At 44.9% G+C, this 72,089-nt stretch overlaps 1 protein-coding gene across 6 annotated transcripts; it reads left to right on the plus strand.

Annotated features, from left to right (window-relative positions):
• The first annotated feature begins 8,271 nt into the window (after positions 1-8,271).
• On the plus strand, positions 8,272-45,276 carry fgfr2 (fibroblast growth factor receptor 2). 6 transcript variants are annotated; one of them, XM_034552074.1, is made up of 18 exons: positions 8,272-8,421; positions 10,526-10,781; positions 17,820-18,077; positions 18,400-18,474; positions 22,546-22,715; positions 24,405-24,528; positions 28,183-28,373; positions 28,673-28,811; positions 31,235-31,434; positions 32,193-32,332; positions 34,471-34,592; positions 35,432-35,542; positions 36,498-36,688; positions 37,433-37,555; positions 38,619-38,689; positions 41,272-41,409; positions 42,030-42,135; positions 43,576-45,276. In XM_034552074.1, exons 2-18 carry the CDS (start codon positions 10,601-10,603, stop codon positions 43,738-43,740), a joined length of 2,505 nt encoding a protein of 834 aa, XP_034407965.1. In that variant the 5' UTR covers positions 8,272-8,421; positions 10,526-10,600; the 3' UTR covers positions 43,741-45,276. The 6 variants fall into 6 exon arrangements, with proteins under 6 accessions (XP_034407965.1, XP_034407966.1, XP_034407963.1 ...); XM_034552075.1 differs by having other exon boundaries at positions 31,235-31,428; XM_034552072.1 differs by lacking the exon at positions 28,673-28,811 and adding an exon at positions 29,561-29,705.
• Positions 45,277-72,089: the final 26,813 nt, after the last annotated feature.

The following is a 72,089-nucleotide window of genomic DNA, read 5'->3' on the forward strand; positions in this document are numbered from 1 at the left end:
AAGAATACACCCACTCTGTTGCAGGCTTGTTTCGTAATGACGGTTTACCTTCAAACACGCAGCAGGTAAAACCAACCAGTACATTATACATGTACACAGAAATAGTTTTGTTAATTGTTGTCTTTAAATTGACATAAACTGTAATTAATGACATTCATTAATAGTGTGATAATGATTTACAGATAAATAATAAGCCATTAAGGATGTTGTGTACCACTAGCTTTTTAAAGCTAATTGTGAAAAAAGCATTCATCCACTTACTTTCCAAAAAAACATCTGCAATTTAACAACATAACTGCAGAACTTGGGTTTATTAGAATGTACATCATTCATACATTATTTCTTCTTTTATAGCTGCAGTAAGAAATTATTTGTATTTAAGTGGTTAAAATCGTCCATCGCAGGGGTCTTCCATATTATATAAAGATAACGACAAAGGAAATTATGACGAAAGAGGGTCTCCAAGAGCTGAAGTTTTTTTTTTTTGGGGGGGGTTTTATAATCTGATACCCAATAAGTTTTTCCTTCAAATGGCTCAAATTACTAATAGCATTAATACATTATTTATTGTCCATTAACAAAGCCATTAACAGTATCCATCTCCTTTGAATGGAAGTGTAGCATTCAGCGTGATTAATTTATTTGTACTGTGCTGTTTTCCAACGAGTAAAGTGAACATTCGTCGACACGTGTTCATGCATGCACGTTTACGTGATCGTAATTGTAAAGACTTTTCCTGGCAAGTCTCCAAGGTTGGTGTAGGTATAATCTTTTACATAAATTAATTTAGTCAATAGGTCTTTTGTCTTGAGGGGAATTCAGTTCTGCAGAGGAGTCTATCCAGGTGCTTTCATAAGAGCGTGGTTATTTTATAGGCCTAGTAGGAGTTCTTAATCTGCCCTGCTTTACACAGCTCATGGTTTATGCCATTGCCGTGGGCAAGAGGGCGGGAGAAATAGAAATGGGTAGATGCTGAGAGATGTGTTTTTTAGAGGATGCCATAATTCAACAACGTGATTGGAAATTGCACATGCAGAACAATGTGTTAGACAACAATGTAAATCTGTCAGTCTGTGCTCCGGAGGTGGGCATGCTCCAACCTGAAGCCGCTTGCTCACAGTCACTCCTCTGTTACTGAGTACAGGAAACTGTGTAAACAGCTGGGGAAAGGTTTGTTTGTACCTTCTAAACTTGTATTTTGAGAGTTGTTGTGCTGTTAATGGCGCACAGGGTTTATTTGTCAGGATGTGGGGTGTAGAGATGTTTAATAAGACATACATCTCGGTTACTTTCCCTTTTCTCCCTCTATCTATCTCCCTGGATGTAGTGCAGAAGCAACTTGAGGGGGTCAAAGGTCAGGGCCTTGGTGAGGAGGTGACTCCTCAGGAGACCGCTCAGCTTAAATTAGACCTCAGATTGGCATTCACGGTCAAAATAGTTAACCTCAGCTCACCTCATCGTCTCTTAAGAAAACATATGCTTTGCCTCAATGCCATAGTCACGTCTCAACAAACTCCGTCCACCACAGATGGGGCAAACAAGCCCACCGACACGTATCTAAACATCTGGATGAACAGTTTCTTTTAAAAAAACATATTAGCATGAACAAGAATAATTAGGAACTTGAAACAATGTTGGAGCAATATTGTTTAATGCACCCATAACTTATTTTTCGTGCCCCTGCCACTGACCAGCGCAGTAAGCGGAGACACAGAAAGACAATAAACACAGTTGAATGTGGGAGTGGGTAATGGAAAACAGCACCAGGCCAAGGTCAAGTCTATAACTGCCGCCCTGCAGAATGATTTAAGTGCTGTGGCCAGGAAGCTTGACCAATAGCAGCAGAGCAGTGTGACTTAGGGCGGGATGGTAGAGGTGTTGAGAGCCTCGGTAGTAATGACTTGCTGATGACATCAGGACATAGCGCAGAGTCTATTCTCTGCCCAGGGGTTAAAGGTCAGACAGCCCATTCACTGACCTTGTGATTTATTCCATGGGCCTCCTTCGATCTATAATCACAATGAAAGCTATATGTATGCTGGGAATCCATAACTCTCTGAGGTGGGCACTCCAGAGTGACCCTGCACACTATCAGGGTGTTTCTTCAGCCCTCTATTCAGTCCTACGACGAGCGATCTCAAATGTCAGCCAGATGACAGGCTGTGCTCATCTTCAAATGGCGTAAAGACACCTGCTTCCAAAATGCAGTGAAAGTCCCTCAGAAACCCCACTGCCTTTAAAGAGAGTCCACGAGGACATCCTTAAAGATAGCATCAGTCCTGTTCAAAGCAGCTGACAGTGCTGCTGGTAAGAGCAGGAGAATACAGGTACCACAAAGCACACGCCCTGTGAGTTGTCACTCAGAGCTGCTGCTTGTTCTGGGAAACCGTCGGGCTGCGTACACCATGTCATGTTTAACCTGACTTCCTGCAGCTCCGGGTAGAGGAACTGCAGGGATCACTGCTGGCTGCGCTAATGTGGGACAACAGGGAAGCAGGACATATACATTTTTACAAGAATAATAAAGCTGTCTTACTTTTTGTACTGGAAAACACGTGAACATATGTGAACAAATGGTGAGGATAAGTCTCACTTGTTTATAACTCTTTAATTGTTAGAAATTAGGATTTAGCAGAGATAGATGAAAAGATCAATACCACTCTCCTATGTGTACAATATGGAGGTACAGCCGACAGCTGGTTTGCTCAGAACAAAGACTCCATTGGTAACAAAATATGCCTCCCAGCATGTCTAATGTTCATTAACTAAAATTGAGGTGTGAAAATGACAGTTTGCCAATTTACTGGAGGTTAGGTGCCAGACTATTTCATTCCTTGTATGTGAAAACATACTTGGCAATAAAAGGTTCTGATTCTGATGTGCTTTAGATGTGCAGGAAGACTTATTTTGTTACCTTCCGTCTGCACATCGAACATTTTCCAACAAGGTAGGTGGAGAAAATGTATTACTTTGTGGAGCTTTGAGAACATCAGCTTATGTTATTGCCACTGTCCTTGTTGAGAGTATAATAATATTATTATTAATAATAATAATAATAATAATAATACAATACGAATGTTAGCAAACTTTAGGCAAAGTAGATGTTGTGTACTGAAGTAGTTTACTGACTTTATTATCTTCTCTTCATCATTACATAATTCTCAGGTGATCCATCGTGTTTTCCCAGCATACGGTTCATTTTACCGGAATTTTCTGTATAATAATAATAGTAAAAAAACATTCAGTACTTTTCAGTCGAGTTTGGATGACAACACAATATGAACATTAGAAGTTCTTCACTACTGGCAGGAACATTAAGCCCTGATTCACTGAGCCAATGAATCTCTGGCATTGGGATGGCATACGTCACAACTCACAGTCAAGATGTGTGCATTCACTTAACAGGAATATTGAGCCGCTGCAGATAACTCCTAAAGGGACTGTTAGCTCGGGGAGAAAAACAAACCAAACTCCAACAGCGTCAGCGTCAGTGTCAGCACAGGCTGAAGTCCTGACTTGCACACCATGACTCATGCCTGGAATGACTGAAGTGACCTGTCCCCTGAACCGCTGTGTAATGTATTTGTGTGTGTGAGCATAATGCGTAAGTGTTGTGTGAGCATTGAACTGTGGAAAAAATGGAGAAAGGATGAAGAGAGGGACCCAAATAGACAGAGAGTAAAGAAGTGAGAATACTCCTTGCAACAAATTCAAGGAAAAGCTCTATTCATTCTTCATTTTATATGGAGGTCAGTTCTCCTAAGCAGTTCTCTGTGTTTCTCCCTGGAAAAAGTCCTGTGTTGTTTTTATTAGGAGGGATGGTGCCAGTCAGGTGGGAGGGAAAGCAGCAATGCAGCGCGCCACACTTTTCTGCTTCTCGTGCTGCTCTTTGCTGTTTTCCACTCCAGCTTGAGGGAGTTGAAACTACCAAACTCCCACTTTAGAGCTGGAAACATCAAATTCCCTCTTCACTTTGTGCTCCCTCTTTCAGCTCCACCGCAAGCTCAATCTGCAGGTATCCCAGCTATTTCAAACACTCTGGACTACTGAGGCGGAAATATGTGAGGAATCTGGATGATTGACCATCCACTCCCCCTCCACCCCTGCTCTCTGATACCTGCTGAGGGGGAGGAGAGGACAGCGGAGGCCTGGCTTTCTAGATGAGGTTATTACGGCATATCGATGACGATGAGGAGGACGACCCGCTGACTTATGGGGCGAGTTAAAAGCAGAGGGACTTCACCGTGTGAGGTGGCTCGTGTCGGGGCAGAGCAGCAAGAGCTGCCTCCCAGTTGGAGTGCACGTCAAGAGTGCCCACGGGAGAAGGACAAGAGGTTTTCCTCAGAATACTTTTAATTTTCAAACACATTTGGTGTACTGCTACTACTGATTCCTGCCCCCCACACCCACCTAAATGTTTCTCTCACACTTTCTGTCTTGCATCGCCATGTGGCTGCAGAGAAGCTACGCAATATGGTTCAAAGTAGCGCCCCGAGGCGTGCGTCTACTTTTGACTCACACATTTGTTTCATATTTTACACATGACTCACCCACGTTTGTTGTTTTAATTATATGGTGATATATTGGGAGAAAAAAAGGAGGGGTCTCACTTGGATTTGGCATAGGGAGGTTACAATAACATATCACTGTGCCATTCATTATTCACAGCAGCACCCTCAAGGAAGAAAAAAGAACGATCTCCGAGAGGAGAACAAGTGAACAACAGTGAATAACTCGGTTAGCCTTCGATAGCATTCTGAAATACACGGGGAGGGGCTTCTCCGTTCTGCCTCAGATCATGGTGGTTGATTGCCTCCAATAGAGGCTTACACCCCAACCATTGCATGTGTTATCACTGGTATAGCACAAGGTGTGTTCTGTGCGATGCTTAAAATAGACTTGGCGGAGACATGTCCCTCTTAAGAAAAGGAGCAGCAATACAAACATTTAAAACACCTTCAATAACACCAGAATAAGAAACAGGACTAAGAGTCTGCAGCCATGCTTGATGCTGTGTGAGGAGGGGAAGGATCACTAAAGTCGCTAAAATGCATCCTCTGGGGACCATGAATGTCTGTACCAAATTTAATCCAATATTTGTTGAGAAATATATCTCAGACTGGACCAAAGTGTCCATCAACAGTCACGCCGCTGGTACAGCTGCAATGTTAAGTTACTGGCACCAAGCGGAATATTATCACTATAAAGAGATGATGATTAACAAGTATGGACTAGTTAAATATATCCTACAGAAATAAAAAAATATTCTTTTGTGTCTTTTTTGTTCACACAAAATATTCGATTAAATAATTTGAAAATGTTTTGAGTTTGCAGGTTTGCATACGTCACTAAAAAGCCTGCATGTTTTTAAAAGTTTCCACATCACACCGTTGTGAGTCGCAGACAGAGGACGATTGACTTCCAAATGAGTCGTGACGTCACAATACCACCTATGCACACACGCGTCTCAGCGGGGAACTGAGAGAACCTCCTCTCCTCTGCAGATGAATGTGAACATGTCCTTGGAGTGTTGCACTCTCGAGTCTGCTCATGCGTCACTCTGCACGTGAACATCCGAGTGACGTAACACTGAGCAAAACACATTTGCAGGGAGACTTTAATGTGAACCAATTAGCCGGTCCGTGGACAAAGGGAGGTAACGGCCAGTTGTCGATGTGCTCCCTTCAACGGCATCTTGGATTTACATAGCAGCGGGAGGCATGCTTAATGTCAGCTCAGTCGCTCAGCATCACTCGCAGCTCCAATGAGAGCTACTCCCACCATTAAAACGCGGTTATTGGAGAACCTCTCCAATACGCCGCCCTCCTGATGAGTCCTATCAACAATGACAGGGAATCAACATGTTCATCTAGGATGCTGACGAAAGTGACAAGCTATTAGCTTGTCACTTTCTCTTCCTCTCACTCTGCTTCCTAATTCCAAACCGTACGGCTGTTGGCGCAGGAGGGATGAAGGAAGAAAGAGGACTGAAGAAAAGATTGGAGATGTAGAGGGACAATGACAGGTTGACGAATACCACGGCACTAGGGGTATTGAGTCCATCCAGTTTTCAGTCAAAGGCCCATGAGACTCTGCTTGATGAGGTTTCTTTCAAACGTAGGATGCCCAAGCAGTGGAAAATAAATTGGGGCGATTGTAAATAGACCCATGTAGGAGGAGGAAAGAGACACTCAGAGGGGGAGAAACACTGGGGGGTATTGTGTGCCACTCTTGTAAAATGAGTCAAACTCTCTTTCCTTACCTCTCGCTCCCTCTTTCTTTCTGGCCAACGTGTCAGCCCCACTGTTATCTGATGGCTTTACTGGTGGAGGCAGCGATGGGAGAGAAGAGAAAAACAGACGAAAAACTCTCCTTTCACAGACCTTTACCTCAGGAAAAAAACGTCTTGTTAGTGCCCCTTTTCAAAATGAATGGAAGAGTCGTCCCTCCCTTGTTTAAAAAAAGAGGGCTTCAGCAGTGGAAGTGGAACAAAAAAATAAAAGTCTGTGGAGATTAGAGTCTTCCATCCTCCCTTGCGTCTCTTTCAGAGCCCTTGAACGCCTGAACCACTGCAGGAGACAGCTCAAAGCCGTGTGGGATGAGCTAGGGGCCAGCCTTCGGTCTCTAGCTGCGGACAGATCTGTTCTTCTGAGAAGTTACCAACTTCGGTTATTCCCAATTCTGCAACAATGCACCACGCAGTAGCAAACACCTTCCAGTGTTTGCTGTATTTTGTTAAATGAACCTTCAGAGGACCTGTAGCATGTAGAAGTAAAGTAGCATGAAACTCCAGAGGTAAGTAAAAGTACATCACATTTTACTTAAGCACAGTACTACTACATTTTCCCACTCTTTATTAAAACGTGTATACTCTCATAATGAAAAGGCATTCCTCCACATTATATACAGCCAGATATATGTTCACATGTTGCTATAAGAAAGACAGACTTGTCTCAACCCTCATGCCGCATCTCAGTAATAACAGGTTTACTCAAGGACTATAAGTATCTATAAGTTCAATTTAGCTGGATTTGTACTTCTCTTGAGCATTTCTATGTCATACTTAAACTCCATTTCAGAGGGACATATTGTACTATTAACTACTATTATACTACTTACTTACTTGTATACTTTATATAAAGTATAACAATAATAGTACTTCTTATGCGGTAGATGACTTGAAAACTGTTATATTGCATGCATATCTAAATATTGTTGCATTATTACCCTTTTCCCTACTTGTTGTTGGGTCTGCATGCTCCATAACTGATCATATTTAGAAGCTGAGGATATGCACTCCAATGTTAAATCTTAAAGTTAATTTAGCTTATAATATTTTTTTGAAAATGGTTCCTGAATACTTCTTCCATCACTACAGCATCTAAATATGCTGAAATATATTCTGTGTACTGTGTGCGTGTGCGCATGTGTTATGCGCGGCTCCTCCCGTCAATGGCATGCCTCGGCCACTGAGGGGCGTCGTAACTGCGGCGGGCGGCTCCGGAGCGGGGCAGGGGCCCTCGCTTTGGACCCAGTTTGAGCAAGTTGAGCGCAGGCGGGCGGGCAGCGCTGCAGTTTGATGGGCGGAGGAAGGTAGGGCCCAAAGGCACTGGGGCCAGGAAGCGACTCGAATTACACAGGGGGGTGTCACGGAGGGGAGGGGGGGGGAAATGACATCCACCGGAGTGAAGGAGGAGGGCAGTGTGTGGAGACGTAAGGAGGAGAGAAAAGCCTAGTAAACCTGACAAAGCGTCTGAGAAACAGACGAGGACTGTCGGCGGAAGGAGAGAAAGCGGCTCTTCGCAACAGGGGAACGCACACTGATGGATTTTATGATATTTGGCACCGGACAACTCACCTCCCGTACCTTTTAAACCCGGCGTTCCACCTCCGCAGTGGCTGCAAACTTTTCCGTTTAGTTGACAAGTGCGCTGCTCGGGAACACTGGGCATGTTTTGCGCCCTAGGAGCAACTTGGTGACGGCGAGGAAAGTTTCGGGGGGTGGTGGGGGGTGGGTGTGGGGGGTGGGGGGGGGGGGGGGGGGGGGGGGGGGGTACAGCGGTGAGGTTTTCCGAGCTGTTTATGAAGGATAACGAGCGTGTAAACTCGGATTTGTTTGCATGGCATCGGACTACGCTGCCAGTCGGGTTTGGAATATATCCTCTGATCGGACTGGATGCCGGTTGATTATGGAATAGTAAACTGAAGAAGAAGAAGAAGAAGAAGAAGAAGAAGAAGAAGAAGAAGAAGAAGAAGAAGAAGAAGAAGAAGAAGAAGAAGAAGAAGCAGAAGAAGAAATAGGCAGCGCAGATTTTTTTTTGTTGGTGCATTGTGGAGTTGGAGACATTCCTCTCTCCGGATTCAGCTCATGCTCTCTCCACCCTTATCTGTGCATGCCAAAACAAAGATTATTCCTCCCTGGTAAGTATCCTCTGTTTACGCGTGAAGCTTCCTCACCGTCTCCTCATCTGTCAGTGTTTCGGCTGTCATGACAAATGGGCGACGTGGTTGTAGAAATGCGCTGCGCTTTCTTTAAGAACGATTTAACGAATTTACAGTTTTCTCGCCAATATTTTGTATTTACGTTTTACTTTTCTGTAGAATATACAAAGTTCTTCATGAAGTTTGTTTTGTTCAGAGTTCCATACGTTTACATTCAGCAAAACAACACAATGTGCGTTCTTTGCGTGTTATTTTTTTACCATCCTTGAATGCAGTACAATCTAGCCTTGTTTACTTGAGAAGGCAAGGACCGATACCCAGCACCTTGCATCATCACTTTGGGGCCCATTAACAAGTGTCCTGGTTATTTATTACTTTGCTTAATTTTCTACATTGCATTTATGGTGCCAATTATCCCGTGACCGCAGTTGTTTTTTCACTGCTTGGTGCCGGAGCCCTAAATCACAGAGCAGCTCCAAATGAGCCCCCATTGTGGGAAAAGCCAACTGATTTGAATGTCAAAAGGAATTCAATCAGTGCCAAGAAATGTCATTCAAAGCCCGGTTTAAATGAAAAAGCTGTGGTCGCCTATGAAGCACAGTCCCTCATGTGTCCAATGCCATGTCGTCAGCAACATGCTAAAAGAAGTTTAAAAAATAAAGAAAAATAAGCACATTATCAACTCTATAAACCCTTTCTCTTTAGTTTCATGTTTTTGTTTTTATCCTGCGGTTGGTCTCTTTAACCATTCAGTGTATACGTATGGCTATATTTGAAAGCTGCAGCATTGTGTAAATATATATATTATTGTGCTCTACACACTTTTAAATTATGTAAAACTAAAATACAGAGGTAGGTAATTCTGGTGTATATTTGTCCTGCTGAAGTTTTCAAACAGCGGTAAGGTCAATGGTTTATTGCTGCACTGATTGGTTTATGATACATTAATAATTCATACATCTGAGCTGTAACTATGCAGAATTATTCGCCCTAATTGCAAACTCAAACCGGTGCACATCTCTAATAAAGTCAGGATGTCGGGATGCATTCATGGTTCAACCGCGACGTCATTGTGCGCGTCCACCGTCCGTGTCGCGTGTGCTCCCTGAAGGGAGGCAAATCAAGAGAAATCAGGTTGCAGGTCTTCAGGTTGGCTCTCTAAAAGCCAAACTACTCGTGTTTTTGCGGGCCAAAACCAATCGATACGTCCAGCTGGAGCAGAAGGAGCGCAGGGAAGCGTGACTTCACCAATCCCCCAGAGACGCTTGTACCGCAGATGTCTGGCTAAACAGATCGGTGTGTTTGTGTGTCCAATATTGCAATATTGCATTTCAATTAAAGCCTTGCTGTTTTTATACTCAAGTCACGCAAATGCAACTAGAGCCTCGTATGAATACAATTAACACGGATGCAGCCGTGCGGGCAACAGGTCTGGCACATCTGTTGCGCACGGGAATAAATATCCGACTCAGCGAAAGTGGTGCCACATTGGCTGTTCCAGGGATATTTCCAAAATAAATAATTACTCATCAAGATTTATTAGAAATCTGATGGATAAAAAAAAAGAAAATGATAATGTCAGAGTAGAAAACTTTAATGAACTTTGAAAAAAGTCTGATCTTGGAGCTGTATGGCATGTAGTGTGTCTGAGGGAGACGTCAAACTGGTTAGCCTGTAAACACTTAAGACATACAGAGCTCTTAATTGCGTTCCCTAATACACATTTCAGTGCATATAATTACAGAGGAGAAGCAAAGGTGCTGGTTGTGTTGACTGCTGGTGCCTCACAGCTTCGGTATGTCTGATGAATGGCTTGTTTGACAGCATTTTGAAACACTATGTCTCTCTGTTTGCCTTCTCTTGCTTCATTTGTCTGTCTCACTTTGGAGGAGGAAAAATGGTGCAGAAAGTTCTTTGAAAATTAATTAATCCACTCTAACAAATGTTCTCCCCCCCCCCCCCCCCCCCCCCCCCCCCTCTTCTTGCCGCCTTTTTGTTCATTTTTATGTCTACCTCTTTAATCATCACTCCGCCACCACCTTCCTTCCCCTCTCCGTCTCTCTCTCTTTCATTCACCTCTCAGCCCAGGTGATTGGGGGAATTCCACTGAGTGACAGGCTGACCTGGCAGCAGTTGATGGTTGGGCGGACCCCCTCAGATGGGATCAGTGTCCAGGGGGAGGTGGAGAAAGGGGGTATGGGGAGCGCTTGCCCCCACTAACGGGATGGCCTTGTGGGCCTGGCTGCTGGCCGCTGTCCTGCTGTCCCTGCTGACCGTCAGCGTGGCCCGGCCGCCCCTCACCGCCACCAAGGAGGACGAGGCCACTGTGGAACCTGAAGGTAAGCAGCGGGGGATGAGAGGGGACAGAAATGAAGGGTGTGAGAGGTGGAGCAGGGGGACAAGCCATTTGTTTGGTTTTCTTTTTGAGAGCAGGTGCAGGTCTGTCAAGTATGTTTTCCCCCTTAAACCTGACTTCAGAGTTTCAATTAACCCTTTCCTTAGAATTAGGGATTGCCAAATATTTACATTAAAATGAGATAAGGAAATGAATCCTTATCTCATTTTAATGTAAATGGTTGACAATCCCTAATTGGCCTCCAACCAAATGAGGGATATTTAGCTAGTTTCATCCATTTGAAGAAAGAACAGTAACACATACAGTGTCGCTTGTACATTCACAAGTTAGTATTTAAGTTTTTATTATCCCTTTACCCGTAGAAATAATGGAGATCATATGAGATTTTGGGGGGGATTAAAATAAACAAACTAACAAGGAGAACAAGTAGCCTTGGTCTTTACTCAGCGTGAGCCGTGTGATTCACACTCTTCTTGTTTTGTTTTACTTCTTAGTTGGATGTCTGTGGTAGTTCATGCTGTACTTGAGTGTTACAGGCAGGTTTGTGACCCCGCGGGGGAGGACAAGGGAGAGCTGTGGAGGAAGGTGGGACAGTGTTTATGCTGGCATTTCTCTCATGCCCAGCTTGCCTGGAAAGAAGCACAAAAAGGGATGGAAAGGGAGAAATAAGGACACAGAGTTCAGGGCTTTGCTTTGTTATCTCAAATCACAATACGCTCCATTCTCTGCAAAGTTTGTCAATTTTCCTATTTGAAAGTCAGATTTTGTTTTGACGGAACAAAAACTTTTTGAGAATACTTTATGAGAGCTTGTTTTGTGCTCTTTAAAAAATAAAATAAAAAGGTCTCCTTTCAGGCTTCTCCAGTCTGGACAGAGACCAGCTAATTAGAGTTGCTGTGATTGATGGTAACTCACATTCCGAAGCCTTTTGTTCTCAGGCTTTAATCAGCAAGCTAATTGTAAGTTGGGTCAACAACAGAGCATCACTTTTTTTAAGCCACCTCCCCCACCTCTCTCTCTCGCTCTCTCTCGTGACACACACATTTATACACTTTGTACCGCGGCTCGCCCTTTGCCCTAGAGGTCAGGTATCGTCCCTTCCTACCTTGATGAGAGGCCGCTAGAGCTCCACTCTCCTGTTGATGCTTTTGTTGTTCTGTCGCAGACTGTCTGGCTCTGAGCCGCTTGATGCAGAGCCCCGCATGGCCTGGACGCTACGCTTCGTAGACACAGAGAGAGGTTTCCAGAGAGTTATACAATCATCCAGGAAAGGTCTACGAGGATTTGTGCATATTTGACTTCTCCTTTAGATGGAGAGATTACTGAGCTGCGGTGAAGTCATGTGACTGGAGATTAAGTGGCTAGACCTTGGGGTCACATGATGAGGGATCAACGGGGCACAGAGAACCTGGCCCGCTTATCTGATCCCGAGTCAGTTTCCCCGCTGCACATAGCCAACATAGATTTAAGCGCAGCTGTGTTTGTGTGCGCGTGTGTGTGCGTTGTGTGAGTGGATGCATGTTTGTCGCGGTCTACTTTCGGTCACTGCTCTTGATGGGCTGCACTGGTGTCAGCTGTAGGGCATACATGTTAGGGAGACAGATTGGCTGGTCAGATTCATCAGATTGCATATCAATGTTGTCTGTATGGCGCACACGCCTGCTCCCCTGGTGGCCCTGCTCGTTTGTTTACCTGTGGCTGCTGTAACACTAGAAGTAGAGCGAGCGCACTGGTTAAGGCCTCCACAACAGACTTATTGTTGTCCCTTTAGCCACGACAGTATCTAGAGTGTTTACCTTGTCCAGGCACTCTCTGTGATTATAATACTCTGACTGAGCTGAATAACAATGGAAGCAAACACTGCAGGTGTGTGTGTGTGTGTGTGTGTTTAACATCGGTATGTTCTTGTTTTATAACTGCGGAATAAATGTGGCAACAGGTGCGTCGGAGCGAAGGCTGAATGTGAGTGCAGCTTCACAAAAGTCAGCTCACGGTCTGGATGTACCTCCCCGCCAAACTCTGTTCGTCAGAAAGCGCTCCGATCGGCATGGAGGCCAGCACTTCAAAAGAGTTGCGTGGTTAAATAAGTAAAGCTTACCATGACGAGTCTTTCATGCTTAGACAGACGGCAATAAAAGGATGGATGCTTGTCAACAAAGGACAAGTTTTATTTCCAGAAGAGTTTCTGGGCACCGCAGGAACATAATTGCTTTCTTGGCACATTTCTGTATTTATTCGCTTCATGGTTTCTACTCATAATCAAGTTTCCACTGCTATGTTGCACCTTATTTAATATGATATGCAGTCAGCTTGTGTTAAACAGAGTAACAATTGCCTTTCACTGACAGCCATGATGATGATGATGATGATGATGATGATGATAATAGACTGCTGATTAAGAGCCTAGTTTTCACCAGACTGTTTGTTGGTAGTCGTATGTGAAGGTGGGAATGTGAAGGAGTTGCAGGCTTACTACTTTTCTGCATCCCTTTGCTATCCACACAGGAGGAGAGGGGTTGTAAAAGTATAAAAGAGTCAACTGGCAGGTTAATGACACACTGTTAACACGCGTCAGTCAGTCACACACACACACACACACATGGAACTGAACTCTAATCAAACGCAATGTGTCGGCTGCTGGTGTGACCCGTCGGGCTGAATATACGGCCTTCGCACAATGACTGTTAATAGTCAGCCGTTGGCCGCTGTTAATCTTGAGGTTCTGAGTGTGTTGGTGGTTGTGAGAGTGTGTTGTTTGACTTGGCTAATCTGCCAGAAAGTACCTCATCACTCGTCACTGCTACCTGTGCCAGCTTGGGCCTCAGGTCTCAGTGAACTGTCCGGTGTACAGCAGGGGGCAGAGGGGAATCTGAGCCAGCATAGACAAGGGGGCCTGATGATGGGGAAAAAAACACTGACTACAACCAATCAACTCAGGAGAGCACAGACCCCCACCAAGGCCAATCCTCTCCAAAATGTAATGGATTCTTCCTCCTTGACCCACGCTACTCCCTTTCACCAAGTCTCGATGGCCAGTACTTTCCTTTCTGTTATCCTGCTGACAAACAGACAAACAAGCCAAAAACATAACTTTCTTGGCAGAAGTAATAACAAAACAAAAACAATCATCATCCTTTGATTTGTTTTTGTGCAAGACACTGAGCCTCCTGCATGCTCACCTTTATGGGAAAAAAGCACCTCTTATAATGTGGATGTTTATATTAGAGCTGAAACAATTAGTCGATTCATACATTAGTCCAATGTCAACGTAGTGAAACATGCCAAATGTATTTCTGGTTGTCTGGCTTCTCCAATGTGAGGATTTTCTGCTTCTCTCTTTCTCCCTTCTCTTTTTTATACTTTTATTGTAAACTGAATATCTTCGGCTTGTTTGATTCAACTAAACAAGACATTCGCAGCTGTCAGCCCGAAAAGTCATTGGCAGATTCATCGATGATGAAAATAGAAAGTACATTAATCTCTAGAAGCCGGAGCAAAGTAGAGGGACATCTGAGGGTCACTGGAGATTCAACCTAAGAAGATCTTTGGAGATAAGGGGATAGCCAGCGGGTTCAAGGGGTCGGGTGGGGTTCAGAGAATGCCTTGATGAGGGGTGAAGGGCTTGGTGAAAGTGGAGGGGCGGTTGCCATGGATGCTAGCAGGAGCCAGTTCACGGAGGTGCTCCTTTGTCACAATAAAATGCCAGGGAGGGATTTGAATGTGAAAAGACACTGACATCAGAAAAGAGGGAGAGACAAAAAAGGGGAGAAAAGCCCTGGGATTTGACTGTGTGGGGAGGATACAGAGGAAAGAGGAGAGGAAAAATGAAGGATAAGAAAGGCAGCAGAGATAATGTGATTTGGAAGTGTGTGGCTGTTGGTCTGCATGCATGCTGAGTGTGTGCCATTACGTGAAATCCACCTTTCCCAATGTGCCGAACACGACAGGGAGGAGATGGCAGAACAGATTTGCAGCGTCTCTGCAGTAATAAATTCATGAGCTGATACATCTAAAAAAAAAGAAAGGAATCGGTCGTAAACAAGCCACTTTCCAACATCCCTGCAAACAGGCATTGGTGGGAATTGCCTGCTGGATTTTGCCGTAGACACTAATTATTGTCAGCCAAGACGGGGGGCAAATGGGGGCGAAGACATGGCGAGGAGTGGACACCCTGAATCTATCGTGCCCGGTAGTTGTAATAGAAGAGAGAGATGGGTTTTGAAATGGAGGTGTGCTTGAGTAGGCGAGAGGCAAAATTATTGTGATGATGGAGGGGAAGGGGAGGGGAGAAAGCTACCTGATCATAATCGAGCAAAGTGTGTGTGCGTGTGTGTGAGTGAGAGACACACACACACACACACACACACACACGCCCCCTCCTGTGGCGCAGAGGGGGACAAAACTTTGCAGAGATGAAAAATCTGCAGTGAAGTGTTTCAACTCTTCAGCTCAGCATGCATCCCTGGACCCTTGTTAACTCTCTTCAAGTGGAGCAAGGTGTATGTGTGTGTGTATCTGGCGTGCACGTGACTGATACATGCATTTTCATTATTTTCTCAGTGTGCGAAAAGGTTTCTTTAGGTTCTTGCTGCATTCACAGTGTGTGTGTGTGTATATGTGTGTGTGTGTGTGTGTGTGTGATTACGTGACTTAGGTTCCCATGAACAATCGGGCATGCTGGAGGTGTCAACAGATTTGGGAAGGGTCAGGGTCAGGTCAGCAGGGTCAGCGAGGCAGGAGTCGGGGGTGGGGGTGGGGGAGACGTGTGGGAAAGGGGAAGGAGAGGGCAAAGCGGAAGGGAAGGTGAAAGAGAGAAGTGAAGGAGCAGCAGCAGGAGGAGGAGGAGTTGATGGAGGGGGACAGATGGACACAGCGGAGATAAGAAAATGATGAAGGCAGAACTAACACGTGCATGCTTTCTTTAACCAGACGCACCATTTGGAGAGATTCCTCTCTGACCCTCTTTACTCATTTTCCTTCTCTTTCTCAGACCTCTCCTAGTGTTACACACACACACACACACACACACACATTCATGTGTCTATACGTGTATCATCTTTCTATGAAGAAACACCTCTGTGCCCTCCCTTTCTCTTCAATGTGCTGACAGACAGTGCAGCCTGTGTTTGTGTGTGTGTCTGTGTATGTTCCAAGTGTTGCGTTGCCATGTCAGCCCCACTGAAATTGTCCATACCTGCTCGCTTCCCGGCAGATTACCCACACTCCTTTGTTTCTCTAAAAATCCTAAATTAAACAGCAAAGTCAAAAGCTTTGCTGTAATAATGTGTGGAAAACAGTGTCGCAAAAAAGGTGGCGGAGACAGCTCCTATCCATCAGCACTGGAGCTCCACTTCCTATCAGACCACACACTCTCAGTCCTGGGTGGAGAAGGAGATGAAGGAGGTGAGAAAGAAGACAATACAGGAAGTGTACCTGTGTGTGTCTACTTGCCCAGGGGGAACGTTTAGAGGCTTGCACACATACCTCAACCGCTGGCTTGTGGCGGAATGACTTTCCCTTCCTGTCGAGGCGGGAGTGTGTGTGTGTGTGTGTGCGTGCGTGTGTGTGTGTGTGTGTGTGGGTGTGTGTGTGTGTGTGCCTGCGTATACTTTACATTTAACACACACGTTGGTCACATAAAGGGGCTGGAATGTTCTTGAAAAGGTGTATTGAGGTACAGGAAATGCTGGGAGAGGCAGTGGCATGCCTCTTTAATTACGCCTATCAGCCTTTAGTCAAACACTACATACATAAGTTCATCACTGGCTTTTTCATTTTCCATTGTTGCGATTTTCTTATAGTTTTTGCAAAGATATCTACATCTGAGTAGAGTGAATGGACACATTTGTGCGGGAATCTGTGTGTGTGTTCAGCGAGAGTCTCAAGGTGACTGAATAGGCTTCGGTTTATATGGCAGAAGCCATCTTGCATTTCAGGCATGGCCAACCCCCCCTCCACCCTCTCCACCCCCTTCTTTTGGCTCAACATCCAGTCACAGTTTAGAGTTAACGTATAAAATCTGCCCTGATGTGAAAGTGCAGTCTCAGCTGTGGACGCTCCAAATTCCCTTTGATATATTGGACATTCACCCCGTTCTCTCCTGAGTAAAGGGGGACACGGTGTACACACATGCACACACATGCACAGGCGTACTTGGATTTTGTCCCAGAAGTGAAGGTTTCATGCACTTTGGAGTCGACAGGAGTTTCTTACTCTCTGCCTTAGCCGTGCAGTGGTTGTAGATCCTCCATGGCCGTGTTGTGAAAGAGAACGAACAAGAGGGAGATGGAAAACAGGAGTCGGGCTACAGCCAGGTCAAGGTTTTCTAAGTTTAGAGTCAAAACCCACGGAACACCCCCAAAAAAAGAGCGCAGCCCCCCCCCCCCCCCCCCCCTTCTACCTTCCCCTGCCCTCTTCCGTCTAAGGTCTTTCTGGCTGCTTTTCTTTCTGATTGGCAGACACACTGGAGTTACCTTGTTCTCAGGCTGCAGAAATCTGTCTGTGCTGCTGCTTCTCACACACTGGCTGCTTGGCATCAATGCTAGAAGGGGTGGGGGAGGGGCGGTGGTGGTGGTGGTGGGAGACAGTCTCTCAACACAGTGATGTCTAATTCTCACCTGCTCTCAAAGCATTGATTGTATTTTTTTTCCCGCTACACATGCTGCTGTGGCTGTACACACATGCTCTGAATCTATCTATCAATCACACTGTAAACCTGATACCAGAACAGTGGTATTTTCTCAGGCCTCCAATTTCAAATGACTGTCGGGGGATTTGTGGTTATGACGTTGTTGGTGTAACGGTATATAAAAAAAAGAAAGAAAAAAGGCCTCCTCTTTCTGTATTGCTCCTCCTGCACAAGTTGATTTCAGTGCATCCATTGGGGGTTATGTGGTGTTTTTGTTTCTTACACTTTGGCTTGTTTCTTCTTCTCCCACCACTGTTTCCTCCTTCTTCTGCACCCTTCTCTTTCTCCAATCTGTTCTTTGCCTTCTCCCCCCTCTCCCCATTCGCTCTGCAGAGGCCTCGAACAAATACCAAATTTCTAAGCCCACGGTGTGCTCAGTGCACCCGGGGGAGTTGCTGAAGCTGAGCTGCCCTTTGCCGCCGTCGGGGACCATCACCTGGACCAAAGACGGCAGCTCTCTGGGCACCAACAATCGCACGGTGATAGAGCAGGAGGTGCTGCAGATCCGTGATGCCACGGCAAAGGATTCAGGCCTGTACACCTGCACCAGCGTGGGCAAAGACACGGTCTGCTTCATAGTGAATGTCACAGGTGAGTCAGGGATGAGCCAGGTCAGGACGGGACAAGGTGTTTGGACAGTTAGGGTAGGACTGCAGAGCTGGGTTGTCCAGGAAGTGGCTATGGAGCAGATGTGATCAGGGATGAATAGCCTGGATTTGGTTCTTTCTGAACCACTCTGGGTTTCCAGCGTGTGTCTGTGTAGCATACAAGAGATGCATCAGTAAAACAAGGGCCCGGATTTTCTTTACAAATTCGGGAGAAAGTGAATGCATAAACATTTCTGTATGCGATACACACACACACGTATGTAGGATGCGATACTGATGGCAGTAACCGTGGTTACTTTGTGCAGATGCCATCTCGTCGGGGGATGATGAGGACGATACTGAGCGATCGGAGGACACTGGGGCGGATGGAGAACAGATAAGTGAGTATGGGAGGAACGAAAAGAGAGATGAATAAGTTAATGATGCGCTGCTCTTCCTCGCCAATTCCCATAGATCGGGCGCACTTTAGCGCAGCACATTAAGTAGACTGCACTGGTCTTATCCTTCTTCTGACCACAATCCCTTTCTCCGTTGATGAAAAGGTTCAATCAGCCCTCATTCTAGCTACTGCTTTTTTTCTGACCTTCCATCAAAAAGAAATAGCAAATGCAGGGGAAATTACAGCATTTTACTTAATAAGTAGCATTTGGCAAACAAAGGGATGACACACTAAAAATGCCCATTTAGAACATGGCGAAAGGATAAAATAATTCTACACACATTCTCATAATTTTTCACCTGATCTAAAGCTTAACTCTTCCACACCTTTGTTTGAAGCCATGTTGTGGTGAAAACAATAATGAGCATGTCAAAAGTGGAATGCAGATTGTGATAGCCACACTAAATCCTGGAGTGAAATAATCTTCTTAGCTTTGTCAGTGTTTATTAGCACAGTTCAGACTTTGTGATTATGATGAGGGAAAGCGGATGGTTCTCTATATTTTTGTGTTTTTCAGTGTGTTTGTGTGTGTGTGTGTGTGTGTGTGTGTGTGTCTCCATGGAATACAGAGATTCCTGACATTCCTTTAGCTAGTGTCCCTCAGGTAGTCAGGCCTCATGGAGCCAGCGAGCCAGCCAGTCAGTCAGCTGGGCTCATCCATTATAAAAGACAACCCATCTGGACCCAGTTACCCACCTGATGGGCCTGTGTGTGTGTGTATGTGTGAGTGTGTGTGTGTGAGAGAAAGAGAATGTTTTTACCCAAGTTGGTCTATGCGGTGAGTATCGGGTTATGTAGTCACATGCACATGCACGCTCCGAAGTAAAGACAAGGGCTTCCACATCTTGTTAAATTTCTCCACACGCATTGCGTCTCACTGCGTGTCCTCCTCCTCCACTTTTGGGCAGACTGTAATTGCCTGAAAGCCATTAAACATGGGGGAGAGAGAGGAACTCAGAGAGAGGGGGAACAAAAATGGAAAAGAGGGAAAAGCTCCAGCCATTTCGGAGGTAATAAGCAGTTTGAAAACAAAGGGAAAGCTGTTCTGGCAGCACGCTCGCATTTTCTCGCTGTGTGTGTTTCTGAAAATTAAAAAACAAGATTGTTATTTAAAGAAAGAGGGGAAGGAAAGGAGCGGGAAAAGAGGCAGGGGGAAGGAGGTGGGGGGTTGTTGGATCGGCACCAGCACCTCTCTGGCCGTGGACTAGTGCGAGGGAGGAGGGTGCACGTAGGGAATGAGCAGAGTAGCTTTATTCTTTTTTTCTTCTTCCCCGGAGCACTCAGAATGGGCTGGGTATCGGGCCACGGTAAAACAGAGCATTTTGATTTGACTCTGTATCGAAGATTGAAGCACAAAAAGTGTTTGTCCCCAATCAGCAGAGGGTGGTGTTATTGGAGGAGCCTCGAGAGGGATCTGTGAGGGAAGCTGTGTTTAGGGGAATGGGTGGGGGTTGAAAAGCCACGTGGAGCCTGGCTTTTAGCGCTCAGTCCTGTTGTTGTTTCAGAGCCTCTGTCTGCTGACGACTTTGATCGTTGTTGTTTACATCATCACTCATGTTGTGCTTTAGTTAAAGCCGCACGACAGGACTTTCATGGAAGAACAGATTTGTCTCACCAGCATAATTAAAGTTACGCTAACGCACTCTTAAACAGCCCAGAGAGAATAGTTTTTTATTCTGTTAATGACTAAATATGAAATCCTCACTGATGTCCTGTGATATGCTGTTGTGAGCACTGAAGTGAAAAAGTCCATCTGTTCAAAATAATAAACACACAGTATATGAGGCCTCCAGTGTGTCGCTCCGACTTTAACTTGGAAAACAAATTAGAGATCTCGAACAGAAAGTCTGACTTTTTTAAAAAGAAAGTTGTATTACCGGAAAACAGTACTTAATATGACGACGAAGTCATAAATTCAAGAAAAAAGTAAAATAAAGTCAAAAACATTTTTAAAGGCCCTGAAACTGTAGTTACTCAAATCAACTTCTTACAATGGGTATTGGGAGAAAAGTGTTGTCTATTTCCCAACAGGGATTTCCGTATTTCTTATTTGGTCTGAGCTCAGCCAACTTGTTTGAAGTGGGCGGGTCTCAATTGGATAAAAAAGTCACATATTTCTGTCAACCGATCAGGATTTAGCAATACTTGAAAATCCGCCTAGTTCTTAAACTCTTTAAAAACTCTTTGGGTACGCTAAAAATGCATTGACAGAAAGCTTGACACCTGGGTGTTTCTCTTTGCTCCTGAAAAGCAGCCCCTATTCTCAAAATCTCTGTATTGTTTTCCCAACAGTGGCCCTGAATTGCAATGTTCAGCTGGCGTAGAGATATGGTAAAGAGGAGGATATCACAGCTTTACGAGAGAACACATCAACATTGAAATACTACTTTGGGCCACTGATGGATTTTTCTCTCCGGGGGAACTTAGAGAGAAACAAAATCTTGACTCATCGAGAAGTTCGATAACCTCAGCTCACCCCTGGCCAGCTTTGGATAAACAGCCATGAGTGGGGATCCGGATGCATGGGGCTTTGGGGGAGGAGGGGGTTCCTGGAGTCCACAGCAGTTGGGCCAGCAAGAGTTTGGCTTCATCTGGATAGAGGTCTTGGGGTCGTCTCGTTTGAAGTGCTGCCCCTCCGGATGGAGAGCATGGGAAACCGCACCGCTCACCTTTCATGTCCCAACCTCATCCTCCGACCCGGCTGCCAGTTTGGGGTCAGAGGTCGTTTCGGAGAGAAACAGCCTCGTAATGGTCCAGTCCCCCACCTAATCTCTCTCCGTCTGAATGGACGGAGTGATGACAGGGAGAGTGAATGAAGAGAAATGGAAGTGGGACCGAGAGGTGAAGATGCAGGAAGAGAAGCACAGATAGCGAGAGTGAGAAGGAAGAAGAAGAAAGGGAGGGGGAGACTAATTATAGTTTGAGGACTCGTCGTATGCATCCACTCAGGAAGGAAGAGCACTGTTTACTGACTTTACTATCTAAGTTTGTGTGACTTGTCCGGTTGTGCGTGTCAGAGAAACCGACGGGAGGTGTCTGATAGTATGCATATTGGACAGGCAGGAAAGAGAGTGGAGGGAATACTTTTCCCCGGGATGGTAACTCATATTTAAGGGTCATACTAAAGTCACTAGTGGTCTTATCTGAGGGTATTCCCTACGCTGTGTGTTCTCCTGCTGTACGGGGAGGAAGTGATGCTGTGGAAAACCGTTTTGGTTGTTGTTTGACTTTGAGTTTGTCTTCCCCTCTGAGCCCCATCTGCTTAGGCAATCACACTCCCAGGTGCAGAGGAAAAGGGCGGGTGGGGTGGGGTTGGTGGGGGCTCGGAGGGAAATCCAGCTGACTGAGAGACAGAAATTGGGAGGAAAGACAGAACCAGAGCGTGGACAAAACACAAAGAGGGTGATAGATTTCCGAAATGGTAACGGTTTTCTGTTGATGATATCTCGACAAAAGTGCGCATTGAGAACTCTGAAATCCTTTGTTAAACTTTGTTAATTCACTTTCTCCTCCGATGGCACATAATGGTTTACCAAGGGTGATGAGCATCCTGTGGCCTTGCCGTCCATATCTAGCCAAGTGACAGGGGAGCTATGGTAATTAGAGGAAGTGGAGGGAGAGAAAATAAAAGAGCTGGTAAGTGGAATGAGATAAAATTGAATGTGATGGTCTAGTTACCCTCTTGGCCACGCTCAGGTACATTCTCCCCTCAGAGCTGATGTTTTTCCCCCCCTCTGCAACACCCCGCGGAGCCTTCAGGGAACGTGTGTATGTAACTGTGTGAGTGTGGAGCTCTTGGTTGTGTTATGCAGACAGCGGATCAGTCAGTGTTGCCAAGGAATGGTGGGGGGGTTGGGAGGGAGGAATGGTTCAGGTTTGGCTCCTCTGCAGTCACGCTTCCTTGTATATCTATCTGCCTGAGCCAATCCAAGGCCCTGAAGCCCAACTGTTAATGCTGAGGACAATTGGGATATCTCACCCTGACTGAACACCAACTGTTCTCTGGTTGTAGGCGCTCCGTATTGGACCTCGTCAGCAAAGATGGAGAAGAAGCTGCACGCGGTGCCAGCTGCCAACACAGTCAAGTTCCGCTGTGCTGCAGGAGGCAACCCCCGGCCGAAGCTGCGCTGGCTTAAAAACAGCAGGCCTTTCCGCCAAGAGGACCGCATGGGAGGCTATAAGGTAGGATAAACAGTAATACATCATACTTTTTATTACCAACGTCAACTTACTGCCGTCTCTGGCTTTTTACTGCTTTCCGTGCTACAGTGCCTCTGGCTGTTTTTGCGAATGTATTTACAAGGACGTCAACCCTTCCTTCTTCCAATCATTCTCTGGCCTTCCTTTCACCCCTTTTCCACCCTTCACTGGAGAGACGGGAGGAGAGTAGACAGAAGAAAACGAGGGCAGGGTTTCTGGTGTGAAATTGGAATTGCTCATCCATGCGCCTCCTCTCACCAGGATACTTTGGAGAGCCTCTCACTGTAACTCGAAATGGTTCTTTACCCCCAACAATTAGAAACTTAAGCCGAGGACTTAAGGGTTAAATGCCCCCAGACAGTAATGTATAGAGACGGTAGGTAGCGTCAGGGTTGAACTGAGTTGAGAATGCTGAAGTAACTCAATCAGGGAGAACAGGTCCCACTGGCTTTGGTTGGAAACCAGGATGTGATTCTAGCATGGGATTCTCTTGTTGTGAAATGTGATTTACAAACACTATTGCTAAGCCGGTTAAAGTTTAAACTCTGTTTAAAACATTCCACATAAAGAAAACCAAACTGACTTCAATTTGAAACTACACATGCACTTCAATGTATTCTCTGATTCTTTGAAGGAAAACCACAATAATAATAATAAATGTATAACGTCAGTAGTAAACATACAACTTCCTTTACTGTGGTACCTTGTAAAATGTTTTCTCGCTCTTTTTTTCTCTCGTTTTGTCTGACTTGATTTATATGTGCTGAAAATACCTGATTCTGTAGGTCATGGTAAAGTAAAGCTAGTGTGGTTGTGTCTTATTTCCTCTTTGTAGAATAAAAAAAGAGCCTGAAGTCATCACTAGTCTCAATGTGAAGAATTCCTCCCTGATGACGGAGTCTATTTGGATTGCAGTTTAGTTATTTTGTTCCTAAATTCCTCCCTTTGTCTCTCTAAACAAATAGCATTTACTGCATCTATGCAGAGCCGCACTGATAGAGTGGGATACCAGTTAAATCAGACAGTTGTGAAATGAACTCACTGGAAGAGCCAGTGATGCTGAACAAGTCTGAGGTTCCTGGTTAATGACTGACGTCTTATGAGAAAGCACGTCTCCCTGCCAGGAAAGTTTAGGAGCAGATTATGTTGATGTAGCTTCTAATTTCGCATCATTACAGCGTGACAAAAAATGGCCGCCATGTGACGGAAATGATACAGTCGGTTTGTCAGCGCAGCTCGTTCCTCTCTTTTTGTCAACACATGTTGGACAAAAGCTGTACCTGAGCCCAGCCCTGTGGCATAATCTCTCCATTGTGTGACATGTGGGCCAGTACAAGCAGCAGCCACAGTCTCTCCTCAGCATTCAGATGGAAACACTATTGTTAGCTCACACCTGTGGATTCCACACGGGGTGACACCTTTTTTTTATTTTTAGAACTGTGGTTGAAACTGCTTAGGGTGGAGTTTACCTGGTGGAATCATACGCCTCAAATCTTTTTTACAGCTTTCGTCGTTTCACTCTTCCGACCAAATCCCCTTTTCGAATTTCATCCTTCTCATTTAGTGCCAGCTCTTTCTGTCTGTTAATGTCTCTGTATGCGTGCATGTTTATTAGCTGGCGTATCAATGACTGTGTCTGTGTAACCAGAAACCCTTGCCTCTCATTCCCAGGTGCGTAGCCAGCACTGGACCCTGATCATGGAGAGCGTGGTGCCGTCGGACAAGGGCAACTACACCTGTCTGGTGGAGAACGACTTTGGAGCCATTAACCACACCTACACCCTGGATGTAGTGGGTCAGTACCCCTAAGGCTTAGAGTGCACCTGTGAGGCCAGTGTGTGTGTGTGGAGGCAAGCGGAAAGAGTTCTCACGGTGAGAATAGTGCGTGTGCTGTTTGATGGCCCAGGTGCACCTTGGATGCAGGTGCAGGTCGAGTGTACGGTAGTTTTCCATTCATTTAATTTTATTAGATTATATATTATTTTATTAATTTGGGAAAATCTTACATTCATTATGGAATTATGTGGTAATGGTCCAATTATATTATAAGTACGAGGTTCTCCGTTTGAAGCACCAACGTGGTGGCTGTTTTGTCCGTCGTCCGTCTTATTCCGGGCAGGCTAATTAATTTGTTTAAATTTAAGTTGATTTAAAGGTTCAGTTCACCCTAATCATACACACACACACACACATGCACACGCACACACACACACACACACACACACACACAACAACAACAACAATTATCTGTAACTCATTTTAAGTAAAGAAATATGTCCTTCAAAAACTGCTGACTGTGAAGTTTGCGGAATGTCTTGAGTAACAGGGAAACTGTCCCTGAAGAAAAAACACATTGTTGTCCGCACTACTGCATTAGAGCGAATTCAGACCCAACTCAGTCAACCCCTCACTCTGACCTTTGGAGTGTGTTTCTGCTCAGCTTGCAGAATCGATAGGCAGCGGGGACAACAAGGGATACAGATAGATCAATGTGTAAGAAACTCTCCTTTTGGTCTCACTCAAATCACAATACAAACAATCAAAAGTTTATCTGACAGTTATTCTCCTAAAGGCTGCTCAATAAAGCACAGATAGCTCTGACAGACATGGCGCTGCCGCAGTTTGAGTCACAGCGTTTCGGTGTCTGCATGTAGAATCATTCCCCCACTGTTTTGAGCAGACCTACTGTAATGACACACTTTGGTTTCGATAAGCATCCCCATGGTAATAAGTAGTATTATTTTCATTATATCAGATGGAGTTTGATTACCTGAGGGTTTACGCACAATGAGCGCGTAGACCTTTTCATTGCCATTCTGTTGCTAGAGCGACAGCTGAGAACCAAGTTCATTCCCTGTCCCCTGCTGCAGTAACACAACGTTTACGTCACGTTTAAAAGGGTCTATAGGCACAAGTGGAGGCCTGCACACGCACACACATGTCTTACCTAACTGCGGCCCCCTGCTCTGCTCCCCTCTGGAGTTAGCGAAAGCTCTCCTTCAGACTGCATATTTCTGTTTTTTGTTCCATTTTATTGCAGAGCTGTAAACCCCCTCCATGTCTGGCGCCGCAGCCACAGCCCCTGCAACCTCTTGCTTCATTTTTCTCCATTATAGTGGGGTGGGCCGAGGGAGGGGAGGGGGACAGAGCAAAGGAGGGGAAACAGAGACAGAAAAGGCTGTTCTTATCGCTCTCTCTTTTCACCCAAATGACCTGCAGGATTCGCTAATAAAACCGAGAGGAACCGGTTTAAACTGGCCTCTGCAGAAAGGGCTGCAGTGGGACGTCCACGAGCAGACACACATGACGAGTAGACACAAACGAGGAATCAAAACACGGTGGCTCTTTCAATCAGAACTGTGGCACCTCAGTGGCCATGCGGCACTTTGTTTGGTCGCCCCATGCCATCCTGTGCCACGCCGCGCTCTCTTCCTGTGCCTCTACCCCTCCCTGACCCATAGGGCCCTGTGTGCCAAGCCGCCAGGTTACCCAGAGTTCAGCGGTCTCGCATGGGACACCATGGAATGCCCCTAGTTCGTCTCATCACGCTTCTTTCGGCCTCTATCCCACCACCGCTGTCGTCAAATTTCTCCACTAATGACTTAATTGATAAATGGATTCAGTTTTGAAACGGGTCACTACATATGGGTCACAGCGAGACATGAAAAAGCACCGTAGCAGGCTCGTCTCTGTCATTCGATTTCATTACAAGCCCTTCATTCAAAAACAACACACTTTAAACTTGTTCTGCATGGCGTAATGTGATTGTTTAAACTGATTAACTCAATGGGTAGGAGGTGGAGCTAGTCTTAATAACACAATATTCAGTTAGTTACTTTAGTTTAATGGTTCCCAACCAAGTGGTCGGCCCTCCAAAAGGTTCTCAACATATCTCTCAGGGGTCGTGAGATGATTAATGGGTGACAGAAGAAAAAACTAAGTTCTGACATGAATCTTTTTTCAGTTTTTTGAGTTTTCTCTAATATTTACTTTTTGGTGAAAAATTTGATGACTTGACCTCTTTGAGCATTGACGTTATTGAAACCATCTGAGATGTTTCAAGGGGCCACAGCGAAAAGATTGGGAACTAGTTTTAGTACTTAAATATATAATACAGAGTATTTTAAAAACTGCAAAGTACATCCTCCGAGTTAAAGTATGAAGTACCTAAAACCTGTACTAGTATGTATGTAAATGTACTTTGCTACATTCCACCTCTGTGTACATGGAAACCACCTGTTAGCTGGTTCTCATGTCATGCTGCAGACAAAGAGGACAATCCTTCTATTTATTTTCTCGTCATCCTTGTTGGGTGAGGTCAATAGGCCATAAAGGAGTTTCTCTGACCACATACATGCACACATACAAGATTCCCTTTTCTAATTTATTGTTTTGTGGTTTCTTGATATTCATGATGATGATCGCCCTTCACACGCATCTGGTCTGAGGTGTCAGCCGTGCAGCTCTAAATGATCCAGCTAACATTTGGATCTTTTATGATTATGGTTAGAATGAATGGCTCGTCTCCACATACATCTTTCTGCATTACTCTTTTTTCGGCTGTCCATATCATGCCTAAAAGTATTCTGATTGGTCAGCTTGACAATGATTTGGCGACTTAAAATTGATTTAAAATCGACCATCTCTCTGTTTCGGAAAGGATGGAGAGGGCAAAGAGATGGAGATGGAGCAGGACGAAGAGGAGAGAAAAGAGGAGTGGGAGTGTGTGTGTAGGGGGGTGGGAGAGAAACAATAAACAAGGCGAACCCTAGGAATGTGCAGGATTGAGGAGGGAGATATGTGTGTGTGTGGGGGAGGGATCATCTGATTTCAGAAAGATGGAGCAATTGGAAGAAGTCTCTGCCTCTCAATCTGTTGATCCCTTGCCTTCTCCTCACTCATCCCGCTAATTCACTCTCCCTTTTTTTAGCACTCCCCCCCCCGACCCACCCCCGACCTCATACACACACACACACACACACACAAACACACACACACACACACACACACACACACACACACACACACACACACACACACACACACACACACACACACACACACACACAAATTCACTGCACCTACCTTGAGGCTTTGTTTTGGAAAGGCAATGCAGCGCCCCAGGCTTAGTGATGTCATTTTGTGTGTATGTTGTGGTGGTAGAGGGTGGTTGCTGTCAATGTGTGGGGGTTGTTTGGCTCCTCCTTTTGGTTGTGAGCGCCAGGGTAGACTTTGAAAGGGGGCATTGTTCAATAGGTCTCGCACTGTTTAGATCTGCAGGCCAAATGTTTGCTTGTAAAAGAATACAGGTAGAGGGAGATGGGGTGCTATGAAGGTGTTTCTAATTCCAAGGCTGGCTCAGTTTGTGAGGCACCTCCCAGTTGCTCGACATATCCGTTTCCGCAATGAACAGGCCTCCTGTAGGTAATAATTCCCTCCCTCTCATCAGAACGGTCCCCTCACCGGCCCATTCTCCAGGCCGGTCTCCCGGCCAACATCACGGTTCATGTTGGGGAGGACGCCCGCTTCGTCTGCAAGGTCTACAGCGACGCCCAACCTCATATCCAGTGGCTGAAACACATCACCCAGAACGGCAGTCGCAACGGCCCCGACGGACACCCTTACGTCCGAGTGTTAAAGGTACATTGCTGCAGTTCCTCCTTTAGATGTGATTGTCTTAATTAGAGTCCTTCCTTCCTTCTTTTTTCCTTGGTTTTCTGTTAGCGGTTGGAGGTGTAACATAACAGAACTGATCATTACATTTCCTCCCTTATTGATCTGATAGATCTCTTCCATGCTGGCTTTTGGTGGTGATTCCTGCTCACTCCTCTCTCCTGCATATTGAGATTGTCACGATGTTTGCACGTCTGTCTGATTCATTCTATGTATTTGTCTGATCTCCCAAGTTCTAAGTGTGTGTGTGTGTGTGTGGATTGCAGCGTTCAGGCATTAACAGCTCCGACGTGGAAATGCTCACCCTCACCAACGTGACGGAGAAAGATGCTGGGGAGTATATCTGTAAAGTCTCCAATTATATAGGCGAGGCCAACCAGTCGGGCTGGCTGACTGTCATCCCAGGTAACCCTCGAGACCTGACCCCAACCTACCCTCCCTCTCTCTCCCCGGTGTTGTTTCCTGGGCTTCGTTCCTGACCTGCTGTGCTGTGCTGGTCCTGCTGGTGGTGTCTTGGTGGTCCTGGGGCTCACAGACCTTCTCTCCCTTAATGACCCTTGTGTTTCAGCTGCTCCCTCCACTGCTGAGACTGGCACAGCCATGGAAGCACTGGTCGGACCTGCATACCTAGACACAGCTGGCATCTCACTTTGCCTCCCCTCACATTCTCTCTGTCTCTCTCATGCAAGCTGTGTCAAGATGGTGTATGGTGTTGCAGTGCAGTGCTCTCCATGCTCTCTGTGTTTGTTTGTGCATGTGTCCGGTCCAATGAGTGGATTAGACTGGCTTCTGTTGGTGATGGGAATCTTTTTGGTTTTTATTCTTTATTTTTGGTGTATTGGTTCTCATGTTTTGGTGGCGTACTGGGCTCTATCTGTGTTCATGAAACCTCCCCCCCCCACCACCCTCCCAACATCCTCTGCTCTAGATTGGACCTCAACGAAAGACGCCATCCAGCTCCTCTTATTTCTCTCTTGGTGTTTTGGGGTCTCATTTTTTGTTTCTCTCTCTCTCTGTTCTCTCCCCCTCCCCATCTTTATCTGTGACCTGTCCTTCTCTTTTCTGCTTTCCACCCCTCCCTTTGCTCTCATATTCATCCCTCCTTCATCTCCCCCTCCCCCCTTTCCTCTTCCTCCTCTTCTCCTCCTCACCAGACCGCAGGTGTTAACACCACAGATAAGGAGATAGAAGCTCTCTACTTGCCCAATGTAACATTTGAAGATGCTGGGGAGTTTACGTGCTTGGCGGGTAATTCTATTGGGATCTCCTTTCACACTGCTTGGTTGACGGTGCTTCCAGGTATATACACTCGTCTACTGTCCACTCTTTTCTTTCTCTCAGGCTTGTCTAAAACAGTTGGAATATGTCATTTCTATGACCTCTGTGGAAGGCAAGTCCTCCCCCTGGAGTCTCGAGGCACACGGCTCAAATATTAGTTTACTGCTGCGAACCAGCACAGTCAACATTCCAAGACAATGTAACGTAAGAGCAGGGAGCGTATATTCTATAACATTATCGGGATTGGCGAGCTGCTCAGAGCAGATAACGGGGTAGTTTGCAGACGACTTATTATAACTGAGACGGAAGTGGAGCTCCCAGTGCAGCTCGAGTGTCTCTGGACTCCAAAAGGAGGGGAGGGTTTGTGGCCCACCTTCTCTTTTCCTTCTATTACATCTCTCTCCTGCACCTTGGGAAAAGTCTTTCGGTGCCACATTTTGATTCTGAGTATGCATGTCCCCTTTCCCCGACTTTGATAATTGGCTTCTTTTAAGATCCTTATTTCTGTTTGGAATAAAGTTTGAAAGGTAAAGCTTAACACTCGCTTCAAGTTGGCTTGCCTTTCTCAATTATCAGGGCCAAACCTCTCTCCGCTTCTACATAGTGATTAACTCACGCATGTGAATGTTTGTCCATTTGTGTGCTCTCATTTGTTTCATCCTATTTGTGTGCGTTGCTGTATGTCTGGTCTGTAATTATGCTTACCGAAGTATCAAATACATAAAACTTTGTGTCAGCATCTGCACAAGTTCACTCCAGTTCACAAAATGTCTCCGCTCAAGTTCTAGTCGAAGGGTGGGCATCAAATGAAATCGATGAGACTAGCTCGTAAGCAGACGATAGTTTTGTTTTGTCTGTAAACAATACAGCGTAATGATCACAGGCGAGCCATTTCCTCTGGGAGCAATATGTCATTTGTATTGCCCTTGATGTGCTGTGTCTATAACACACACACACGCACGCACACACACACACACACTCACGCACACACACTCACACACACACACACACACACACACGCAAACTCAGCCCATTTCCTCGACAGGAAGTTGAGGCCACATACAGCCACGTAGGACACCGCTCTCCCTTGTTTGCGATCTGAAGTGAAGCGTGGATAGTTCCGTCGTCCGTCGGTGTGTGTTTGAGTTGGTGCTTGTGTGTCTCCAACATTAGCACAGAATGCAGACATATGCAGGCCTGGTTGTACCGGCTGAGTCAAGATATAGAAGCCCTGGAAAGGCAGATTAGGTTAAAAAGAAAAAGTAAAAAGGATTGCTGTTGTGGAAAGAAGTGCGAGAGAAGGATATCACAAACATAATTTATGTTCAGTTGGCCTGCCGAAGGTGCTTTCATTTATGCATGAGTCATCTCCAAAGCATTTGTCTCTGTTTGCCTGTCTTCAAATGGGTATTGTGCCTGTCTGTCACCCATACGTGTGTGTGTGTGTGTGTGTGTGTGTGTGTGTGTGTGTGTGTGTGTCAGTGAGAGTCTTCCATTACCTTTCTTCCCCTGACCTCCGTCTCATTCCTCACCCTTTATTTTACCCTCAGCACTCGAGAAATCTCCAGGGCCCCTTTCCCCAGACTATGTGGAGATCGCGATATACTGTGCAGGCGTCTTCCTCATCGCCTGCATGGTGGGCATCGTGGTGATTTGCCGCATGAGGAACACCGCAAAGAAACCCGACTTTGGGGGCCAACCGGCGGTCCACAAACTGAGCAAGCAGATCCCTCTGCGGCGCCAGGTAACAGAAAGTAGATAAAGAGTTCTAAAGGCATTTAACACCCCTAGAGGAGAAAAACACACATTTCAGAAATACAATGTCAGACTACAAACTCTAGATCATTTACATTAATAGATAGGAGGCAATGGTTGCATGGTCGATAAAATAATGAAATATATATGAAAATATATGAAATATAATAACAAAAATACTTGGCTTTTGTAAACTTATTGTAAAATTAATATCTGCTGTGGCGGTATTTTAAACAATCCACCTCACTTAGAGGGCATGCATTTCTGAGCAAGTTAGCACTGCTGCCCGACCCTGCAACCAGAGTTTTATTTCTTTTGTCTGTGTGAGCCATGCTTTTCCCCTCAAGGGAAACCAAAAGGTAGGCTTCAAAAGGTACAAAAAGTATTGGATTCTGCGGGGAGCCCTGATTCCTGTGTCAAGGTAAGGTTAGCGTGGAGAGTGGAGAGATGAGCCCCGAGGACAGTGGCGAGGCTGAAGGATCCACACGCATTCATCAAAATTACTGTTGTTGCTCTCTTCTTATTGATCCTTGAAACGTAATCTCTGGCCTAGAGATAGATTCTACTGTAATGTTAAAGTTTTAACTGAGGAAATTTAAGATGTATTCATATTAACCAAAGTAACTTGTAATTTAAATAGAAGTACCACAGTTCATATGCACATCAACCCAGACTCCTCTAGTGATGCCTTCAAGCTTTATCTGACCTATGAACCCAGACTCCGGTGATCAGCCAATCTCTCCCCTCCTGTAGGTGTCGGCAGACTCGAGCTCCTCCATGAACTCCAGTACGCCGCTGGTACGCATCACGACACGGCGGAGCTCTGCGCACGACGACCCAATCCCTGAGTATGACCTTCCCGAGGATCCGCGCTGGGAGTTTTCCCGAGACAGGTGAGGGCCGTCCGTTCCTCATGCACACGGTCGCTTGCTGCCTCGTCCTGTGTTGTCCAGTGAAACTATGCGGCAGACTTTTGTGATTCTGCTGGTATTCAGTGCTCATGAAGATTGATGTGTTGCATTGAAAACAGTCATTAGGACCTAACCCTATTTACAAGTTTTTTACCATTTTACTAAAATGCTAAATACATAATTATGTTAATCTGACTCCTGCATAAATCATTAAAAAGACTTTAAAATGTGGATCTTCTATGCAACACCACTTTTATCTAAAAGGGCTATTCATCATAACACACTCAGCATTCATGGCTGCTTACAGCACCTGTTTGACAGTTTGCATAACAACTTTCAGCTCTACACCCTGAGCCATTGTCCTCAATGCCAACTCAACTATCTTTGGCTAACAGGGCGCATTACAGTAGCTGATAACACCAAGATTACTCCATAAAGCACATCTGTCTGATTGTATCTGGGCTACTGAATGATCAGATAACCACTGTTCTAGGTGAAGAGCTCCATTAACACCATCAGACAGCAGGCAATAACGACTAACTGCTGAATAGTGGTTGTGGTGTCTCAGATAAAGGCTGCTTATTCATCTGTTGGTGCTGTAGTAAAAATGACCTGAACTTGGCACCGTGCACCGTGCCTCATCTTTACAAGTGCTGCCGCGTCACACTCTCACTCACACACAGTCGCACACATGCTTCTGATGGTAAGTGAAGGAACGGTGCTAATTATTGGTTAGCGCTCGCAGCTTTCATCCGCATGTTTGTGTGTTTGCTCGGCTTCATACCAGAGGAATTAGCACCGCCGAGGATTCGATTTGTCACAGTGGCAGCGGCCGGTGATAAGCTTCAGGGTGGATTAAACAGGACAGCAAAGGTTAGGTTCTTTAATACCCACTTGAGGCCTCTGGTTTGAAAAGAAAAAGGGAAAATCCCAAACCATAAACACGAAGGCCTGTTTTCTGTTGAAATGTTGAAAAGGACTGCTTGGATCTTAAATTCTACCATCACTCATAAGTGAAAAAAAACATTCTAATAAACTTGTGCTCTTGTGCATGCATAACGGCATTCTGGGGAAACAGTTTAGATTTTAATTGATGAGCCCACCAAACGGGATGTTTTATCTCGTCGGAATAAATCTCTGTGTGCCTCTCTGTTTGGGTCTTTATTCCTCGCCTGTCATGCCAGCGCCTGAGGAATCATGTTAGGATTGCAGAACGTGGAGGAATGCTAACGTTTGCGGTTTGCATGGAGGAAAAAATAACACAGAATGGACAGAATAGATGCCATTGAGCGTGGCGAGTGTGTGGACAGATAGGGGATTGTGTTACTACGGCAGGGCGCCGGGCCTCAGGCTCTAGGCTTTGCGGCATGCGGTGCAAGTGTTTACATAGCCAGGACACTGGGTTTTAGGGGTGGGGCTACACCTGCCAATCAAATGAAAAAGCACCATGGTACACTGCTAGTTCAGGGTTCAGATGGTTTCTGAGGCTCTCATGGATGGTTGTGGAAGAGCGTGTGAGTGAGTGTAATTTCCTCACCATATGAATCAGAGTCACATAGTTGGACATAAAGTTTAACACACCAGCAATTGAGTCATGGCTTACAATAAAAAAATGTGCTTAGATTTCCATCTGGTATTGTAGTCAGACCCACCAGTATGGCAACACAAAGCCAGCATCCCATCCGTCACAGGCTAATGTATCAGGGCTACGCTAACTCCGTGTAATTACTTGTAAAGAGTGTATATTGGAACATGCCAAGGCAGGGTAAACAGTTTAGAAATGAGTGCTTCTCCCTGGCTTTATCAGGTGATTATCGTTGCCATGTCTGCCTTCAAGTTCCTACCTACTGCCCTGGCATGGGCTGCAGTCACCACGCCAATAAAGCACTCACACAGACACAATCTGATTGAAACAGAGACAGCTATCTAGTGAAACTGGCGTGTTGCCTAGTTTAATTACCTCTCTAGTTCTATCTAACCTGTTTATTTCTGCACAGGGAGTGAATAGATGCCACAGTCGGGTCAAGTCGATGAGTTTCAATTTGTGTTTCAGCAGCTAATCAGTTTCCTGTCCCCCCCCCACCTCCCCTCCCTCTATGTTTGCTTTCTACCTGCTGCAGGTTGACCCTGGGCAAGCCCCTAGGTGAAGGTTGCTTCGGCCAAGTTGTAATGGCAGAGGGCCTGGGCATCGACAAGGACAAACCCAAGGAGGCTGCAACAGTCGCGGTCAAGATGCTGAAAGGTAAGCGAGTCTCTTGCCGCTGCACAATCACAGTGAGCTTGTAATGGTAAACGTCCTGCTTCAAATCCGAGCACAGGGATAAGACGCACACTGCTTCATTATGTCTTGTGGGCAACCCGAGTACATTTTATGGGTGATTTATGCTCCAGTGAGAGTTCAGCAAAGGTGCGAGGCAGAGCCCGTGGCTGTTATTATTATTCGTTATTGGTGGTTGCTGAGTGACGGCAAGGGGGCGGCGGGTTGTGTAGGTAAGGGTTGGGGGCGGTCACATACCTGACCCCAGAGCAGCAGCTGGCTGGACCTCAGTCAGCACCCACACAAAGAGACAAGTCACACTAGCAGCACTGCTATGATTAATGAAATCAGCAGGAGGGGGCACTGGGTTGGTTTTGGGTGGGGGGGGGGGGGGTTAGATAAGGTACAGCAGCACGCTATTGGACATACCTCGACAATGATAATTTTCTCTATATGACCACTCCAGGTACAGTAATGGTCCACAGGAATGCAGGCATACCTGTACTAGCTCAGTCGGTCCCATGAAAAAGGAGCCTGTGCAGCAGATAATGAATCGTGATTGAGCGTCTTTAATTCCTCCTCCTCCTTACCCCTGGCACTGAATGGATGCCTCTGTAGTCTGTGTGAGGCGCTTCCCTCACTGCAGTAACTTAAGCCAACATTGTCTGTCAGCCGCACTTAATCAGAAGCACCTATACAAAACAAGGTGTTGTGTCACGGGGCAGACACCAGGTCAAAGGGTTAAAGGGAAGACGGGAGCAAGCTGTGTTTGTTTTGCTGAGGTTTTCCCTGACAACCTTCCATCCTACTTCTTCTGATCTTAGATGACGCCACTGAGAAAGACCTGTCTGACCTGGTGTCAGAGATGGAAATGATGAAGATGATTGGCAAACATAAGAACATCATTAATCTGTTAGGGGCCTGTACACAATACGGTGAGTAGGACGCGACACAACAAAACACATCTTAGAGTGTCTCAAGAAGGGGGTTCACTTCTAATATTGTATAAGTTATTGGTATAGTAGTCTAGCCTTGTTCACTTTGTTTCAATGCTGCACACTTCAAACACATTTATAAACACATGAGACAGGTAGTGAAGGACAAAGGTGGCGGCAGCTAGAAGCCTTAGTATACAGTATGTCATCTGGTAAGATTGAGTCGATGATGCTGAGCAATCTAAGAATCAGTGGAGCCACGATGGCGTGAAAAATGAAGAGAAATAATATGCAGTCCACTTGCAACTATGCCCCTTTTCCAGAGGTGGAAAGATGACTAGAATATTGTACTTAAGTACAAATAATATTCAAAGTACTTAAGTAATGTACTTAGTCAAATTAAAAAGTAGGTCAGTTAAATGTATGTGGGGGGGGCACATACTGTCCATTCTCACATAGTTTATCACTGTTTCATGTGACTTTTGTCTTTACTCTGTAAAGGACGTGTCTTGAAATGTAACACGGTTCAATACTATTTTAATAAGTCAAATTACAGATTTAAAAAAAAATACTCTAAACAGTATACACACAGAAAAAAACTTGACAGTAATGAGTGTACTTGTAATTTGTTACTTCCACACTTTGCACACCGAAGCATTTTTAGTCCCGGCAAAAAACGACGGTGGATTCTGTTTGAGTTTTTGAAATGTGCCTAAATGCTGGATTGCAACGTTGGACAGTTTGGCCATTTAGAAGGTGTTTTCCATATTTTATGTTTTTGAACAGAAATTTCCTTCAACCCAGCATAAAATGTAAAGTCTTAACATTCAAACGAGAGGTGCCTCTTCTTTGTGGACTGTATTAACCATTAAAACATTCTCTCTGAATTATGTTCAGTGTCATGATGGGAATCCTTCATGCTCAGGAGGTAATGTGGGTCTTTTCTCCGCTGCAGGTCCCCTCTATGTAATAGTGGAGTACGCCTCCAAAGGCAACCTTAGGGAGTACCTCAGAGCCCGCCGGCCCCCCGGCATGGAGTACTCCTATGACATCGCCCGTGTCTCAGATGAACAGCTTACTTTTAAAGATCTGGTCTCCTGCACTTATCAGGTGGCACGGGGCATGGAGTACCTAGCATCACAGAAGGTAAGGACGGACACACACACACACACACACACAAACAAACAAACGCAGAAACAAACAAACAAAATATCCTGTTCTCACATCGGTCCCCTGCTGGCTGCCTAGACAAACCTCAGTGCCAGCACTCGGAGCATTTGATGTTCTGTGTGCAGCAAGTTTTTACGTAGGGAGCCTGCATGCAACACTGTGGGAATGTTGTCTCCTAAAAACACATCTCTGACCCCCTGCCCAAATCCCTGCATTGTCTCTCATTCAACCACAAAAGCCCCTCTGTGTAGAAGAACTGTGAGGTTTCTCACAATGGGGGTACGGCCATGTTGGCCAAACGCAGCCTCACGCTCCCTCTCACTGTTGGAATGTGACTGAGCGTACTGTCTCTTACGCACACACACACTCGCGCACACACGCACAAAAACACACACACACACACACAGGCTTGCACATGTGTGCTGATGCACAGAAACGACTTCGATCATATATGCGCTTAACTATGCGAGGAATCCTGACTTATCCAGACACGCTCATGCCGGTGCAGTCATCGTGGCGTCATGCAGTCAAGTGCTACCTCTGTGCACAAGATTTCTGGGCGATTACATGCACCACAAACATCTGAACACCATTCTAAATTAAGTTTACACCTGTTTCCCAGTTGATTTATTAATGGAATGAGGCAACTGTCTTATTCCTCTCTTCTCTGTCTTGTTCCACTGTGAACGTCCCTCTCATGTCTCACTCTCTCCATTACAGTGTATACACAGAGACCTGGCGGCCAGGAACGTCCTGGTCACAGAGAGCAACTTCATGAAGATCGCTGACTTTGGCCTGGCCAGAGACGTCCACAACATCGACTACTATAAAAAGACGACTAACGTGAGTCCTCGACCTGTGCGATACAAACATTGAGGGAGTAGAGCTGCAGTGTGAGATTAGTCCACTGGTCTCTCTATTTTCTCTAATTCCCTCATCTTTCTATTCCACTCTTCCCCTCGGCTGGTGTCTTGGCAGAAGCTGGAGGTTCCCAGGCAGCCTGTGAATGTAGTGCTTCTAGAGACTCTGCCTTATTTAGCCCTCAGTCCCTTGTTGCTTTAGTTCCATAGACACTTATACAATTAGCCAGAAAAAGAGAGACAGAGCGAGAGGGAGAGGGGAGCGGCTTAAACATAATTGACATTTCCATAGTGGCCCAGCGGTGTCTTTCTTTCCCAGAGCAGCATTGCCTGCACATCCTCATTTAGTATGCATGGGTAGCTTTTCATTGCATGCAGAGAACTAGCTGACAGCAACAACAACAACAACAACAACAACAACATGCGATGATGTCGATGGTAATGATGATTAGGACAATGGCAGCAGTGGCAATGATGATCTTGCGTTAAACTAATCTAGACAGAGCCATCATTGTTTTATTTCTGTTTCTCTCGTTCTGTCTTTATGTAATGAATGAAGGACCTTGATTAGATATTTTAGTACAAATATTTTAGTTTCTCACCATTTGTCCTGCATATTTTTGTTGTAGTGAGAATAGTATTTTGGAGGACTTATTTAAGTGGTATCCCTCCATTTAGTAATTTGAGTGTCTGATGAGATTATTCTTTTAGCCTACCACGCAGATATTAACCAAGGTCGCCTTGTCAGCAACGCTTAGCTTCCCAGCAAGTGTTTTAATGGCTCAAAGACATAAACTCTCTCCTTTATCTGTGACCCTGTTTATCAGCTCTATTGCTGTAACAATGTAAACGTTCCTCTGGGAAATCCTCCCCCCAGACAGCCGCTCTAGTGCCTTATTCCCGGCTGCTTTTACGTATCGGCCTTTCCAGCAGTAATGAGATCTCCCAGCAGCAAATTAATTTAAACATCAGGCAAGACATGGAGAAATCCGGGGTGGCTGGGTTGTGTAGATTTTGTTTGACCTCACATCTGTTTGTGTCCTCAGGGTCGCCTCCCGGTAAAATGGATGGCTCCAGAGGCGCTGTTCGACCGGGTCTACACACACCAGAGTGACGTGTAAGTATACACCTTGTATCCCACAACCACAATTACATGATGGAAAATCCATTTACACACACCGGTGATGCAAATAAACCTTCTCATACAGTAAAGCACACTTCTGTTTTCAAGATTTCATTGAGTTTGGCTGAGGCCTGCAGTCAGACTCGGGGGGGTTGTTTCTCTGGGGGTGGGTGAGGTGTTTTGGTGCAGCACTGGTGGTAAGTGTTAGGTGGGGGGTGGTGGCTGCCTATAAGGGCCCAGCACTGGCCGGTCTGTGGCAAAAGTGAGGATTTCACGCTAGACTTGTAGCCAATGCCGTGTTACTAATCTGACCGGCTTCAAAGGGCCCTGCAAGGAGCCCCAAGCCCACCAGTGCCTCCTCCCCCACCGACTCACCCCTCGCTCCTCCGGCTCTGCTCGGAAGTCTCCCCTCCCGTTGGGCCTCTGCACATGTCTAAGCGCAACAATGCCGCGGCCCTCCAGTTCGGGCCTCATCCTCCCTACGCCCTCCTCCTTTAGCCCCCTGCCGTCCCCTCCTCACTCTCCTCTACTCTACTCATTCTGTTCAACACTTTGAACATGTGGCTCATCGTTTTGGAGCCATTCCATGATCAAAATAATCCCCCATCCCCCCTCCTTTCGCCCTGCCGTTCTTATTTTCATTCATCTGGTATGTGAATTGCTGACCCGTCTCTCTCTCTCTCTCTCTTTTTTAAGTCAAGAGCACTCATTCTAAAAACAGAACAAAGGGAGAGCGTCCCTCTCTTGTTGGTGTTTGAGTCTTATGTGTCCTGACAGCGTTGTTTGAAGTTTCTGCTCCAGACACCGGCGGCAGAAAGCGTATGTGGCAATTAGATAAATGCCTTGCATGCTGACCCCAGGGAAGAATATTCTGTGTGTGTGTCTATGAGTCATGCAGCAGTAGCACACTAAACATAGCGCTCATCCAGTTAAGCACTCGGGAAAGAGGATCTCGCTACTGTCCATGTTTGTGTATGCACGTACACATCATGCCCTTCATGTTCCATGGCACAGCATCAATCAATAACCTGGGGGAGTACAGGGGGCCGAGTGGGATGTAGGCAGACATGAACTGCCGACTATGGTCCTTTCTACCAGCTCGCTGCTAATTACGTTTCATCACTCACTTTTAGTAATTGGCTTTTTCACATAGCGCATGAAGGCAGAGGGAGGAGGAGGAGAGACGTTGAGGAGGAGGTGGGCTCGCACTCAAACATCACCAGAAGCGTGATGACATCAGATTAAATGAATACATGAATCCCAATGAAAGTTGCTGCTTGCTGTTTTGACAAATGGGTCCAGGGGACTCGGCTCTGGCTGGCTGAGGTTGAGGGAAAGAGCCGTGGCTTAAGCCCAGAGAGACGGTATCATGGCCAGGCTAGGTGGAGACACTCGCTCTCGGAATAAAACAGAGACAAGCAAATGCATTGTTTGTTTGTTGTTTATAACTCTTGCTCCTGTTTCTGTGGTGTTCCAGAGCCTCAAATCTTCATATTAGGATCAGATCCTCTGATGCATGTACATCATGTATTGACGGTTTTTGTCACATTTGTATTCATGTTGCTTTCTTTCGATATCGAGAACGTACAACCTAAGTGCCTGAGATGTGAGTCTAATGAGATTTGAATACGCCTCCAGAATACAGAGTCACTTTTATACTGATCGGTAGTTTATGCATCTCGTAGGCTGGAATACACAAGTGCTCTGTCGTAAGGCTAGATGCCAGATGTCAGTTAAAGTGACCCGGAGCACGTCGGCATTGCGTGTTTTCTTTTGGCGAGTCAAGGTTGGTTGCAGGCCGCCTGCACAGAGCAACAGCTTGACAAGCACCGACAGACGGTTACAAAGTAGCACGGAAAGGAGAGATGAGTGTGTCAACAAGTGAAGAGATACAACGCAGTGATAAAGGAAGGAACAAACCCAGGGCTCGTTGTGTAAACAGATGGAGGAGCCGATAAACGCCCCGACCTGCATGTCCATGCTTACTCGGCCCGGTTGGACCACTAATGGCTGCCCGAATGCCTACGCGCAGATTAGCGCTTGTACATGTGTTACAATACGGCCTTTGTGTGGACATGAATCCAGCTTGCTGTCAGCGCAAGAATGATTCATCTAAAAAACTCTGTGGATCCACACTGTCTAACATATACATGGAGCACTCGCTGATATCTAACAACCAGGACGCCAAGAAAGAGGAAGTAGTTAATCGTTGAGAGTTACTGGCCTTCTCTGGGACTCTCCCTACGGTTTTGTCAGCTGTGGGTGGTCTACTGTTTGTTTTGGTGTGGTGTGACTGGACAATGACAGCCTGTGTGACCGGCCAGCCGGGCACAAAAGCCATCATTGAGATCAGTGCCAGAGTGGCACTGGGAGCAGGTTTGTGCCACAAGCTACCGGACGGCAGAAAGAAGGGATTTACACCACCGCGGTCACACTGTAGAAGTTTGTTTCCAATCTTTGGCCAAGTGACTCTATGTAAATGATCTGGAGGTTAAATGAAAGGGATTCATGTGGCTTAATATTATTTAAAGTGATAGGGAGCTTAATGTATGTTATGTGTTTTTCTGTCTTCTCAGCTGGTCATTTGGGGTGCTGATGTGGGAGATCTTCACCCTCGGGGGCTCCCCCTACCCCGGCATCCCTGTTGAAGAGCTCTTCAAGTTGCTCAAAGAGGGACATCGCATGGACAAGCCTGGCAACTGCACCAACGAGCTGTAAGAGTCGTTTTCTCCCAGATTTACATCCCCACTGACCCAAACACACACTGGCCCTTACACCCAGACTCTAATGCCACCCTAGTCTCCATCAGATCCATGACTCCGGGTCTGTGTGTCCACTCTGTTGGGCCTCTGCACAGCTGTGACTGGCTGCTATCAGTGTCCTCATTCACAATAAGTCCTCAGCGGTCAGCAGACAATGGTACAGCTCTGACACGGTGCCACACTGCGAGAGTGGATGGAGAACAAAGTACAGGCACAATGGCAGTGCAAGACACACACACACACACACACACACAAACACACACACACACATTATAGTATTTAGACAAACCCAAAACACTGCAAGGCATGTTTGTGATCAGCAGCAGGACATCAATATTGTCACTGTTATTGATGTTATACATTTAGTTAGTTAGTTTTGATTTATTCTTTGACATGGACACCCGAGTCCAGAGGCATAAATCATTCAGCCAGCAAATGTTGAAACTTGAATATGAGGTAAATAAGGAGTGGCACAGCTTGTCTGCAACACTTCCGTGAATGACTCAGTTCTCGCACCCTTAATCCGCTCTTGTCTTTAAGTAAACAGGGACTATTGTTTTTTTCTCTCTCAGGTACATGATGATGAAAGACTGCTGGCATGCCATCTCATCCCACAGACCTACCTTCAAGCAGCTAGTAGAGGATCTGGATCGCATCCTTTCCCTCAACACCAACGAGGTGAGTGCAGCTCTCTCATTGCTCCTCCACGATCTTATTCCATAAAGTTCCTGGATTCAGGGTGGTCAGAAATCATGCTACACAAACCTTCACTTTTCCTGGCAAGTAGGAGTCTGGTATTTCATAACAATGAAGCTGAAAAATATGATACATTCCAACAGACAGTAACATGTTTCTCAGTCCAAACTAAATCATGCTTGTGCCAGTGCATACAGGGTTCAGCAGAATGTGTCTGAAAGCTTTTGGAGCATTAGCACGTTGCTGACAAAAGGCCTTCATGGTGACCAAAAAAAATGGCCGGATGATTTGAACAAGGCCCAACATGGCCGTTACGCCCAGTGAAGTTGCCCAATCATCACATTCATGCCTCGCTCCTTACATCGGCCGGCGGTTCTTTCCATCCCTCTTATTGTCTAATGTGATATCCGAGTGCAGACCTGAAAAGAGCTCGTTGATGGAAAGCTGTCAAGACTTGTCTGCTCTTGGAGCTGGAGCTTCATGAATTCATGCCAAAAAAAGCCCAAGTTTGAGTTTGAACTTTTGAAATGTAATAAAGCGCCCTTTTCTTGCCTATTTTTCCCCTCCCTCCCTCTTTCCCTTCGCCCCAAACCGCTGGCAGATGTGGAGGTCTTTAGTAATGTGAGACTTCTTAGGTTGAGCTGGGAAAATGGAAGCCAGCGCTCATTTTCTACAAAACCCCAAGAACTCTTCCTCCTCACAACTAGTCCCAATAACATCGATGAAAGACAAGCGGGAGTGGAAAAAGAGACATGAAACAACCTCACAACACTGGGCCGAATCAAAAATTAATAACAGGATTTCTTGTTTTTTTTATTTTCCTTCATCTTCATTTTTTGGTAGGGTGGGGGGGCATTGTGTTCTGCCAGCTTCTTGATTTTCTTTCTCGACATCTTTTAGTGTTTATGTTGGATGTTTCATATGTCAGATTTGTTTGGACTGAACTGATGTGAAGGGATGCCGTAAAGGCTGCAGTGCCAGTTCCTAGTCTCAACATATCCTCTTTTCCCCGACCGCCCCACCACATTAAACCACTTTGGAATGGACCAAAACCCCGACTCGGCCGACCCTGCTGTCCTCATGCTCCAACATTAAATTTACTACGTATTATTCATGCAAATATTTTCATGCAGTATCCAGTTTAAGATTATTTTTTCTGTTCCGTTTCATAAACCCTTCCAGTGTGATTTGGCATGGTTTAGATAAATATCATGATGGAGGTGATACTCTCTCCTCCTCTGGAAAGTACCTGGTCTTGCTGACTGGGTTTCAGCCCTATATTTATGTTCACTGGTTTTGCTGTCGGTCTTTTCCCTCTCCTCTTGCCTCTGGAGCATATTTTCCTTTTTGTAACATATGAGCTTGTGTCTGAGTGTAATTGATCTCACCCAACCCTTTCCTGTCCTGTGTCTGTGTCTCCAGGAGTATCTGGACCTGTGCGCCCCAGCAGAGCAGTATTCCCCCAGCTTCCCCGACACTCGCAGCTCCTGCTCCTCCGGTGACGACTCTGTGTTTTCCCACGACCCCTTACAGGATGAGCCCTGCCTCGCCAAGTACCAGCACATCAACGGCAACGTGAAAACATGAGCTCCCAGCCAACCCCTCTATGCCCCAGCTTGACTTGCCCCAGTCTCACCCCTCGACGTCCCAAAACACACGTAGCACAGACCCCCCCTCCCCATCACTCCTCTGGCTCCCGGTGGACTAATGGACCCAGATGGGACAGGGCTGGTGGCAGCGCTGCACTCATACTGCCATGCACACACACTACACACACATGTGCTCACGCAAGGTCTTACAGGAGAGGACAGGGACCCTTCAGAAGCTGTTTTCTTTTTTTACTGACCGAATGAATTGACGTTCCCTGGGGACCCTCCTCCTCCTTCAACTCTCCCTTCATAAAAACACATAGACTTTTGAGTTTTGGTCCTCATGTTATAGGTTTCCTTTTTGTTGTTGTTACAATCGACGACGTTACTCATTGGGTGATCCCATTCCAGCGGCTGACATTCCAAGACTGTTATTTGCTCCTGGAGGAATGTATGGACCGATGTGGACTCAAAAAAAACAAAAAAACAAGGGACTAGAAGAGGATGACGAATAGGAAAATGACTTCAACTAACACAAAAGAGGAATAGAAGGAGAGCACATATAGAAACTGCTCTTCTGTTTATTTTGTAATATTGATGCATTTCTTTTTCAGTTCTATTGATAAAAACTTCCCAATTATTCTGGAGAGAAGAAAATACACAGTATATTGTATAGTGCTGGGTATATTTGTAAATATATTCAAAATGTATAAATATATATTATATATTTACAATGAATTATTTTTTGTATGGACTCCGAAATAACCCCAACCCTCTCCACCTTATTTTGAGTCTGAGGCAGGTATTCTAACAGGTTATGTGTCCTTTATTTCTTCTCACACACAAACTCACACACACAGACATGGATACACACTTTTCTGTACACTTTATCTGTACACCTGTTTTACTCTCACTCAGTAACAGTTGAGTATTGGCTTTCAGGGACTGAGGTAGCATGTTAATTTATTGACTTATGTTTTTTTGAAATGAATCAAAAAAGTCTGGAGAAAAAAAAAAGAACAAAAACTACATGACAGAAATGATGGCATTAATGATGCTGATAATACATAAATAATCCATTACATTTATGGTAATTTAAAAAGATCTTTCAGCAGTAACAGAAAAAGCTATTTTTAGTGGGGTTGAAAGATCCAGGTTTTGTAAGTTTTATATATATGAATGTGAATATTAAGTTAAATTTAAAACAACTGTACATTTTATAGTCAGCTAATCTCTTTCTTATGTAGCTGTTGATGCCATTTCTATCCAGTCATTTTACTCTTTCTAAGCTTGGCTTTAGGAAACGAGATTCTTGGATATATGATTGACAGAAAAGGATTTGGAAATGCCTACTAGCAATCCGCTCCCTCACTTAGACAAAATAGACTCCAAATTGACTTGACAGAATTGAAAGCTGAAAAACAAAGTATTAAATCATTCAAGTGTTTTTTGTCTTTTTCTACTGGACCAACTTTAAGATGTTGTTTTGCAAGTGTTCATGCCACATTTGCGAAATAAAAGATGGAAAAATATATATTCTTGTCCTAATCGCTGACTTTTTTTGGGTGTTGGAGTTTTTGGAGTTGTGCATTTTTTGCAGTGAATGATGAAAGATGAAGCTGACTTTATTTGTCTAAGTTAGAAGAATGTGTTATCATTATAGTGCACATTCCTCTGAGCTAAATTATTTTTTCTTTGTGTCAGATATGGGCAGAGATGATTTTGTTGATATTACCAATTACATACTTTTTCTGAGAAAGTATTTTTCTTGTATGCTTTGATCCTTTACTTACCTTATGTGTTATGTGAATGGGGTTTGAAAAACTGGATGACTCTGTAGGGGCTCACTAAGCCTTTTTCTGTATCTCAGACTAGTTTGTGAAGCATTTTTACTTAAAACTGCTAAACTAAGCACAAACGCAGAATAAACATGATCAGCTTGGATACAGAACTTAGGCTCCTGGCAAAACCATTTTGTTATTGAACAGGGAACTCATCATTGTCATGATAGTGTGTCTCTGTGTCCCGATCTGTCTTACTTTGATCAGACAAAGAGTCTTTGTTAGACTAATAGGTGCTCTGATTAGCTGATTGATGTCCCTTTTTTCTCTTAACAGAACAGAATCAATTCAACATAGAGGGGAGTTGATTTATCCGATTTGATGTAAGTTAATCAGAGTTGATCAATGAGCGAGGGCGATTGATCGGGGCAGCCGTGGATGTGGACGTAAGGGTGGTTCCTTATCAGGCATGTAGCATGGCGTAGCAATGACGTGCTGCAGACTGGACAAAGACAAGAGTCGCCCAATGGAGTGCTGCAGGCAGGACGAGGACAAGATGTTTATAATACTTAAAAGTTGTGTTCAACCAGATAATCTTCACAAATAAACACAACTTGTATAGTTTTAGATGCATGAATACAAAAAAAAGTTACATTTAGGCTATAAACAAGCTACATTCATGGTCGCATGGATCTTGAAGGTATTTGGTCAGAAACAACAGATCTGCATAACATTTTGAGGTATCACCAAAGAGTTTGACACTCCTTCTGTGGGAAACGTGGATGTCCACATGAAATTTCTTGGCAATCCGTCCAACAGATGTCAGGACAACTGACTCATAAAATGTCGAGGGATCACCAACATTTTTAGAATACATCTTCTGTCCAAAAAGTTGTGGCAGTCTAAGAGATTGATTTTGAGATATAGCACATCCTGGTGGCGCTAGATTAAAAAGTCAGGGGATCCCCATAATAGGCAGGGTTCATGCTCTGGGCACCATGAATGTTCGTACAATCTATCCAATAGTTTTAGATATTTAAGTCTGGACCAAAGTGGTGGACAAACCAACAGACAAGCCGACAATAAATAAACTGAATAATAGCTGAAAGGATAATAATTTGGAAGTCAAACAGTTATGCTTGTAGAATATACGACAAACACAGTTGGAAAGAGAGCAGTTATTAGTAAGGTGAGTAATAAGTAAAAAAAGAATTAAAAGAAAAAGACCTTTAACATAAATCTTGATCTATTACCATGTTTGAACTTGTTCTGAATAAACACACACACACACACACACACACACACACGCACACACACACACACACACACACACACACGCACACACTAAAGTCTACCTCCTATAGACGTGTCCCCTCATGTCTCCGGAACCAGAAAAAGGGATTGGAGGGAAAAGTCAGAAAACATTCCTGTTTTTTCCATAGAGTAAGGGGGGGGGGGGATTGTAGGAGGATTGGAAAAATAGAGTGTCAGGATAAACCACAGTACCAAACACCCTCATTAAAAGGGGAGAGAAAGGCAGCCGGATATCCACGCTTGTCTATTGTGCTGTCATCACACACACACACACACACACACACACACACACACACACACACACACACGCACACACACACAGAGCAGGGAGCAGTGAGGGGGAAACTCCTGGGAGACCAAATAGAGGATTAATGTGTTCTGTCTTGAAAAAATGCCCTCTGAGCTGCCATTGCATTTATGACATCAGTAGTGTGATGCACTAGCTCTTTCAAGAGATACATAATCAATTCAATTTGCATTCTGATAATGATTTAAAGGTAAATATATAGACCGGTTACCTATGTCCTCAGTCATGAGTCAGCCACCATTTGAAGGCAACAGTATTAGTATGAATTTAGATCATCAATTTAAATTGCCCTATAAAGTCGACTTGAAAAATCCATGAATCTTCTTTATATGCCGCACAGCGATCTCATCGATTAAAATCGCATCATTAAATGTGTGATTACACATGTCTTTGCGTAATTTTTAACTGCCAAAATAAAAAATAATGTTGCAGCGCAGGTTTGCTTTCATAAGTTTACTCCAATGTGAATGTATGCTGATGTTGTTTTGACCGCCACGCAAATAACCCCGGAGGACGCATGGAGCGGTGACCCTCCTCTTATAAACACGACCCACCACACAAAGCTCTCAATAACTTTTTCATTTGGAGGGGTTTTTACTCCATGGTTTCCCTAATGCCCTCAAGATTAACCCAGTGACCCTCAAATATTAGCTTTCACTGCCAAGAGGGAGACGGGGCAATAGCTGGAGGACACCACTATTTGTTCAGTACGTTTGTATTGAATCAAATGTGACGGGGCGGATATCAGCGTTTTTGCTCAAGAAACGTTTGTCAGAGGATAGAGGCACATCTGGCAGCGGGGCAGATTTATAGGGTAGCCTGACATTTTTGGCGGGGAAAGTGCTTTTCATTCTGATCCTGCTGTTTCTTCCTGTCCTTCCTAGTCCTCCTCTGCGTCCTTGGTCCTAGCCCTGTCCTCCCTCGCCTAGCCATCTGGTGGGGCCTGGTGTGTTTGCACAAGGCTCGGTCCTCTGGAATGTCAACACAAAAGCTTTGTGTGAAGCCAGAGGAGCCCACATCCACTGGAGATAAGACCCCACCAACCCAGGGAGAGGAGGAGGGTTCAGGGGCCGAGAGGCTGGGGGGGGCGTTGTTAGAGGGTGACTTAAAGTTTAACAAAGCTGCCAAGTGACCGATATACCAACGGCTTAATCCTGCATAGACCGCTTTCCCCTCCCCAAACTCCAGCTTTGCCTAACAGGGAACAGAAACCTAATTTGTGTGTTGAAGACATCTGCCTCCCCATGTTAATCTTATTATTTTATTTTCTGCATTTGAAGCAGATATTTATCTCAACTCTTTACCATTGACCAATGGGGTGAGAGCATGTATCTGTCAAGGCAGCGCTCCTCAACCTACCATTTGCATAGAGTAGCAGATAATGAATGGTTCATCGCCAGGTCAGTGCTCATGAGAGGGAGGGTTCTACTTGTGTTTGATTAAGGGCTTGCAAGGCACCGTGTCTGGTTTGGCATGGAAGCATAAACAAGTTGAGTGTGTGTTTGTGTGTGGGACTGTTGTGACGATGTGTGTGGTTTGCGGCCCCCTGGGATCCTCTAAACATTCGCTAATGGCGCAATTGTATCTGAGCAATTGTAATTCACCCCCAGCTAGTTTATATGCTGACTTTGCTCTGTCTGAAGGTAACAGCTCTTGGAGTGTAATCAGTGGAAAACAACGAGCTGAAGCTAAATTGTTCAGAGGGAGATAACAGGGTAGAATTGCAATAACTCAAGAACTAACATCTATGAAAGAAGTTTAGACTGTTTTTTGTTTGTCGACTAAGCAGGACACAGGGAGTAATGTGCCCCACTTAGGAGTGTTTAGTCAGATTTAAGTAGGTTGAATATCGCACACACTAGAAAATAGAGCTAGTGTGGATCTTTGCACACATAATTATAAAGTTGGTGATGTTTTTAACATTGGGCTAATGTGGCATGTTTTACAGCTCTGGGTTTGTTCTATAAACCAGTTCAGTCATAATGTTCCCTGCCCAGTTATGCCAATCACAACACTCACCCCATCAGTCAACCCTAATCCCCCGCGTCTTGTCTTGCAGCGATGATATCACTGGTGACATTGAAAGCCATGAACCCTTACGCATGCTAATGAAGTCCTGCCAAGGTGACAAACAAGTCAGGGTAAGTTTAGAGACAAACTGCCCGTCTTCCCTATCACAAGTTCATGTGAACTGAAAACAGTATATTATTGGCAGGAGGACAGAGAGGTGACAGTAAAGAGTCTGTTGCCTCTGACAGTTAACCACTCCAGCACTGTTACTGTCATGAGTAAACACAGGCCCCATAAAAAAAGAAAACGCTTGTTAAAAAAAAAAAAAAAGGGAAAAGAAGAGTGCCCATAAATGATGTATAATTGAAACTGTGCAGGAGGGCACTTAGTCAGAGCTATGGCTCCCCGGAGTCCACACAAAGGGGAGCAGGAGGAGGAAGAGCAGGAAGTGGAAGAAGGGAGGTTAATATTATTTTGGTCTCCAAAAGGGAACGCAGAAGAGAGAATTGACAAATGTTTGGTTCGGAGCCAATAAACTGCTTCCTTAGGAGTCATTCAAATTTAAATATTTAAATCCTGGTCATTCTGAATAAGTTGAATAATTTCCCGGTCATGTACCATAACGCAATGTTCTTCCAACATTTTTAGGGTGAAGCAACGTTTCACGTATTGAATAAAATGTTCCCAACCGGGAGTAAACGGTTATGCATACTCGGCTGCAAAGGTTGGTGCCTACCTTTTGTCAGGTGGTATGTTTTCACAATTTAAATGACGAACGATCGCCATGACAATACCATGGTGGCAGGCGGGATATAAATCACACAGGAAATAAATCACTGCGAAACCCTCCTCCCCCTTTTTCACCTACATCACTCTTTCCAGATAACAAGAAGCCCACTGTTTCTCTGAATGCCCACACAGCTCATTTCCCTTCCCCCCCCTTCTACTCAATTTGTCAATTTCAAATATGCTTTCAACGTTTTGTTGGTTCTTTCTCTGCCTGTGTTTGCGTCTCCTTCGGCCCCCTCCCACACTCTTTTCCCCCTGGCCAATCCCCCCCCCATCTTACCCTTCTCTGACTTGAATGTCTGTGATTGTGTGCTGCGGAAAGTTTGGGGGCAGGTGAAGGGAAACGTCTCTCTCTCGTTAACATTCTGTACAGTAAAGGAGGTCGTTAAATAAAAGTGTGCAGTGAGTGACGTGCCTCTATACCGGCATGCCTTCAGAGAAACAACAAGAGTCCTGTCCTGCCCGGGCAAGACAGGATAATTATAGCTCCCGACTTAATCACTTACCTCAAAGCCTTTTGCTCCTCCAAGCGCCTCTGTGCCTCTTTCCTTTTTTAGATTTGCCCGCCACCTGCCTATAGTAAAACGTTGCAACATCATGGGTTGTTACTTTCTTTTCATTCGATTACAATGATGGGTGTGGGCATAGTGTCGCGGTTGAGGTAGTTTGTGCAGGCACAGCGAGGGGCAAGCGGTTCAAGGTGTGCTGCAGGCTTAAGCTCACACACACATTGTGAGTTTTGGGTTCACCTGCATGTTAGCATCTATCTTCTAGCCTTAACACATTGTCCATTTCTCACATTCTCCAGGAAAGAGTTTGGGTTCTCGACTGGGTTAAAGCCGCTGCAGTGAGTCCTGGATCAATAGGGTGCTGATCGATAACACATTGCTTCTGCGCTTCTACCTCCTCTGCACACTAAACATGTCCATAGTGTGATAACATGTATGCATGGTCTGTAAACTGATTAAAGTCAGGTATTCTCCATCTGTCCCATTTGGGAACACGTGAATCGGTCATTTGAACCTCAGCCCATTTTTGCTGTAAATACACTCACTCCCAGGCTCCATGAGGTGGCTGGCTCCCCGGCTGAGCAGTGAGAGGGATGAGGGGAGCAAAAGAGAGAGGGCCCCTGAAAAGGTGCTTTGTGCTGGTTTAGAAGAGCCCGAGGCTTTAGCCTGTCAGAGGTTGTGGTTCTAGGCCAGCAGCCAGGCCTTCAGACCCTCTCGCTGGCAGAGACTGAACTACCATCTGGAGGGACTGGGGCCTTCCTGAACTGCTCCGTGAGCTGCACAGAGCCAGGCTGGGCTGAGCATGGTCGGTCCAGGCTGAGGCGCACCACAGAGGGCTGCAAAAATAAACTATTGGTGCTTCGCTGAAATTCCTTGGCTCCGAAGCTTTAACTCCTGAGGATCATTCCCATGGGAGAGCAGCAGAGTGGTCTCACACTGAGTGGCAGAGGACAGGACAACACTACTCTGCTGGAGTAACCTTGCTGCATGGACCTCTGAATGTGACCTGGCTTTTTGCTGATTCTACTGGATGATGACAATGATGTCTGAATAGCACTGAGGAATCCGCTCAGGTTGCATTTGGCTGGCTTTGGTGTAGAAGACGTTGACAATTGATTAAAAGAGAGAATAAAAAGGAATATTTGGTGTTAGATGGGTCACTATCATCAACAGTGATGTATTATGTTTATAGAGAGTCTGTGCCCTGGCTGTGATCAGTAGAGGCAAGTGGGAATGATCAGCGCACTATGTGGTGCTGCAAACACAATTAAGTGGAGAGGCAGAGACAGGCAGACTGCTGACTCACCCAGTTCTTTGGGGTTTGTTTACGATTCGGCTCTAGACCTATATAGAGAAGGAGTGTGTATGGACGTCTGGAGACAGAGTGAGAAGTGCATAGCTGAGGGAGCTGCCTGGAAGTCAGACTCTTATAGACTCAGATCTCAGATCTGGTCTGCGGAGTGCATATACTGTTGAGCTCAGTGCTGCGTTTCAGCCACACTGCTATACATGAAATGAAATCAAAGTTTTCCCCCTAAACTGGAAAGCGAGATTCATGGTACATTTAGTAAGAGGCAGAAAAATGTGAACCATATTGTGTCGGGCATTTCAACGCGGCAGGATTCTGTTCTCGCCCATCCCCCAACTCCTGTAACAGAGTCAAATTCCTCTGCCTTTCTGGAGCTGGCCCAAGCCAAGCAAATTATGACCCGATATCTTTTCACGCAAAAAAAACATCACTAAGCCCCATCTCTAGCTCTCCTTCTGCTGCAACGGGCCACGTTTTATCCCATTCCTCAGAGCAAGGCCATTATATTGAATCCCTGAGGCCTCTCCCTAATCGAAAGGGAGAGAACACAAACAAAAGAACAAAAGCCCAGACCCTGCAGAGACCACTTCAGATAATTTGCTGCAGAGCAACAAAACGAGCGAGTCACAACGGTTGGTGGGGACAATGTTCGCCCAATGATTGATCAACATAAAAAAACTCATCATCTCCCCTCTGAGGCGTTGGAGTCGAGTCACAAATCTCTCAGCAATCACAGCTGGAACCATTATGGGGTTAAAGAAATGTCTCCTCTCATCCTTTGCACAATTAATTAAAGGACACTGACATTTTCTTTTTTAACTAGGTCGTTGTTTTTTGTAGTTATGGCCATCACTTCTATACAAATGAATGATTGTGTGCACGACAAGTCAATTACTGATCAGTGAGAAGATCAGTCGGGTTTTCGTCGAACCCCGTGGATAGCCAAGCGAATTTGCAAGAGAAAATGAAGTTGAACAGGAAAATATTACTGTACGTTGAAAGTATCCATCACAGTTTGGGAGGGAACCCCACAACTTGCAAGGTGAGGAATGCGATTCAATAGCTAGCTCGAACTAGAACACGTCCTCCTCAACACCACGGCTTTTCTATTTATCTTCATCAGACCACCGCAAGCCCCTATATGCAGCCAGAGTGTCACCCCCCCAGCTTTCACCTCCAAAGTTCAGCCTGGTGTGAACCACTCAAATGACCCTGTTGTTTACAGTAGTGTTAAGTGCGTGCCCCTCCAGGATCAGTCAGAGCCATAATCCCCTCTTCATTCTCAGGCCCAGAGTGTGTGTAAGTGGACATGGGTGATGGCAGACAACGAACGGCTCACCAGCCCACCCATTGGAGCCAGCCCGCAGTTTCAAACACACACGGAAAAGCACACATATGAACACACACATTCATTCTCTCTCTGACTCGCTCGCACACACGCTCGCTCGCACGCACACTCGCTTGCACGCATGCACGCACGCACGCACGCGCGCGCACGCACTCACACACACACACACACACACACACACACACACACACACACACACACACACACACACACACAAAATGAAAGAGCACACACCCAAATAATAGAGAACGAAAGAGAGCAAATTAGAAAGGTTTTCGTCTCCCCCACGATATTACCCCCTTCCCTTTGCTTTTATGTCATCTCACCTTGTAAAAAGGCTTTATGGTCTTCCCAGGCCTCATGGCTACAAGTGTGGTGAGGTGGATTGTGGGAGCTTTAGAACTCCTCCAGGAACAGCACTTAGTGCGAGTGACAGGAGAGTATCTCCAGAGAGCTTTAGCTTGCAAACCGGGAAACTCTTTAATCTGACTTCCTCGGCGATGCCGGATTTTTATTTTTATTCTTTTATTTTATTTCTCACTCTCTCTACAAGCATAGCCTTACAGAACGACAAAGTAAAAAAAATGCAAAGTAGAGCTATCAGAGTATTGAAAAATATACATTATACACTTTCTCCATCATCAACATCCCAATAAAACTGACCAATGCCTACCTTGAGTTATTGTCACAGTTGGGAATGCAGCAGACTTATGGATGAGAGTGACTTCACCTGTGGCTCTGAAGTGGTTTACACTCGCTCTGCAGGTCACACAACACAGGACAGCATGTGCTACTGCAGTTATTTATATCACGTGCTATATAATATAACTATTAAAAGAAAGTTAATGGGAAATCCACATGACAGAAAGGAGGAAAAAAAGAAAGTAGGGGCTTTGGTCGTATGTTAACCTAATCAGGTGTTACTCATTAGCCCTGAGGTCTCATATCAGCAACTGGAACTTCTTTATACATCCTCCTCTCCTCCCCACACACACACTTTCTATCTTCCGGTCCCTGCTCAGGTCTGCCTGCATAATGTCTACATAGGCAACGTAGGGGGCTCTCCGAGGTGTTCAACAGCTATGCTTTAAATCATGCAATTAGTGCTCAGTCGGGGGATTTATACTTTTCTGGCAACAGCACTTCTTTAGCTTATACACGGCCGTGGGGAGACAACCTTTTTTTTGTTGCATTCCTATGACAAGAATGCAACAAAAAAAACAATCTGAACATCTGATTTCATATCACACCCCATGCAAATAATTCAGTATACAGTATACTGAAATGTACATTGTTGTATAGATGAAAACCTGTTGCCTCACATTTGTTGCGTTTTTATATTTAAACTTCATCTTTTAAAAGGCTACTGGGGAACTCAAAACTGCAGGCTTTTAAAAAAGTTTCCTGAAAAGGTTTTAGGAGAGATGCGGTTTTGACCCACCACCACAATAGTATGTGTTGTAAGTATGATAGTTCTGTTCTATGTGTTTGACCATCTCAGCTGCAGTATATCCCCCCTCTCTCTTTGTCTCAGGCATCAGTCTGACCTGTTTTATATATTTTCTCAGTACAAATAAACTGGCTAAATTAATGTAATGAACAGTGAGCAATGATTCCATTACTTAAACTGCCTTTCCTGACATGAATGTGGTCACAAAAGCAAACAGGCGAGTGTGTTCCTCAACTTTGGAAGGAAATCTAATTTGTTTCCCCCCCCTTGCATTTTAATCATGGACATCTATATACACGTTCAAAACAGAAACCAGATAAACAATGGACAATACAAATACACGCTCCTCACAGAGGCCTTGGTGTGAGAACGCCCTGAAGATTTGTATGTGTATCGCAAAAGAGCTGACCAGAAATTGATGACAGTGTCCAGTTGTCGGTCACTGCCTCAAGTCCAAAACCGTGCGCACGCACACACGCACGCACGCGCACATGCACACACACACACACACACACACACACACAACCTGCTACCTTAAGAATTAATAATTCCCCCTTTTTGTCCTCATCCACACATACAGACATGTGAACTAATGTGCAGATCCACAGAGGGAGAGACAGAGAACCTTTGTGAGCACAAAGATGCCCTGTCACACAAACACGTTTTAACCTAATTGAATCATCATAATGATCCTCATCAATCACGGTTGAGGTAAATATGAGTTTGTGTTGGGGATGAATCACGTCTGATGAATTGAATCCATTTAATTCGGCAGGCGCCCTGAAGATGAGCAATGACCTAAAGACGTTCCCCAGATTTGATTTCCCATTAGCCTGTTGAAGTGAATAGGGGCAGTCACAAATACCCACACAGAGTACTAGAATAGTGTACTTCATGTAAAAGTATTTGTGGAAAAATGGACTTCAGTAAAAGTAAAAAGTAGTCTGAGTAAACTTCAATGCCTGACATAAAAACGGAAAGCATGAGGACATATGATAATACGGTTGAATTAAAGAACATGTTTAGACTACAAAGTAGATCGTAGTAAATGTAAACTTATACACAAGTGGAATGACATCATTCACCCATTCACACCCATTCAAACTCGTAGGCTCATAGGCTAAGGTTCCACCTGCACATCAGCAGTAACACTCACACACATTCACACACTGTAGGCACAGCTACGGGAGCAATTTTGGGGTTAAGTGTCTTGCCCAAGGACATATCGACATGGGCAATCGGAGAACGACCCCGCTCACCACTGAGCCACAGTCACCGTGAAGTCTACTGTTCAATCTTGAAGCATAACCAGTCCACCTCACCTCACTGATGGTGAAAGTTCCTCGGTGGACGCAAAATTCCCAATTGGCTTATTGAGCATATTAGCATTTAATATGTTAGCCAGACCCAGCATGCCCATGTAGGCTAATGTTACGGTTCACGAACATTGTGGGTGTGTCACTTGCATGCTCAGCAGTCCGTAAGTCAGTCAGTAATTAAGACAAAGATGCAATGTTGTTTTAACTATGCAGAGGTAAAATAATGCTAATAATAACCCATATGTGATCATTCCGTTGTAGTAGAAAATTGTAGTTGAAGGCCCTTAAACTTGGTGACCTGTGATGGCAGATGTTTCTCACTTATTCAAATACATCTGCAGCCTCTTCTCTGCTGAAGCTGCAGATTGAACTACTTTCTTCTGTTCAATCCTCACAGTTTATCATTGATATCATGATTTTCTTTCTGGTGGATTTTCATGTTACTCTGCTAAGGATGCGACTGGAAATGTATGAAGTACACTTGTAATAATGTAATTGTTTTGTTACAATTGTCAAATCAGTAAGTTATATGTTTATTTTGAAACAGGACGTTTTATTTTGAAACAGGAAATGTCTTGTAACTTGTTAGGGGACTTGTAATCAGGAAGTGAAGGAAGATCATGGCTCAGTTTACAATCCAGTTGAGTCTGCTTGCATCTTATGCCTTTTGATGGCATCGTTGGTATGTATTGATTTGTTTTATTGTTACTTATGATCGCAGATGATTATTTTTGTGACAATGTTTAGTTTGGGAAGTTTTATGCACAAAGTCCATCGAGTCATAGTTAATGACTACTCCGCTATGAATGTTGTTCATATGACAGAATAAATATGAATAAATAGTTATGTTAAAATACAGTGGTTTATAGGAACATATGTGTAAATCAGTAGTAAATACATAAAAGTAGCCGTTAAAAATAAAGAAAGTTATTTCATTGAAGAATCTGTATATTTACATTGTGTGTATGTGCAAGGTTAAAAAGAAAGCATTTTGTTTGTATTCATTATGCCCTTTGTGTGTTTTAGTTTTACTCTTTCTTACGTCAATAAACCTGTGGACAACGGACAACTGTCTTCAGAGTCGTGATGTCAGGAAGGAGTTTGTCTAACTGCCAAGGTGTATCACGGCACATATACTGAGGGCAGCATAGTAAAACAACGGCTTTCTAGCGGGCAAGATAACGCAGCCAGCTGGCAGACGCTACTAACAACGTCATCTCACGCAGCCAGTGGATGACCATCACAGCGGTGTCTAAACAGAGGTACGTCACCAGACAACACCATGTCCGAGAAAGCAACTTCATTAAAGACACGGTCCCGCGCTACATGTTCTGCTACATACTCAAGTGTATCATCAACGGGGTCTGCTGCAGCAAAGGCAAGAGCAAGAGCAGAAGCAGCAAAGGCACGCATGTCCTACGCCGAAGAGGAAATGAGCCTAAAGCTAGAAAAAGCTAAGCTGGAAGCCTCAATAGAAATGCTCAATTACAAGAAAGAAACTGCTGCAGCCGTAGCTGAGGCCGAAGCCCTTGAAGCTGTGGTAGATAAAAATAGTGAAAGACATAGTTCCATGTTAAATTTGGACTCCAGTCCTTTGGAAGCTGCACAACGCACAGAACAATATGTGATTGATCAAGCCGAATCACAAAACACAGACGCTCAGCTGCATGATGATGGTGTTGGAGCAATAAGAGGGTCAAGCCCTAACTACGAAACTCCAGCTTCATCTATCAAATCTGAAGCCAACTCATTTCATCCGGCCCAAGCCAATATAGCTTCCCATCATACACATGGCCACAATGCAGCTTCTCAACCAACTCGCCTCATCTCACAGCAGCCTTACATCTATGAAGATGAAAAGGTCGATGGGACACGCAATGTTCGGTTTGACAACCACAATGCCACTCCTGAGCAAGGTCTTGGACCTCAAAATGACAAAGGCGATCCTGCTCTTAAATCCTATCCCACATCTTCAAACACCAATAATAACAACTCCAACATTAGCGACTTCGTGAGATACTTTGCTCGTCGTGAGCTTGTGGCAACAGGCCTACTTCAATTCAACGACAGACCTCAGAACTACAGAAACGGTCTTTTCAGAATGCAACCAGAGGTTTGGACCTGACACCAAGCGAGGAAATGGATCTCCTGTTTAAGTGGCTCGGTAAAGAGTCAGCAGAACACGTCGAGCACATAAGAGCAATACACATCAATCATCCAGCAGCAGGCTTGGCTATGATATGGGACAGACTTGAACAATCTTATGGCTCCGCAGAAGTAATAGAAGATGCTCTGTTCAAACGTATCGACGCCTTTCCAAAAATAACAAATCAAGATTATTCTAAACTAACAAAGTTGAGTGATCTTTTAATGGAACTAGAGTCAGCCAAAGCTGAAGGAGACCTACCCGGCCTCTCTTTCCTCGATACAGCGAGAGGCGTCAACCCAATTGTACAGAAGCTCCCCTTCGGTCTGCAGGAGAAGTGGGCGTTAGTTGGGTCATCCTACAAGCGGCAACATCACGTTTCATATCCCCCCTTTGCCTGCTTCGTAAACTTTGTTAGCCAAGAAGCTAGTGTCAAAAATGACCCAAGTTTCAACTTTGTCTCTCACTCAGACATGTCTCCCATGCCAGAAAAAAACAGCTTGGAAGCCAAACAGACAGCGAGAAGTCTCTGTTCACAAAGATATTTCCAAAATCCATCTCTGATCCTAGGGAGCCCTCAACGAAATTCAATGACTGTGACAAACTGTGTTCAATCCATAAACAACCTCACCCTATACGCAAATGCCGTGCATTCAGAGAAATGCCCATCGAAGACCGTAAGACATTCTTAAAAGAGAATAACGTCTGTTTCAGATGCTGTGCTTCATCATCACACATTGCAAGGTTCTGCACATTTAATGTTCGTTGTTATGAATGTAAAAGTGAAAAACACCACACAGCGCTTCAACCTGGACCTGCTCCCTGGGTTGAAGGCAAAGACTCTGCTCCAGAGCATGGCGGGGAGGAGGATAGCTCTCCACAACCCCATGTCACCACCAAATGTACAGATGTCTGTGGCGGAGACGTAACGGACCGATCCTGCTCTAAAATATCCCTTGTGAATGTGTATCCAGCCGGCCACGCTCACAAAGCAGTGAAGATGTACGTGATTCTGGACGAACAGAGCAACAGATCACTAGTTCGTTCACAGTTCTTCGAAGTCTTCAATTACCAAAGTCCAAGTGCTCCTTACTCACTGAAAACATGTGCTGGAGTAAAGAAAGCGACAGGAAGAAGGGCCAGTGGCTACATCGTGGAATCTTTGGATAGGACCGTCAGCATCCCACTACCCAGCCTCATAGAATGTGATGACATCCCAAATAACAGAAGTGAGATTCCAACTCCCAATGCAGCTTTTCATCACGCACACCTAAAGTCAGTCGCACACCTCATCCCAGATATCGACCCACAAGCCCCAATTATGCTTCTCTTAGGTCGGGATATTATCAGAGTCCATTAGGTCCGCAAACAAGTCAATGGCCCACACAACCTACCTTATGCTCAGAAGTTGGATCTGGGATGGATCATCGTGGGTAATGTATGTTTAGGCCGCGTTCACAAACCATCGACAGTCAACGCCTTCTACACGAACACCACGGAACGGGGACACCCTACTCTTTTTGACCCGTGTCCTAACATGTTCCGTGTAAAGGAAAAATACAGTGACACCCAAGTCACAAACCACCTCCAAACACATCCTGAAGAGATATCAAACTGTGATGTTGACAGCCTAGGACATAACATATTCAAGCAGACCAAGGACGACAACAACATGGCTCCGTCTATCCAGGACATCTCCTTCATGAAAATAATGAAAGAAAGACTAACAAAAGATGCAAACAACAGTTGGGTAGCTCCATTACCCTTTAAATGCTCACGTCAACGGCTCCCCAATAACAGGCCACAGGCATTGAACCGTCTCAAGTCGCTCAGACGCAACTTTGAAAGGAAGCCTGAAATGAGAGACCATTTTTCTCAGTTTCATGGACAAGATGTTCAAGAATGGTCATGCTGAGTTAGCCCCTCCTCCCAGTGAGGATGAAGAACAGTGGTACTTGCCAATATTTGGTGTGTACCATCCAAGAAAACCAAAACAAATACGAGTGGTCTTCGATTCCAGCACCCAGTACAACGGTGTGTCGCTCAACGACGTGCTGTTGACTGGGCCTGATCTGAACAACACGCTGCTTGGTGTATTAATGCGCTTTAGAAAGGAAGCAATCGCCTTTACAACGGACATAGAACAGATGTTCTATTGTTTTTCAGTAAGGGAAGACGATAGGAACTTCCTACGCTTTCTATGGTTCCAAGATAACGACCCCTCCAAAGACATTGTGGAGTATCGGATGACGGTCCACGTCTTTGGAAATAGTCCTTCACCCGCAGTAGCGATTCATGGACTGCACCAGTCTGTTCAGGTCAGTGAGCTTCGCATTGACCCTGACGTCCAAAGTTTTGTGATGCGTGACTTCTATGTAGACGATGGGTTGAAGTCCTTGCCCACAGTCGAAGCTGCGGTCAACCTGCTGAAAAAGACACAAGATGTTCTCTCCAAATCAAATCTAAGGCTGCACAAGATCGCAGCAAACAACAAGGAGGTCATGGAGGCCTTTCCGGCCGAAGATCGTGCAAAAGACCTTAAAGACCTGGACCTCAGTGCAGATACGCTGCCAATGCAGCGTAGTCTTGGAATCAATTGGGACCTCCAGACCGACTGCTTCCACTTCAGCGTCTCCGACGAGATAAAATCCTACACTCGACGGGGTGTCGTGTCTACAATCAACAGCCTCTACGATCCTCTAGGGTTTGTAGCGCCAGTCACAATACAAGGCAAGGCTATTCTGAGAGAACTCACAACTGAGAAAGGTGACTGGGACTCGCCTTTGCCCCAAGAAATGGAAGACGCATGGACATCTTGGAGAGCATCTTTGAAAGAACTGTCCCAGCTTTCTATTCCCAGAGCCTACACTACAACTTCACCCCCAGCAGCTGTCAGAAGGGAATTGTGCGTCTTTTCTGACGCATCCACGAAAGCTATCGCCGCTGTGGCATCTCTAAAAGTAACTGACTCTGCTGGAAATAACCATGTGGGATTTGTAATGGGCAAAGCCAAGCTGACCCCCCGTCCTAAACAAACAATTCCGAGACTGGAACTTTGCGCAGCAGTGCTTGGAGTGGAGTTAGCAGACTTAATCTCGGCAGAACTAGACCTTCAGCTCGATGCTACAACCTTCCACTCAGACAGCAAGGTAGTCCTTGGCTACATTTCTAATGAAAGCAGGCGCTTTTATGTATATGTAAGTAACCGGGTATTACGTATCCGAAGGTCCTCTCACCCAGATCAATGGCGCTACGTGTCAACAGAACAGAACCCTGCGGACCACGCTACACGTTCTGTCGCTGCAGGCCGTTTGAACGACACAAACTGGCTGAGTGGACCCAAATCTCTGTGCACACCGGAGACAAGTGCCTCAGAGAGCACCTACGAGCTTGTAGACCCGGGTTCAGACCCAGACATTCGCCCTCTGGTGTCCACTTTGAGTACTACAACAACATCCAAGCAGCTTGGTTCTCAACGATTCTCAAAGTTCTCATCTTGGAAGTCTCTAACACGGGCCATTGTTCGCCTCATACACATAGCCCGTCTTTTCAACATGACCTTGAAGAACAGCCCTCATAAGGGCTGGCATCATTGCAAAACAGGATACACTGTTGAGGAGTCTGATCAAGCGTCGCACATCATCATTCAAGCAGTACAGGAAGAAGTCTACAGTCAAGACATCAGATGTATCCAAAAACATGAGCAGATCCCTAAAAGTGGTCCTCTCAAAAATCTGGATCCTTTCATTGATGCACATTGCCTTCTGAGAGTCGGGGGCCGCCTCCACAATGCAAACCTTGATCAGAGTGAAAAGACTCCAGTGATTATTCCTTGCAAACATCAAGTTGCAACCTTACTCATCAAGCATCACAAACGAATCTATCACCAAGGCCGTCTGTTTACAGAAGGGGCTGTCCGTACAGCTGGCTTTTGGATTGTTGGTGGCAAAAGAAAAGTGAGCAGCATCATCCACCAGTGTATAACCTACAGAAGGCTTAGAGCCCCACTTACAATTCAAAAGATGGCCAGTCTTCCAGCGGATCGTCTCTCGACAGAGCCTCCCTTTACGAATGTCGGCCTTGATGTGTTCGGCCCTTGGAGTGTCTCTTCACGAAGAACAAGAGGAGGTTATTCACACAGTAAACGCTGGGCTGTAATCTTCACGTGTATGAGCGTACGAGCGGTTCATATTGAAGTCATAGAATCCCTTGACACATCCAGCTTCATCAACACGCTAAGGCGCTTTCTTGCTGTGCGCGGTCCTGTCAATCACATCCGCTCAGACCGTGGCACCAACTTTGTTGGCGCCTGCAAGGAGTTGAAGATACCCTCAAACATTGACAACACAACTGTGAAGACTTACCTGTCAGGCCAAGGTTGCTCTTGGACCTTTAACCCTCCGCACGCCTCCCATTTTGGCGGTACATGGGAAAGAATGATTGGTCTTTCAAGGAGAATCTTGGACTCCATGTTCCTTCAGCTGAAGGACACACTTACCCATGAGGTTCTGGTGACTTTCATGGCAGAAGTGACAGCCATTATAAATGGCAGGCCTCTTGGTCCTGTGACAACTGACTCTGATGACTCATTTATACTCACTCCAGCTGCTCTTCTCACTCAAAAGGTGAATGTCCTTTCTGCTCCTACTGGAGAGTTTGGAGTTTCAGATCTCTACAAGCGCCAGTGGCGGCAGGTCCAGCACCTGTCCAACACCTTCTGGGACCAGATGGGGAAAGCAATTCCTCCCAACACTACAGGCACGCAAGAAGTGGCAGTCCACTCATCCAAACATCAACCCAGGAAGTGTTGTTCTCCTCAAGGATAGCCAAGTACCAAGAAATGAATGGCCTCTTGGACTGGTAACACAGACCTTCCCCAGCGAAGACGGGAAGGTGCGAAAGGTTGAGATCAAGGTCACACGAACAGGAGTGACTAAAATCTTTCTTAGGCCTGTTTCTGAGATAGTGCTTCTTCTCCCCCCAGAGGCCCAGTGAAGTGAACTGTCTAGGATTTATTGAGTGGCGTGTATTCACGCCAGGCGGGGAGTGTTTTGTTACAATTGTCAAATCAGTAAGTTATATGTTTATTTTGAAACAGGACGTTTTATTTTGAAACAGGAAATGTCTTGTAACTTGTTAGGGGACTTGTAATCAGGAAGTGAAGGAAGATCATGGCTCAGTTTACAATCCAGTTGAGTCTGCTTGCATCTTATGCCTTTTGATGGCATCGTTGGTATGTATTGATTTGTTTTATTGTTACTTATGATCGCAGATGATTATTTTTGTGACAATGTTTAGTTTGGGAAGTTTTATGCACAAAGTCCATCGAGTCATAGTTAATGACTACTCCGCTATGAATGTTGTTCATATGACAGAATAAATATGAATAAATAGTTATGTTAAAATACAGTGGTTTATAGGAACATATGTGTAAATCAGTAGTAAATACATAAAAGTAGCCGTTAAAAATAAAGAAAGTTATTTCATTGAAGAATCTGTATATTTACATTGTGTGTATGTGTAAGGTTAAAAAGAAAGCATTTTGTTTGTATTCATTATGCCCTTTGTGTGTTTTAGTTTTACTCTTTCTTACATCAATAAACCTGTGGACAACGGACAACTGTCTTCAGAGTCGTGATGTCAGGAAGGAGTTTGTCTAACTGCCAAGATGTATCACGGCACATATACTGAGGGCAGCATAGTAATAGTATGCTACTTAAGTTTATTCATCGTTAAAAATTAAAAATACTCACACTATACAAACAAGAGTAAATGTAATTTGTATTTTCCGCCCCTGAAACACTACGCCATTGTTATTGATACTATGTTTATTCATATGAGGAGAGATGGGATGAAATACGTTATCTTATGTTTTTTTTAAATATCTCGCAAAATTAATTTGTGTTTGAGTAGGTGTTAAAGACTATTCTTTGTTGAAATGGAAATCTTCATATGCACATATATATATATTATGCTCTATCTCTCCTTTTCCATCCCACACTCTGTGTGAGTGTGTGTACGTGTATGTGTATGTATGTGTGTGTGTGTGTCTGTGTGTGTGTCTGTGTCTTCCTGTGTGGAAGACTCTCCAGGTTGTGCTAAGGGAGAAAATTTACGATGGTCTTCCTCGAGCTCCAGGGCAGGAAAAGTAAAAGCAATAAAAGACACCAGCATGTTGGGTTTCAACAGCACAAATAGTAACGCAACGACTGTACGCACATACAGACCCACACATGCATGCAGTGAACCAAAAAGTCGAGGACAAAGATTGATTGACTCAGATGTGCGATGAGGTAGAAGAGAATACTGCACAGTACGGACAGAGGTGAGGGAGAGAGAGAGGCATTGGGAGTCTGTGTATTTGTGGGTGCTGTATTCACACCCTACATTCCTTCCATGAAAGAATGCAAAGAGCATAACAGCCATTAAATGTAGAGGTTGTCTAACAGCTTGGCCAATTTACTGTGCTGTAATTTACTGCCTTGTTAATTATCTGGCTGCATTAAAATACACCATTTAGACCAAAATTGGGACTGGTGTGCTTCAGTGCGGTTCTAGCAATGTCTGAACGAGTTATTGTGCAAAATAGCCTGTTTTCCATTGGTCAGATCGGCATTCCTCTTTAAGGCGTCATGTTGTTGGTTCTTCAACTCGTTGCCAGTTTAAGAACCAGTTGGAGAAATAAACTGCTGAGCAACACGGGCGAGATACAGCGAAATGTCAGAGTTGTCAGGGTGCGTGTGAATTTTCAATTGTGAGTGTGAATAGATGGCTCTAATGTTGTCAGGCGGGTGAAAGTGCGAAACGTATACTTGTGGGCAAACATTTATCACCCTGTTGCCCAAGCCTTGACGAGGTAATGCTTGCACACTGGACACATTGTTTCTTTCAGCATTAAGCCAACTGGACGGGCTCCAGTGAAAATAGCATGAAGGACGAGATGGTAATCTATTTACCCCATTTTCACATTCTTGAAGCAGTTGGGCTCACCTTAGTGGGGAGAAGCCATTAAGCACTTTCTCAAAGCTGATTGCAAAACCATACTCTCAATTTACGAGCTGCTGTTGTTGGGGAGCTGCTTTCTTACATCTATTGATCTAAAACTGTCCGATCGCATTGAGGAATGCTGACCGGCACTGAAACAAAACATTTGTGGGTGAGGAAATGACAATTTGAGCCCAGGAAAGCTGCTGAAATCCTTTAATTGGACTTCTGGAACCACTTTTAAACTCCTGTTCACCCCACCTCCCGCTTCGCACGCGGCAGATATCTCCACACTGCGGCATACAGTAAAATGATGGCCTAATTAAGGCAGGGGGAGAAAGGAGGGGGAGCTTGGTGGTTAGGTTTCAGGGTCTAACTGCTGCTGCTCTTGGCGTGATGCTATCTGCTCATGGCTCAGGGGAGCACAGGGGAACAACATGTAGAAGCTATGGGTGCAGACAGTTTGGTGCCACGAGGTCCGGAACCAGTAATGGACCGAGTGGTGGTTAATGAGCTCCCTAACGCACAAATGTGAGCATGCGGTGTGCGGCCACTTCCCCCCTCTCTTCTGCAGAGCTCACTGAAAACCACTCTGGGATCATTTTCACATGATGCAGGAATCGGTACTTATTTAAGAATTATAATTGTTCTAACACAGACAAAACTGTCAATAGTGCTGTGGCATCTTCTTCTTTTGGGGTATTTTATTCTTGTTTCTTGTTATGGCTGCGCAAACAAAACAAACCACTTCCTACTCACCGGATGAAGCTCTGAGAAGCTAAACTGATAATGTCTTTCATGAAAAGAGTAGAGCTTGAAACGCAGCTGGGCTACATAAATTGGTTACAGAGTTGCAAAGTTGACATCTATTTATATGAAAATGTTGCACATTATTAGAAGAGAGGAATAATCTGCGTGCCAAATGCAAATAAAAAAAGTCCCCGATCGTCCGGTCCACCACTTCTTGGCACCGCCCAGGGCTGCGGTTGTCAGGGCTGACATAAACCCCATTACAAAGGGATATGGACGTCATACAAACGTGTGTGCCATTCGTTGTATCACTGACACCCACAACAAACCAATTCCCTCACCATCTCCCCCTCTTCAATGGGTTCGTTCCACAACCCCAAACACATCAGTTCATTTCTGACACAGTCGTGACAAATTACAAACCGTTCCTGTGTTTGGGGTTTCGCCGGCCGCGTCGGTCGGAGCGCCACATGCACTGTGTTTGGAGATGAAGGGCTAATGAGAGCCAAGCTGTTGTCAGAAACAGACTGCGCACACAACTAACAATGCTGCTCTGAGAACCACCACTGACCATATGGTGGCACTTAGTTGAACTCTTTGTCAGCACTACATTGTTTAATTTCATATATGCCTGCTTAAGAAAGAGAGAAATATGTTTATGTTTACTCCACTAATGGAATTTGGATTTGTGCAATAGATAAATATTTACAGCCCAGATAGAAAGTCATTCATTGGGTTTATGATGGCTCCTGAGGACGAGGCAGCTTGGATCGGAACAGTTGGTGGGATTCCTCCAACAGAATGTTAACAGAGTTCATCGAGACGAAGATGTCATTGTTTCAACTTCTCTGTTTATTTCAAGGAGACATCACCGTGTCTTCATAGCCTTGGTGGGATGATCACCCAAGTGCTGCCATACAGAGTACACTGCTACACTTCACAGAGGCATGCATCAAAGCAAACCAAAACAAAATGCAACATCCCATTTTATTCTCAGCTGAACCCGATCCACAAACAAGCGGAGGGCCAGTGAACCCCGAAGCAGCAATTTATGAGGTTAGTTTCAGGTTACCAAGTGGATGATTGTCCACTCAACTAACAGAGAGTTGATTCATTGAAAGGGGAAGAAGGTGATCAATGGTCCGTTGCATCAGATAAGCACCTGACTGGGTGGCTGGAGGGATCCCGGGTAAACAATGCAGTCCTAGAGTCACCCACAGGCACCTGAGAAAGAGGAGACAATCAGAGCTTTATAGAGTGGGCAGCGAGGTGAGTGGGCAGGTCGGTCAGGGCAATAAAGGCTCTGTGATTAACATGAAAATAACTATGTTGATGGATTTGGTGACAGTGATCGAGTCAATGTGTGTGGTTCTGTGTGTGTGTGCAGCGAGGACGTCGGAGCAGTAGTATTTCCTAGGTTTGTACCGCAAGGGAAAAGACGGACACTGTTTGGCGATATTGTTGATGGAAGATGTGGTAATGGTTAGAAGATGGGTTACAGATAGCACTCCAGATGGAGAAAGCAAGGGATGAAGGATGCAGGGAGGAGGAGGTGTGTAGAAGAAAGACACCATCTTTGCTGTAATGTCTCCCCTCGCAAGCCATGATCTCACACATGCGTGAGCGGGAACACCTGTTCAGAGCTGATACGTAGATACGTAGCTGCGTAGATACGTAGCTGCGGAGAGAGACAAGCTGGAGTCGTGGTACCAACCATCTGCAAAGCTGGCTGCTGCTGAACGACGAACCTCAGTGATGTGAAGTTACATTGGCATGAATGGGACTGAACTGGCACGGCAAGTTGAGAGCATGCAGTAAAAAAGATGCAACATATTTGGTTCACATTGTAAACTGAAAAAGAGAAAGCGATCATTCGCCAAGGAATAGACCAACTGTAGGCGGGATAGGTGGTCTTTTCTATGCGGTAGAGATGCTCACAGAGATGAGTCATTATTTGCAAGTCCAAGTCAAGTCTTAAGTCTTTGAGATACTGTCCAAGTCAAGTTATTAAGTCTCTTATGGTTGTAATGAGCCACCTAGTCTGTTTACACGTATGCTACTCTATTATCATCACTCCTCAATCTATAAGCCTTGATTAGTTCTTTGGTTTATGATCACTTTAAACATGCTATTGCAATCCCTACAGCCATCCATCCATTATCCTTAATCACTTATCCTCGGGGGGGGGGGGGGGGACATGCCTCCAGACTATCGACCATTCACGCTCACATTCACACCTACGGGCCATTTAGAGTCATCAATTAACGTGAGCCTCATGTTTTTGGACCGTAGGAGGAAGTCGGATGAACCCGGAGGAAGCCCACACTGACACGGGGAGAACATGCAAGCTCCTCTTGCTAGCCACTACATAATAATAATACATTTGATTTATAAAGACACTTTACAAACATTAAAATCATCATAAAAGAGCTATACAATAAAAACATTCAACACACAATCACACATTCAAAGCAGTTCGGAAGAGGTGGGTTTTAATTTGAGATTTGAATAAAGAGAGGTCAGATATATTGCAACACAATATGAAAAAAAGCACAATAAACTGTATTTTGCGCCTTAACATTAATATAGACGTTTCTCAGGGTAACAAGGAAATATTGCAAACATTATTCGGCATGCAATAATATCTGTAAACAATTTTTCAATAACAGTGTTTAGTACAACCGTATAAATTATATAACTAATGACCGTTTATGATCTACTGTAATTTAACACTCTCGCGTCTCAAACCCAGAGATGTCGAATTTGGATTTGATGATAATAGTGCTTGATTAAAATGAACAACAATTGATGTGTTTGTACCAAAATACATAAAAGTCACAGAAATGTTAAAACAGTTCACAAAAAACTCAAATGTCAACCTCATGGTAGCGCTAGAGGAAAGGTCACGGAATCACAAGTCGGTATGATTTATGATCAAAATTGGCTCTGCAGAATTGCTGAAATGATGAAAGAAAAGGTGTCAGAACATCCATGAAAACTTCTCAAAATACTCCTACAGCATAATCCACTTCTGAGATTAATTCTTATGCTTAGTATGTTTAAAAAAGAAAAGAAAAGTACACTATGAGGTTGTGAAGAAAGATTTTTGGAAAGAGTATTTCTCATATGCTCTTTTTATATTTATCTTAGTGCTGGGAAAGATGAACAAATTTAATCGATTAATCGCATGATTTTTCTGTGATTAAATGCGATTAATCGCATTATGCGCAAAATTCAAGAATTAATTAAAAACTAGTGTATTACACGCTTTTATTTTAAAGTAATGTTATCAGAATATAAATCTGTTAAAAAAAATGTACTGTGCAGGGGACTTTTTTGTCTGTAAAGCCTCTGAAAAAATAAAGCAGTTACACAAACCCCGCCGCCATCTTTGTAGTCTGCTCCATTTCATACATATCGACGGTGCGTCTTGAGGGAGGATCATACGCGCCATCTTTCGTTGTGATTCTAAGGACGCTCCTCAGACGTCATCTTCCTCTGCAGTAATCAGCCTGCAGTCCGCTGCTCTCCACTTGGCCGAGGCACTTGTTCATTGTTCTTGCGTTGGTTTATCCACAGTTCTCCCGCACGCCGCAGTAGTCTGACGAAGTTTTGCTCCACTGGTTGTTTCAATGCTGTGTAATGTCTTTAAGACGTACTTCATGCGCGTATTACTTCATGCTCGTGGTACTTCATGCTCGTGGTACTCCGGTGATGAGATAACTTTGTTACAACTGCAGTGTTTGCATTTGTATTCCTGTCCTTGTATATGGGCCTGAAGTAAAGTGACGTGTGTATATTTTTATAGTTATCCGCTAACTCCACTGCTTTTTGTTTTCAATTGGACTTTCCGTACCCACTATCTCATGCTGTGAGATCACACACACACGAAACCTTGTATTTAAAGTCTGTCATTGAAATGCTAACACCTGCACTGAAGCCACTGCCACCCATCTACTGTATGAAGTAAATTTCTCCCCTGTCTTAATAATCATAATCAGGAAGAATTCAGGATTAAAATAAAAGTGCGTTCCTTTCTATTTCCTATTTCCTCTTGTGCTTGGATCGGCCAAGCGCTCCGTCACAAGTTTTGCTGCAAGGTGTTGGCAGGCTGTCTGTGTGCACACCGCCCTGGGCTGGCCAGAAGACAGTAGTGTGTGTCATGGTGTGGCCTCACTTTGAATTCCTTTGTATTCAATTCAATTCAGTTTATTTTGTATAGCCCAATATCACAAATTACAAATTTGCCTCAGAGGGCTTTACAATCTGTACACATACGACATCCCTGTCCCAGGACCTCACATCGAATCAGGAAAAACTCCCCAAAAATAACCTTTCACAGGGAAAAAAGGGAAGAAACCTTCAGGAGAGCAACAGAGGAGGATCCCTCTCCCCGGATGGACAGAAGCAATAGATGTCATGTGTACAGAATGAACAGCATTTACAAAGTTACATAAACACATTACATGAATATGACAATGTATGAATGGAACTCCAATCCATGAAACAGAAGGAGGTAGAGAGGAGGGGGCGGGGCATCAGCAGGGCCAAGGTGGGAGGCCGGCTCACCAGGCATCAGACATCTCCAGGTCCAATGGACCCTATGAGACGTGAAGTCACAACGACTCCGGGGAGGAAGCAGAGTTAATAAGGTGCAATGGAGAGATGTAAATGTATCCATAAGGAGAGAGAGAAGAGGAGAGAGGTGCTCAGTGTATCCTAAAACATCCCCCAGCAGCCTATAAGCCTATAGCAGCATATCAAGGGGCTCGACCAGGGCAAACCTGATTCAGCCCTAACTATAAGCACTATCAAACAGGAAAGTCTTAAGTCTATTCTTGAATGAGGTGACTGTGTCTGCCTCCCGGACTGAAAGTGGAAGCTGGTTCCATAAAAGAGGAGCTTGATAACTGAAGGCTCTTGCTCCCATCCTACTTTTTAGGACTCTAGGAACCACAAGTAGCCCCGCATTTAGTGAGCGCAGCTCTCTAGTGGGGCAATATGGTACTACAAGCTCCTTAAGATATGATGGTGCATCACCAATCAAGGCTTTGTAGGTGAGGAGAAGAATTTTAAATGTGATTCTTGATTTTACAGGGAGCCAGTGCAGCGCAGCTAATACAGGAGTAATGTGATCTCTTTTCTTAGTTTTTGTAAGTACACGAGCTGCAGCATTCTGGATCAACTGGAGGGATTTAAGAGACTTATTAGGGCAGCCTGATAATAAGGAGTTGCAGTAATCTAGTCTGGAAGTAACAAACGCGTGAACCAGCTTTTCTGCATCTTTTTGAGACAAGATGTGCCTGATTTTTGAAATGTTACGTAGATGAAAAAATGCAATCCTTGAGATTTGCTTAACGTGGGAGTTAAAGGACAAGTCTCGGTCAAAGATAACGCCTAGATTCTTTACAGTGGTGTTGGATGCGAGGGAAATGCCATCTACAGAAACCACATCACCAGATAATTGATCTCTGAGGTGTTCAGGGCTGAGTAAAATAACTTCAGTTTTGTCTGAGTTTAACATCAGGAAGTTGCAGGTCATCCATGTTTTTATGTCTTTAAGACATTCTTGAATTTTAGCGAGCTGGTTGGTCTCCTCTGGTTTGATCGATAGATATAATTGAGTATCGTCTGCATAGCAATGAAAGTTTATGCAGTGTTTCCTGATAATATTGCCCAAAGGAAGCATATATAAGGTAAATAAAATTTACCTTATATATCTCTGTATGATGTCCTTTCAGGCCTGAAGCAAACCTGTCCGTGTTCAGTGAAACACAAAAGCACATTACGAGTCTCAGAGTGTCCCAACGTAGGTTTTCAAGGGAGCATTTGTGCCCCAGTGTTGATAATACAAATCCTAGACACTAGGCTGTTGCAATGTGGGAGTAGTCAGAGGAGGAGGAAGTTCTTGGGTCGATGAAGACGAAGAGGTCAAGCTGCCTGTGAACAAGGAAACTTGATCTTTAATCTTGATAAAGGGGTGACGGCTGGATTGAGTTAAGTTAAACCAACAACGGCCTGATTGGGGGACAGCTTTGTTCACTTCACCACTTCATCGCCTTCAGACATCCCCGTAAAACCTGCATGGGTTCCTCCCGTGCTGCTGCAACAAATGCCCTTTCACTTTCAGGACATGTTTTAGTTTTGTCTCCCAGAAGGCAGCCCATCTGCGCCTCTTGCAGCTCTGACCAGAGCACTGATGTTTCCAGTTAACCCACAGTGGAAGTCTCTCATTTAACAAACAGACGTTTTCCTCCGGGAGCTTTGGTAGACCGAGAAGAGAACCTTTCCACATGAAGGCTGGTGCTGGCAAACGAAACTTTTACTGATC

Source organism: Cyclopterus lumpus, chromosome 15, assembly GCF_009769545.1.
Source record: "Cyclopterus lumpus isolate fCycLum1 chromosome 15, fCycLum1.pri, whole genome shotgun sequence".
Classification (NCBI taxonomy): domain Eukaryota; kingdom Metazoa; phylum Chordata; class Actinopteri; order Perciformes; family Cyclopteridae; genus Cyclopterus; species Cyclopterus lumpus.

Coding starts and splice junctions, on each gene's coding strand:
- fgfr2 (XM_034552072.1), top strand. CDS start 10,601: ATGGGATCAGTGTCCAGGGGGAGGTGGAGAAAGGGGGTATGGGGAGCG. Junction 34,593..35,431: donor CGCGGTCAAGATGCTGAAAG/GTAAGCGAGTCT, acceptor TTCTGATCTTAG/ATGACGCCACTGAGAAAGAC. Junction 36,689..37,432: donor AGTACCTAGCATCACAGAAG/GTAAGGACGGAC, acceptor TCTCCATTACAG/TGTATACACAGAGACCTGGC.